The sequence below is a fragment of the Psittacula echo genome (assembly GCF_963264785.1).
Source record: "Psittacula echo genome assembly, chromosome: 3".
Taxonomy (NCBI): Eukaryota; Metazoa; Chordata; class Aves; order Psittaciformes; family Psittacidae; genus Psittacula; species Psittacula echo.
The window spans coordinates 17955602-18027352 of NC_137736.1; the positions used below are offsets into that span (position 1 = coordinate 17955602).

The 71751-nt window shown below is 46.7% G+C and overlaps 3 protein-coding genes across 4 annotated transcripts; 2 read left to right on the forward strand and 1 right to left on the reverse strand.

The window, feature by feature from the left end:
• Nucleotides 1-9496: 9496 nt before the first annotated feature.
• On the forward strand, nucleotides 9497-10606 carry GJA5 (gap junction protein alpha 5; the record flags this gene model as incomplete). The annotated part of the gene is made up of 1 exon (XM_080612759.1): nucleotides 9497-10606. The coding sequence occupies one exon, from the start codon at nucleotides 9497-9499 to the stop codon at nucleotides 10604-10606; it is 1110 nt and encodes a 369-aa protein (XP_080468885.1).
• Nucleotides 10607-26170: 15564 nt separating this feature from the next.
• On the forward strand, nucleotides 26171-34332 carry ACP6 (acid phosphatase 6, lysophosphatidic). 2 transcript variants are annotated; one of them, XM_080614052.1, is made up of 11 exons: nucleotides 26171-26397; nucleotides 27701-27829; nucleotides 27923-28053; nucleotides 28602-28681; nucleotides 29484-29571; nucleotides 31141-31273; nucleotides 31963-32063; nucleotides 32180-32200; nucleotides 33391-33486; nucleotides 33684-33849; nucleotides 34162-34332. In XM_080614052.1, the coding sequence occupies exons 1-11, from the start codon at nucleotides 26218-26220 to the stop codon at nucleotides 34300-34302; spliced, it is 1266 nt and encodes a 421-aa protein (XP_080470178.1). In that variant the 5' UTR covers nucleotides 26171-26217; the 3' UTR covers nucleotides 34303-34332. The 2 variants fall into 2 exon arrangements, with proteins under 2 accessions (XP_080470178.1, XP_080470179.1); XM_080614053.1 differs by lacking the exon at nucleotides 32180-32200.
• Nucleotides 34333-41263: 6931 nt separating this feature from the next.
• Nucleotides 41264-52378, reverse strand: BCL9 (BCL9 transcription coactivator; the record flags this gene model as incomplete). Its single annotated transcript, XM_080613176.1, has 7 exons — nucleotides 52156-52378; nucleotides 50181-50497; nucleotides 49106-49295; nucleotides 48522-48621; nucleotides 45840-48069; nucleotides 43704-43964; nucleotides 41264-42381 (listed from the first exon to the last, which is right to left on the reverse strand). The coding sequence occupies exons 1-7, from the start codon at nucleotides 52206-52208 to the stop codon at nucleotides 41264-41266; spliced, it is 4269 nt and encodes a 1422-aa protein (XP_080469302.1). The 5' UTR covers nucleotides 52209-52378.
• Nucleotides 52379-71751: the final 19373 nt, after the last annotated feature.

The following is a 71751-nucleotide window of genomic DNA, read 5'->3' on the forward strand; positions in this document are numbered from 1 at the left end:
CAAACCTCATCTACAAAAGTCATGAGCTGAATGAGCCTTAATCTTTGAACAATTCCTCCATGCTAATAAACTCATCAAAATGAATGGTGAAGCAGTATGTGTGAGAGTTTTTCCCTTCCTCTGCCTATGTGATCCTCTCTTTAAGGCTGAAGAACTAACACATGTAATATATGTGTGCTGACATTATGTCTGCATATATACGTGTATATATATGCTATAGCAGCATATGCAGCTAGGAGCAGGTTAAACTGTTATACAGAAGCCTCACAGCATTCAGTATTTGCACCAGAAGCCATAAGAATCTGCATTTGCTGGTCCCTTCAAGATCTACTCTGAGAAGAGTGCAGATTTCTAACTTTCTTCCTGCTTTCCTTGGGAGCAGAACAGTAGTTTGGGGAAATTCCCGAGGCTTCAGGATTTAAAATACTCATCAGGTTCCAGTTGCTTGGAAACTATGTTAAGTATTCCTGCTACTATAACTATTTGGGGTTGTTGGTTTTTTTCCACTCAACAATATATATTATCATAATATTTTAGTATTACGGGCTTTCACATGAAAAATTTAAGGCTTGCCCCAAAAATAGAGAACTTCATACCCCAGCCTCTCTTCTCTTTCTGACCTTCAGACAGATTTCACACATCCTGCACGTTTGCACTTGTTTTCTGACTTATCTCACAGCATTGAAAATAGATGAGAAGGAATGAAGTAATTCAGCACTATGCCGTGTCATTAGGGAGAACATTTCAGAGGCTGCTCCACACCTCGGGTGCTGTTGTATGAGGCACAAGGACAGAAGCTTAAAATTAGACATAGTTCCTGGGAGGCACCAGAGAAACTTCAGTCTTTGGGCTAACAATTCATAAAGAGCGAGGGGGCAAAATATTGATTCTATGTCTATTGATAAGCAGCAGAAAGACCTCTATGAACAATACTCGAGCATGCCAGCTCTTTCCTGAAACAGAAATACTCAAACCACACAGTAAGTATTGAGCATAGAGATGCATGCTTCTAAGTCTCTCTAGCATATCTTTAAAGAGGGTCCAGTTGTTTTTAATGTAAGAACTAAGGGGTTTACACTTACATTTCCATCTTTCTTCACTAGCTTTGTCATTACGGACATGCCTTGAGAATTCCCATATGAAACTCCTCTCCCTTAGAAGCAGAGAAGCTCACAGATGCCTTGGTCAGGGCACAGGGTCGCTCGGGAAGTGAAGTAGTCCAGCAGGGTGACTGCTGCAGAGCTCCAAGGCATTGGGCTGCATTCAGATGTCTGGTGAAGAAAGGAGGGAACAGTGGAATGGGAGAAAAACTGCCTCCAGTTTACAATGACATAAAGCTATCCAAGGGGACTGGGGTTAATTCTTGCTTCTTGCTTCAGTTTTCTGGATTCATGATGGGCAAAATTACTTAAGCCGTGTTTATTCACAAATGCTCCCTCAGCGGTATCTCTTGTTCTGGATATCTGACTTCTAGATGTGGTCCAACTGGTGGAAGTGATAAACTCTCCCATTCCAGCATTAACCAGGCAGAGCTCTGCTTTGAACATACATCATAACAGCGTTAAGTAAACTGGAAAGAAAAACCAACCCAGATTAGCAACATCACAAAACAGCTTCCAAAATTAATGAACTTTTTTTTATCTGAATCTCTCATTGCCCTAGTTCCTCAGCTGTAAAGTTGATCTAATACAATCTCCTCACCTCTGTGTGGTAATGATAATAAGTCAATTAATAATTGTGAAGCAATCAGATACTGTTGTGATGAAAGCCATAGGAAGACCCATGAGGAAACTAATAATTCTCTCTTTAGAACTGGACTTGAATAATGTACAGTAAATGAGGCACAGGCCACCCACTGAACAATGAGGAGAAAACAAAACATTGAATAGCTGCTGTTCAAGAAAGCCCCAGCCAGGCTGGCACAGAACAAGGCAAGCATCCTGTGCAAAGAATGAGGTGACAATGTGAGGATGTGGTTAAAGACTCATAGCTATGAGGTACAGGCACAAAGAGATTGAATTAAGATTACTGAAAACAGTAACTCGAGCATTTCCTAACTCTCTGCTTCTGGGTTTTGCAAACTAAATATTAGTTGTTTTTGAAAGAGGGGGAACGGGTGTGCCTATATATATACATACACTGAATATATAAAGTAATCCACTCACAGGCTATAGCCAGACTTCACCCTGGGTGAGAAATTAAATACTTGAGGCAAGGCTGCAGCAATGGAGCTGGAGTGTGAAGAGAATCCGACAGATTTATTGAAAGGAGGAAGAAATTAGATTTGACAAGGTGGTACTAAGTGGGAAGCAGACAGTCACTGAAAATGTCTCCTTTCTAAAGCTGAAAGCATTAGCAATCTTGGTGCTGTAGAGAGTTAAGTGGTCAAAACTGCCAAAAACCTTAGGCAAAGCTCTGCGGGGGGAGCTTGACTGTAGGAGAGCAATGGGGAAGCGATAGGCAGGGAGACACCAGGCAGGGAGGAGGAAAGAAAGGATGTGAAAAGTGAATGAGAGCCCTCTCCCTCTCCAGTCTGTTTTGTTTCAACGCTATAACAAGTTGTATCTCATGCAGTCTACTACGCAGCCTAAATTCACGTAGGCAGGTTTTATCCTGCTATATGGGGCCCAACATGATGCCTGCCGTCACTGCCTCATCTCCTTATATTAGCCTCCCCATCTGAAGAAGCAGTGCTTAAGATCAGCTTCGCTCAGCATTGCTGAGGAACAGCTTTACTTCAGCAGCCCCCAAATTTCTCAGGATGTTTCTGTTTTCCAGAGCTCCCTCTGCCCTGTTTGGCTGTCTCCTCTCCTGTGTACAGCTCTGCCCAATTTATCATCATCTGCACATTCATATATGATAGCCTCTCCCTGTAAAGATAAAGAAAATGGAAAGAGCACCAAGCTCTGTAATCCTGAACTGGATGCTCTTCATCTGGTTAGTTAAGGACTAATACCCATTAGCTTCTTTGCAACATTTACATCAGAGAGAGAACTGACGTTTTTTTCCTAGCAAAAGCACATCTGAGCCTTCATTTAGCTTATCCCAAGTTCAGTTTTGTCACATTTGTTGAGCTCTCTAAGGACTTAATTTTCTCTAAGACAAAGAGAGAGAATCCCAAGAGAATTAAAGAGCGTTCCCTGCATGCTAAGTGTAAGCCTGGATACCACCATCATGTAACTATTTGATGCAGGCTTTCCAAACACAACGGGACAAATTCATTCCTCAGCTTGACTTATCTGAGTTCAAGGTCTTTTCTGTACTTGGTCTCCTGCATCTACATCAGGCAGAGCTTGGCCCTAATATTTGGGTATATGAAAGCACAATTTGACCCTGGCCAAGGGCAGAGGCAGAAAAAGCATTAGAAATCCTGGATAGACAAATAATAAAAATTCAGCTAACCAGAGTCTGCAGCTTCACCACCACTTCAGGTGAAAATTATTCTACATAATATTGCCATCTGTGTGTGGAACACATCCCTGATGTACACGCTTGGAGGTGCTGAGTGATTTCCCTCTGTCTGTCTCCGTGCGTCAGGGTTGTGTGTGTGTGACAGGTCATTCAACTCCCTTATCTTCTCACCCACTCACTTTTTTGTGAACACTGAGATTTTCCACGTTTGGAGAGGAGGGGGGGAAGCACAGCTCATCAGGGAATAACAAGCTGTCTGCAACTGCAAGCAGGGCCAGTGGTCTGGATACCAGTGTGACCTGCTCAGAAATTACAGTGAACTCAGGAGGAGCAGAGAGATGAGAAGCATTGGATGTCTGCCTCCTAGGACAGGAGCTGTTAACGCAGAGCTCTGCCTCTCCGGCAAGGTTTGAGTGCTGGAGACAGTCACTCTCCCTGATACTGGTTTAGCACAAGACTTTGAATCCAGGGAACTGGAAAGGAACATGTCAGGTTTGTTTGGTCCTTTTTTGTTAAAGCCTTTTTAGTCCAGATCCATGTGCAGATCAGAGTTACTAATTTGGCTAAAGAACTGGCCTATTTCAGGTAGAAACTTAACCACAAGCACATGCATGCGTATATGAAGCCAGAGGGATGGTGCTTGGACAAAATTCCTAACAGGTCATTGCTTGCCTGTCGTATACACATATGAAGGAGCCAATTCAGGCTGAGGTGGGCTTCAGCATTGATCTATGTCACAAAGCTATGAAAAGCCTCTGCAATTCAAAACATTTCACCCATGCTGGACAGTGCATTTCTAACTTCGTTTGTCTTTTAAAGTTGTAAGCCATGCGCCCCCAGAATGTGCTTCCTGACCAGGTCCTGGCAACAAAGGAGCACTGTATACGTATGTTGAAAAGTCTGCTTCTTCCTTTTGGGCACTGACTATGGAGAACCTCTGGTTTTTCCAGGTGCACCTGCTGTAGGAGTCTAGCAAAACAAGAGGGATTTTGTTCAGGTTACCAAGACAGTGTTATCCTGAGGCACAGGAGAGAAGGGCTGCAGTCTGTAGAAACAAATGTTCTTGAGCTGTAGAACCAGTGCTGTGTCACCATCACCAAGAGGCAGTACTGCATGCAAAAACGACACCAGTTTGCAAGTTGCAACCCCTGAGCTCTGTTCCCAGACTGCCACTAACACAGTGACCTTGAACAAGGAGTTTGCCCTTCCTGTACCCCAGAGATCACAATATGCAAGATAAAGATGACAGCATCTACTGCTAACAGGAGGCTGGAGATACTTAAGTGAAGGTAGAGCTGTGTAGCAAAGCAGCATTAACTAACCTCCAGCACAGAGCTGAAAGCATCCTTCCTAAGCACGTACAGATGTGAGCAGCCAGTTTTGCAGCGTAGGGACCACTTGGGTCCGGCTGCAGCCAGACAGCTGTCAGCACAGGGGGAAAGACCTTGGCCCACATACCCTCCATGGCAGCTATCTATTGTGCCACACACTGGCCTGGACATGGTATGAGGTGACACAGCTGGAGGAAGGCAGGCCACAAGCGATTCTGGATGTTCAACTACACAGGGCTGCCACTTCTCATGTGCACTGTACCTAAAGGAGATGGCTACTTCCCCACTCGGTAGCTCAGAGATGACGGACTTGTTGCATGTTTTCCACACACAGCCCTGTGTCTGGTGTGTAAGCCTCTTCAAAACATCTTGGGCCTCAGACTTCCAGTTCATTGGGATACCTGATTAACTATCAGATACACACTTCTGTATCCAATTGAGAAAATCACATATCTCAATTGGGCAAAAATAAAATGGCTTCAACTGGTTTTCTGCCCCCTCGCTGGAAAGCGCACTTCTACCACACAAAGGAGCCTTCCTCAGGGACCCTCGCCACGTGCCCCTGGGACCTGCCAAGAGGTCAGCACAGCGAGGGAGAGCAGAACCAGTGTCATAATCAAGCTCTCCACTTTATTTTAGAAACATCCTGCAGAGATGGCGACCTCCTGTCACCTTCCTTGTGAGAAAAGTTAGCATGAAGTGTCGAGCTCAGCTATTTATATCACTGCTGATAGTCTTGCCTGTCTTCTGAAAAGGGGAAAAATTTCTTCCTAAGAAGCCCCGGGGAAATAAACTCATATAAAGATGATCGCACAGGAATAGCCCTCCTGGCTCTCTGTAGTGAATTTCCTCGATGTTTGTCAACACGCCAGTGAGTCCCACCACAGTGAGTGCACCTGCCGGAGCAAGCAGCAGCGGTGCAAAATGCTCACATGTCCCTCAGAGCATGTGGCATCACCAAGAGGATAGGAAAAGCAGCTCCAAGAGCAGCAGATGCTTCCCCTCCCACAGAAAAAGGTAGTGCAAAAAGGGACAGGTGGAGAGCAGCCCGTGGCTGGCACAGCAGCGGGTGCCGACCCCACTGGGGTATTTTTATCATGGAATTTGGCAGTCACAAGGCAGCCTGGAGCTAAGCGGCCCGCACGCCTGGCCTGTGGTGTGATGCTCTGGTTTCCACAGCTTTAGTAGCATTCCAGGTGATGATTAAGGCAGGACGGCCACGTCAATGGATTAGTGCCAGGCTGCACTGGGCTTTGTCACATACGCATTTCCCTGTGCCAAGATCCCATGACTGTGCACATCCAGCAGAAAGCTGTCAAGCCACAAGCACGGCCAGGCAGTGGCACAGCCCACAGCTCTGCATGAATATGCATGACTCTGATGTCAAGACAGTGCTGAGACCCCACAAATATACCCAGAGGTGTTTTTCACCAAGCCACGCCAGAGTGAGGCAAGATTTGTCCAACTGAGTCCAAAGAAGGAACATAAAAGGCCAGATATGTGCACACACTGAGAGGTCAAAGCATGTGAGGACAACAGTAGTCTGGGAATGAGGAAAGGGAACTATATGGAAAATTCCCAAGACTAGTAAAGCCATGAGGAGAAAGGCTAGGTCAAAGGCAGGAAAAGCTGTCAGGAGATGACAATAATCTTTCTTTGCTTGCTGGCGGCAGAGAGATTCTCTCTTCTGTTGCTCTAGAAGGCCCTTGATCTGGCATTGCAAGAAGAGATCGCTAATAACTAAATACGTGCCAGACAAAAAACACTGCTCTAGGAGGGAAGGTCCTTCTGGTTTCCAAAACCTGCTCTCCTATGGCCACCTACCCCCTTGTGGCAGCCACCTCTGTTCTCCATTGAGCTGTTGCAGGATGATCAGGAGGCATCTTTGGGCAGCCCCTCCTTTAAACAGCTTGTGCAGGGCAACAGCCAGCAGCAAAGGGCAGAGGAAATGGCCCTATTATCTGGCTGTATGCGGCTGCCAGCCTTGGATCCTTCTGATTTACATCCTCTTGGAAAACATTGTGTATGTTTGAGGTGGGTTATTTACCATTCTAAGCGAAGCCAAGCCATCAATAAATTTACCATTATCCTCAGATCCATTAACATTTTTTATTTCCAGACTCCTCTTGCACTTACATTTTCTTTACTTTGTGTTCCATACATACTGATTTTTACAATTTCCAAGTGTCTTGGTTTAGTAGCCTTCCCTAGGGAAAACAAGCCATAGCAAAGCCCAAAACTACCTGACCATGGTAGAACTGATGGAAGGAGGTGCTCAGTTTGTGACTGCGCATGCCCATGGCAGGAAGGAAAACTCAGCCTGGGCACAGCCAGGGAGAAGTGTGTTCATTTTTACCCTAACAAGCAAGGTGAATCAAGAAAAGGCAGCCATCAGCTGACAACAGCAGGAGCAACAGGGGCACCTGCAAACAACATAAAACTCACCTGGGAAAATGAGGACACTCACCATTGGTCATGCTGTACCGGAAGGAATATTCCACTCACAGAGTTGTGCTACAGCATATCAGTGTCGGACACACCTGTACATTGAACTGCAGGTGGATTGGTGCCTTCTCTGTACTCTGGGTCTGGGGAAAAAAAAAAACCAAAAAAACCTTATTTCAGTGCAACAGCCTGTAAATATTCCCCATCACTGATTTATCTGCTTGCATTGAATCTCCTGGTGCTCACAGGATGAAGCCATATGCTAATTTCTCCAGAACACAGTAACTGCACTAAAGCCATTTCAGAGGGTAAGGCAGCCCCACACACTTGCCAGTGCAGACAAGAGGAGTCAGAAAAGACTACCTGATTTTCTGTGTTACTGCTCCTCCAGTTCTGGGCTCGCAGCACAACGAAAGCTTCTGCATATGCCAGCAGCCACCAGGATGTACATCAGCACAACTGCAGTATATCTGCTGAAGCAGGAGAGAGCCAAAGCACATCCTTTGCTCCCTCATACGCCCCTTCTCACTCCTCACACGGCTTCTGACAGGCAATAGGGCAGCAGGTGTCACCCCCCTGTCTCCTCAGCTGAGCAGTTCTCACCTTTCCTCACCTCAGCAGCACCAGGAGTTTAAGGATTCAACTTTTGATCTTCTGCCATCCACCCTTGCGGATGGACACCACACAGAAACAATAGATGGCATAAATCATTGTGTGTGCTGCTACATTAAATTGTATCACTTACATGAGCAGAGGAGGGGATATTGTTCCCCCAACAAGGGTGTCTCTCTGTTCTCTAGCTTTTGCTCACAGCAAATCTACACAATATTGCTGCAGTAAATTTTTACCTTTTAACAGTGTCTGCTCTCCACAGACATTCTTTGCACAGTAAAAATAATTGGCTCTTAAAGACAACACAAGGGACAATAAAGAAGGAGAGTTAGCAACTTGGTCCCTACAGCTTTGGGATTTACATAGTCCAGTGCTTTTATCATTTCATTATGGCGATTATTAAGTTTCTCATTTACTTATTAAAATTATATTTTCAAAATGAGTGACTGTGGGAGAATATTATCTGCAAGGTAATACTGCATACTTTATAGCACCTTGCCCTTAACTCATGCACAAGGGAGGGCTTTGCAGTGCCCTGGGAAGGGAAGTATGGCGAGTATAACTGGATCAGATGATTGCTCAAGCACTCCCACAGAGCTCCACAAAAAAAGGATTAAACTCATCATTCTCTTTTTATCCATGAGGTTAAGCAACCTGGCCAGAAACAGTCCATCAGAGAGAGAAACAAGATTGAAACGGGCTCTCCTACATCTTCATTTTGCAATCTTACTACCAGCCCACCGAACCTTTCCTCTTATCAGACCACCTACCACAGCACTTCCCAGAGCTGCTGGTCCTTGGGAGGCACTTCAAAGGGGGCTTTTTTCTTTGCCTTTGTAATTTGAACTGTGAATTTCATCTCAGAGCTTAAGGGGAGGGAGCGAGATCCGCCACTTAGATTGTGCAGCTGTTCCTTCCCAGAGAGGTGTGACAGGGAAGCAGCAGGTTAGGTTTATGGGACTGGCACAGCTCACCAAAGTCTTTACACTCCCTGAAACATTGGCAATTTGTAAATGAAACACTTGCAACTGGTGACACTGCAAAACCAAAGCAAAAGCTGTGGCAAAGGTGGGCAACAGAAAGGTTTTCTCTGCATTTCTTTCGGTGGTGGCATTGAGCCCAGAGCTGCAGGCACTGTATGTCCCAGGTGTCAGTGCAGGTGTCACACCAAGGAAACATATGAAAGTGCCAAGGCACCGCTCAGACCAAGCTTCAGACTCCAGTCTTCTCTCACAGGGGATCAGCCCATTAAGGAATCCCAAGGGCAGTTTGCAGACAGATGATTTAACTACACAGTCCACAGGGGATGCAACAGGCAGACCACAGTGAAAGAGCTTTCTGAACCAAGAACAAATCTGGCTCATCCTCAAAGTTTTGGCAGCCCATTTAACAGATTGTAGTTGGGTTATGTAAAAAAGATCACTCTTCGTTTAAGTAGCTAAATTCAAATAACAAAAAAAAAAAACACCCCAATGCATTGTTTTCAGTGGATGTGAAACAAAGGTTTCAGCAAACCACATCTTACTCATTTCATGTCAAGTGCAAACATTTCCTTTGACAGAAAATGAATAATTTCACTCCACATATTCCCAGCTGAGCATTTCTTAACCCTCCTTAGACCCAGTCTTCTGTTTTCTCCCACAGAGGCTGTGTCCGATTCTCCCTTCAAGATCTCTCACCCCTCCTGGTGAGCAGAAATGGGGGACTGGAGTTTCCTGGGAGAGTTCCTCGAGGAGGTTCACAAACACTCCACAGTCGTAGGGAAGGTCTGGTTGACTGTGCTCTTCATCTTCCGGATGCTGGTGCTGGGCACAGCAGCAGAGTCCTCCTGGGGGGATGAGCAGTCTGACTTCATGTGCGACACTCAGCAGCCTGGCTGCGAGAACGTCTGCTACGACAAGGCTTTCCCCATCTCCCACGTCCGGTTTTGGGTCCTCCAGATCATCTTTGTCTCCACCCCATCTCTGGTGTACATGGGCCACGCGATGCACACAGTGCGCATGGAGGAGAAGAGGAAGATGAAGGAGGCAGAAATAGAGGCCCGTGAGATGAAGAACAACGGTGACACATACTACCAGCAGAAGTCCGCTGTGGTGGAGAAAGCCGAACTGTCTTGCTGGGATGAATCAGGAGGCAAAATCATACTCAGGGGCAGTTTGCTGAACACCTACGTCTACAGCATTTTGATTCGCACAGCCATGGAAGTGGCCTTCATTGTGGGACAGTACATCTTGTACGGCATCTTCCTGGAGACCCTGTATATCTGCCAGCGGGCACCTTGCCCCCACCCCGTCAACTGCTACGTTTCCCGCCCCACAGAGAAGAATGTGTTCATTGTCTTTATGCTGGCGGTGGCAGTGCTCTCCCTATTCCTCAGTCTGGCTGAGCTGTACCACTTGGGCTGGAAGAAAGCCAAAGAAAGGTGCTCCCGATCCTACAGGCCCAGCCCCAGCACAGCCCCTGGCAGACTGGAGTCTGCCCCGCAAGCAGAGAGGGCCCAGATGTACACTCCTCCACCGGATTTTAACCAATGCTTGTCGAGTCCCAACGGGAAGTTCATCAGCCCCTTCAACAACAAGATGGCCTCCCAGCAGAACACCGCCAACTTTGCCACCGAGAGGGTCCATGGCCAAGATGATGCTGCTGGTGAAGGACCCTTCATTAAGTCCAGCTACTCAGAGAGCCCAGAAGTGGCCAATGAGAGCACAGCACCCGCCTTCCCTGAGAACTACTTCAATGAGAAACGCCGGTTCAGCAAGACCAGCCGTGCCAGCAGCAAGGCAAGGTCGGATGACTTGTCTGTGTGACCTGGCTCCAGGAGGGATGAGAAGAAGGAGCAGTCTCAGCACTTAGTAGACCTTCTGCAAAGTGGACTCCAGACTTCTGCCACTAACCTCGCTCTGTTTTAACACCCTCTTGCTCCTTTCCAGTGAACATCATTGTTGTATCGCAGACAGCTCCTGTCACAGCTTAAGGCAGGGACAGCCACTGGGAGACACACACTGAAGAGAGGCACCAATCTCAAGATGTGAAGTTCTAAGCCTTATTTTCATCATGGGACGCACAGGGATCTGAGACTCACCATCCTCAGCCTAGTAGAGCACAGGCCAGCAGACTCCTGAGGCTGACCAGCAGGTATCTGCTGTGACACCGTATTCAACAGACTGAACCTCAACCTCCTTACATCTTTGTGTCTATTCAACATTTGCCACATCAGCTTGGCAGTTATACAGAGCTGAAGCTTCCCTCACCTGCAGGAAGCAGAAACACACTGGTAGGTCTTCTGAAAGACTTTCTCATCTGCTTTGTTCTCAGCCTTTCTAACCCTCCCTTTCTCCTCCTGAGCCCAGATATTTTATACCAGTTTACCTATATAATAAAGCCTACTTGAATTTTTTGACATTGTGTATATAACAGTTCCCCATAAATACGGACGTCCGTGGCCCCCACGCACAGCTGCCTCGTGTCTAACATTGGAATCCCTTCCTCATTCCTAAGTCAGCACAGCAGACTGGCCCCGGGGATATCGCTTAGATGACTGGTTTATGAAGACCAGGGAATTTTCCCAAGACACTTATGCCATCAATTCTAAGCAAGACATCCATTAACAGAAATGGAAAGTCTCCTGTGAGAACAGATATCTCACTAGTAAAAAAGAGCAATTATCATGTGGAAACAAAGAGGGGTTTTCCCTTTTAAAACTCATCTTTCAAGCAACTTGAACGCTGCTGAAACGGTGCTGCCAGCTGCCAACTTGAGAGGAAAACATCCTCTGATTATCTGCAGAACAGGTACGGCCTGTGTCTTCTCCTCACTAACTCACCAACACACTTCAGCATCTTTTGCCAGAAGCAAGTCTCCAGGTCCTTCACGTCACATCTTGGCTGCTCTCTCAAGCCTGCCAGCCAGTGCAAGCCAAGACATTTGTCCTCGCAGCAAGCCCCTGTTCTGCCATCAAGTCACCTTCATCTCCACTCCATCCCATAGTGTATATTGTGTAAGAAACCACCCATGGACCAGCTTTTCCCATCTCTGTAACTACTCAGAGCAGCCACTGGGGCCCAACACTGCACAGTGGGTCTGGTGGGTGAGATCTGTAGGCAGCTCCCACTCCAGATACCCCAGTGCAGAGCTGACATCCCTCTTTTAAAGAGATTTGCTAAACAGAGCTAAGCTGCTCCCTGTTGTTTACCCTGCACTGCCGTTTCAGACATTAGACACCGCTTCCCAACACTGGACTGTATGAGTGAATGGCCAGGACCAGGTTATGAGGGGACTGAGCCATTCCCTCTCTTAAGGCCACCAAAAGGGATTGTGAATCCTTGCTCCTGATACATAATTACCTTTGGTATAGTTCCCTGTACGTATACGTACACATTCACACACACAGAGGGGAAACCATTTCTTTTGTTTGTAAGGTGGTTTATATATGTGTATTTTTTAATTCTGGAAAGACCTGCGTGCTTTCCTTAACATGAGACTTTAGTCAATCATGCCTAAGTTTCTCCTAATAAAGTTCTAACTCCATCTCTCCTTGCTGAAGTTCCTCCTCTCACGTGGCTGAGAACGAGCTGCTAGCATTGACCAGGCTGCCCGCCAGCCTCTGCTGCTCAGAGATCACAGAAATCCCCGTCGCTGGAGTGGCAGGGATGAGAGGGCTCAGCCAGGGGGATAAATAACAAACATGGGGAAATGATTGATTGACTGGCTAACAGAAACCCCCTCCAGCTCCCCTGCCTGCCTCTGCATTACCAAGGAAGAGTGGGAAGAGCTGGAAGGATTGCAGAGCTTCCATCCTCTTGCAATGGAAACCCTCCCTTCTTGCATTCCCTAGCACACCTCTGCATGCAGATTGGCCACCTGCAGCGTGAGGCCAACTCAGCAGGGAAAGGGTGGCAAAACCCTGAGCATCTGACTGTTTGTCCATGCAGCAACAGAGCCCCAAAAGACTTTTTAAGAGGTTTTAAAGAGACATTGAGAATCCACTGCTATACATCTCTGCAGAGAGCTCCTGTGGGTACTCAGCTCTCTTAAGATGTAGTTGCCCAGACCAAAGAAAATCCTTTCTTCCCCCAGCTGATGCCCCCTTCTCTGAACTTAATCCCCTGCTCCCACTTTCCAGCTTTCACAGGCTCCCTCCTTCTGACCCTGGTTCCCCTGTCCATTCAAAGGAAGTGCCTTTCCTTCCTTTCTCCACGCAGTCTCCCATCCCATGGGACTCTGCAGGCTGGGAAGCTGGAGACCAGTACAGTACTGGGTCCCAACAAGGACCCTGAGAGGGGGCATAAGGAATGAAACTGGAATTCAATGAGAGCCCCTTCAACTGTGTTAGAAACTGCAGAAACCCTTTAAGATTAAAGAAGCCTCGGTTTGTGGATTTTAAGACCTGAAAGGAGGATGCCACCTGAGCACCCACAGCCACACAATGCAGCAAGGAGGCAGGATTAGTCCCGCAGGCCTGGGGTTTTTAATAGCCATGTGCACAGCCCTGAGCATGCCTGCACCTTAGGGTGCCATTTGCTGGGAGAAATAAGCAATGAGTAAGTCAGGATCACTCTCCTTGGAAAGCTTGTCTATTGAATATTACTGTTTCAAAGGGCCACTCAAGCACTAACCCAGGTCTTGCTTAACAAACTGCTCTTGGTTTATAAAAAGCAATAGCCCAAACTTTAAAAACTCCAAGCTACAGTCTCTGCTGGAGAGCAAAGTATAACCAAAAAATGAGGATAAGGAACTCCTCTGTGCCATTCTGGACCTTTAAGATCCAAGTGGGTTCACAGGTGGTGTTCTGGTGATCTTTTGAGACCACAGGAATACAACCACCCCACCTCGCTGTCTCCAGCCTAGAGAATACATGTATCAAGGCAGATAATCTCCCTTTGCCACTCATTTCTTAATGCCTCCTTGGTTCTGTCTTATAGGTACAGCAAGAGGGGAATAGTTGATGGATGGATGTTCACACTGGCTGATAGAGCATAAACTTGTGATTCTTGTAATCCACTGTTAAGTCTGGCCAGGTTATCACACCACAGTAGGAGCACATTTACTTCAGCCAGTGAGCAGAGAGGCCAGCCTGTCATTTCAGACAGATTTTGTATCTATTGCTTTTATCAGATGGATGGATGGCCCTAAAACAACATTATATATTAAATTCAGTCCTTGGATAGGCATTCAATCTTTAAATGGCAGCATTATAAAGAAAAAGGTCGGGGAGTAGGATAATCCAAAAGCTTTTAATTCTGCTCTTGTCCCTCTCTTCTCCAGAGTCTGGACCCACTCAGCTTCTCAAACCTGAATTCTCCAGCAACAGCTGGAACCGATATTTAACAGCAACACCATCCCCAGTCATCTCCTTGGTCAGCACCTCAAACCATTCCAGCATTGCCCCTAACTGGTGTCTGAAGGAGCCAGAAATCCGTTTTGATCTACAGCCTTGTGCTGACCAGCTGCCAAGCCTAAGATAGGAGAACAGGGAAACGTATGTTTCAACAAGCTCTTAAAACAGAAATACTTAATCCTATAAAAGGAAAAGCTATATTTAAAAATACATAGAATGCCAAAACTAACAAAGTAATGAATCGAGACAAGGTCATGCCTTTAAGTCCCTCTCCCCAAACAGCACAGTGGGACAGCTGAGTGGGCTAAGAGACAAATGAGGGAGAAACTGAAGGATACTAAAAGCACTGACTAATGTAGAGCACAGTCAAGTATGTTGTTTCCTCCTTCAGAATATGTGAACAAGGCAATACTCAAGCAAACTCAGAGCTGATAATGTTTCAGACTGTTAAAGGAAACAGGTAAGAAGATGCCAGACTGCACAATCCCCCCTCAAACACTTTTCCACCCAAAGGACAAAAGCAGCGTGTCCACAGCAATAAGAACATGCTTAACTAGGCTGCAAATAGCCCAAATATGAAGAATGCAGAAATTCACAATTCAGAAAGCCAGTGTAGCATAGCAGAGGGCTCAACCCGCAGCAATGGCAAGTGCTGCGAACCTCCAGCACTAACTAGCAGGAACCATGGAAGAGCAGCTCTCCTTCCAGCACTGCTGCTTCCCAGGAAGCCTGGCACTAACAAAGGCAGGAGGGGAACTGCTGTCCCCAGGGGATCCCCCTCTGCTGCTCCTGCTCCCTTGGGAGGTTCTCAGCAACACTGTGGTCTGGCTGGGGTTCTTCATGGGCCTGGCTCAGCAGGCTCTAACTGCCCCAAAGGATTTTGGCACCTCAGCAGGGCTTACAGGAAGGGATCCTGTACAGGGCGGATGCCCATTTTTGTACACATTTGTGAATAAGGAGCAACATTTCGGTACTTAGGTTACCAGCTGCAGTGGAGGTGCAGATGGACCAAGAATGAGGATGGAGAGCAGCAGCTTATCTCAAAATACACTTTTCAGGGAGAAAAAACTATGATTCTGAAGCATACAATTAATAGCTTTGCTTTTGCCTTAAGTGTTTGCTGCTTATAAGGTCTAGATAATTAAAGATCTTCCTAGGGACCACAGGAATTGTAATACAATATAGAGATATAGATACAGAAAAAATATCATGAAAATATGACAGAAAGAGGATCAGATGAGCTTATAAACTCACTCTAGAAAAAAACAAATATGCAGAAATGCTTCATTTTTCCTCCACTGAACATCGGTTTCAAAGTTAACTTGCCAAGACCACATTCACATACCACCACCGTTTCCCACAGACATTTGAGCCATCGAGTCTGACGGGCAACAGAGTTCTCAGAAAGCAAATGTCAGTCATGGAAAGTAAACTTTAAATTCATACTGGCCAATATCCACCCCAGAGGCAGCTGCATGTCCCTCCAGCCATCAGGAAGCATAAACAGTATTGTGTAACCAATCCTGCCAGTCACAAACCAAACAGCGCGCCTCCATCAGACAGTACGTGCAATAAATACACACCAAAAGGTGTTTTAAAGACAGTTACGCATTAGATCAATAATAGCAAACATCTGAGAGCCACGATGCACTGGCTGGTAGAAACAATGGTTACTCAAATTCATTTTTAGCTCCCTTCCACTAGTCCCTAGGTGTTGCCCAAGACATCACTGGGAATCCTCGATGCCCATGCAGGAATACCACAGCAGGATGGATGTGGGTAAGGGGCAGAGAAGACCTTTTCTTGGCTGCTCACAAAGTTGCCATGGGAAGGTCCGAGTTCTTGAGCAGCTTCTCCACATGAACACCACTTTTCCTCATTCTGTGCTCCCGCACAGGGGGTTTCATCACCTCCTTGCTTCCCAAGCACACATGTAGCAAAAGCAACGTGAAGGCACTACAGCACTGGCATAAAACACACTGCCCCATCCTGTAAAGCAGTTTGCCGTGCTGAGCTTCATAACCTACCTGTTAATGCAAAATCACCAGTCTCTGGATGAATAAAAGATCTAATACCACATTTGCTGCCAAAAAAGTATTCCCCCAGAGCAAGCAAGGAAGCAAAACTCTGAAAAGGTACAATATTTGTGTATTCCTTTAAAATTACTTCTGGACCAAGGCCTGGAGGATTGCTACATTAAGCCACTTTCCTCCCTCGAGGTCACTGCATCATATTAAGGGATTAGGCACTTTTTCTCTTGCTTGATTTCTGTATTGCAGACTCCATTTGGCTGGCCCGTGACAAACTCTTGCAAGGCAGCAGCCCTGCTGCAGTGTTTGCAGGAGCAAAACCAAGCGCCCTGTAGACCACTGGTACTTTTTGAGAGGACATCTCCGTCTGTCAGGGCTGCATCATAGCAGGAAGGTGCTTGGGGAATACTCAGAGCTGGGTTTTCTGACTCACTATTCATACTCAGAAGCTCCTCTCTATCACAAGGTTAATTTAGATGGGAAGGGGTAAGACAGATGGGGTCAAAATGAACTGTTAGGGACCCACGAGAGAGTTAAACTCCCTTGTTCATATTGGACATGAACCTAACCTTAAAAAGGCATGTCAGCGATGCTCAGCTCTATGGCAATATAAAGAAAGCAAAAGACACATCAAGAGATTTTTCTAGAAGTGGATATGGGCTGGTAGGACACGACCAGCAAAACCCAACACCCTCATATTGAGCTCCACACAGGGTTTCACTAGGAATCACATTAAACTCCAGCTCCTACCCTTAAAAGGAATCAGATTAGCAGGGAGAGGCAAGCCTGAGGTCAGAAACTTGCTGCTGTTTGTTTGGGTTTGCTTTTTAAGTAACTGCCATGCCAGCTCTTCAGCCTGGGAACACAGTTTGAGGCTGGAAAGTGCTCCTGACAGAACAAGACTGACGGGTGCCAAGCTGCGGGCAGGATGTTTCAGAAACAAGTGTCTAAAATTAGCCGTTGCTCAATCACGTAGTCCAATAGAGCCATGCTGGGTTCTCACCTTGCTTCTCTTCTACTTCAGCCCAGATTTGGGAAAGCAGGTACACTGTATAGCAGAACTTACCATCACCTTCACTGCACAGCATGAACTGTCAACCCAAGAGCCTGTGTAGGAGCTGACATTCCAATGAAAATTGTCCTTCCCCCCCAACCCCCCATTTCATTTCCCCCTCACAGATCATGAGAACTCTCACCCTTTCATCCTCTGAAATTAGGCTTTGGATTATTTTTCCCCTCTGTGGTCCTGTATTTTCTTGGATACAGTTACACTTTCCATATTTCCAGTTTCTCCAGATTCCTTCAGTCTCTGGCATTGCCAGAGAAATGCCAAATTTGAAGACTTTCTGAGGAGTTTATTGAAGTACCCAGTCCTAAATCAGCAGTCAAGACATTAATTAAATGAACAAGTAAAACCAATAATTCTCACAGACTCCTGATGGATATTTCTAACCGCATAAGCACATCACAGCTCCCAACAGAGACACTGGCAAAGGAAAAAACCCACTGAGATATATTAACCCTTTTCCTCTCCTAGTGCATGCCTGGGGTAAGGTGATCAGCCTGTCTTCTATGGTTCAAAGCACTCCTCCCCACAAGTCAAATCAGAGCTGTCACTACTCCATGTGTATTTCTAAGCAAGCAGCAAGGCTGTAGTGCGCACACATACACAGACCACCTCACAGCACCTCACATCTGTACCATTTCAGACCCAGAAACACAAATACAACCCAGCCTGGGTGCACCATACTTGCACACTGTGCCAGCTCCAATGTTACTCCCAGCACCTCTGCACCATAGGCTGGCCTGCAATGGGAGTCTACAGCTTGCTCTATTTCACTTAACGCAACAAAGTTAAGGGGCATTTTAATCCTGATACACAAGTACTTGCAATGGGGACAATGTTTCTGATAACAGATTGCTTTTCTAACAGAAGCATGCTTAGAAAAACTATTAGACTCACAGAATCAGCAGGGTTGGGAAAGACCTGTAAGATCATCAAGTCCAACTGTCCCCCAGCACTGCCAAGGCCACCACTAACCCATGTCACTGAGGGCCTCATCTACACGGTGTGTGAACACTTCCAGGGATGGTGACTCCAGCACTGCCCTGGGCAGCCTGTTCCAATGCCTGAGCACCCTTTGGGGAAGGAATTGTTCCTCATCTCCATCTGAACCTCCCCTGGTGCAGCTTGAGGCCGTTTCCTCTTGTCCCATCCCTTGCTCCTTGGGAGCAGAGACCAGTCCCGTCCCCCCCCCCCCCGCTCCATCCTCCTGTCAGGCAGTTGTAGGGAGCGATAAGGTCCCCCCTGAGCCTTCTCTTCTCCAGACTAAATGTTTGAATTAACAGTTGGAAAGCACAGCCTAGGGATGAGGTAATTTCTAACGATTGCAATGGGGTTTGAAAAGCCATGCGCTGCTACTAATACAAGTTACTGACCCCATCGGAAATTGCTGGTTAAAGTCCTCTCCCCCTGCACTAAGCACACAGTCAGAGCAGACACCCCAGGATTAAAACCTACAAATGTGTGAAAAATCCACTGTGGCTGAAACACTGCAATTGATAATGATTACTCCTTGTCCACAGTGCTGCTGTTTGTTTCAATCCATTTAGCAATATTCATTAGTTCCCTGCTTCAAATTAGGCTAATTGAGAGTAAGAGAACATGTAGTAAAGTTTTTTATCAAGGCGGACGTGCCCCAGTCCCTTCTCTGATTCATTTGTCGACTCTGTTGGCTTGTGGTCATGTTTTACCAGGAATCCTTCATCAGAAATGCCAAATGCCTCATGAAAAACGCTGTACTGTCCCTTCCTTACGATCTCACTGTCACTGAAGAGTTTAAATCATGTTTCTCTTCCCATTTATTCTCTTACAAAGGAAGGATATTAAACTCTACTGCCAAGACTGTTTTGCCTCTGACACTTTTTTGTGGCTGAAATCACAGATAGTAAAGCCCTAGAAAAACTTTTGTGTCAACAGTCCTTAAAATAAATATTAAAAAAGCCGTACAACCAGGCCAATATTAACCACACCATTGTCTGGGATACTTTGAATTCTTCCTCTCAAGGAATCTCAGTCACCCGCATTAAATGACTCCCAATTGAGACATGAGAACTGGCAGCAGTGTAAATACCCACGGAGCAGTGGCTGGTGCAGCTGACAGCCAGATGGGATCGGAACGGCAGCAAGAGATAACACTGAGTCTGGACAAGCAGCTTAGGCACTGCCTGAGCCTTTGGAGAGTGCCCTCATGTTCCTGGAGCTGCAGGTTTTGTGTCTGAGAACAGGCACATCACCAGAGCCTGGCATTGCCCAAAACTGTCACCTGCCCTTGCCTCCTGCCAAGGAGGTGCTGAGGTCTTACAGGAATGGAGTGTCCTGAGATAGACAAGAGATGGATGGACAGGGGAACCAGAACAAAACAACACCCCTATGTAAAATATAAAAATAAAATATTAAAAATTAAAATAAAAATAATAATAAAAAACAAAAATTAAAAATAAAAAATTAAATTAAATAGAATTAAAATAAAATAAAAATAAAAGAAATAAAAATATCCCTACCCAATAAACCATGTGTCTAAAGGAAAACCAGTTGCAGAGGAACACAAATCAGGATAAAAAAGTGTCTGTTATGTGCCTGGAGCTACAATAAAACACAGCTATGGCACTGTGTATGTACCCATGCAACATGCACAAAAGCAACACAGGACTATTTCCATTTTGTAATAGCAGTGTCTTTGTGACCATAAGGGTCCAGAACTGTCACGCAAGACCTGAAGAAAAGGTCATAGCTGTCATTCAAACGGCTAATATAGATTGAAAAACAGCTCAGCTCTTGCATATACAAAGCCTTTTGCCTGAGCTGTACCTCACTGTCTTCCTGGTGAGCCAGGGAGTAAGTGTTATTCTCATCTGCCAAAAGATAATCTGAGTTTGAATGGCCTGCTGAACGCTGCATGTGAAATTACACTGACTTTGATTCAGCTCAAGCTCCCAGTGCTCTCTGCACTGCATATCAGGACCCAGCTTCAAGCCCTTTACCTTCATTTTCTGAATTAGCACTTACCACCTGCATACAAATGTACTATTGCAGCTAACATTTCAGCAGCTTTCCATAAACGTGAAAGCTCTCAGAACAGATGCAGCTCAGTCCTTGCAGCACTGCTGCACCATCCGGGTTCTGTGCGCTGTTCTCTGTTCTGCCATGCATCCACAGCATCACCAGGGCACATCATTCAATCTCCTCACAACACCACCTCTTCTGGGTGCGCACCAGAAATCACAATGATGTGTGTACAACTTCAATGAGGAATGGTACACATTAACACCTGTGAGCTGCTTTGCACCACATGGATGGAAGACACTATGGACATATGAATCACAAAGTTAATAAGGGATAAGAATGCATGTGTTCACTAAAATCATCAGCTGCTGATTTGTACTGGATTTCTCTTGCTGCAATAGCAATATGCATGCCCTTTGCTTATTAATGTAAAAACCCCATGGTACGTCTCATCTCTCTGTTAGTTCTTGATATGAGAAGCGTTCACCCTGTGCGAATGCTCCATCCCTGGCAGTGTGCAAGGCCAGGTTTGACAGAGCCTTGGGCGACACGGGCTGGTGTGAGGCACCCCTGCCTATGGCAGGCGGTTGGAACTGGATAATCTTAAGGTTGTTTCCAACCCAAACCATTCTGTGATTCCATGAAGTGGAGTTACACCAGACCTGGAGACTGCACAGCCTCTGCCATAATTGAAGTGGTTTCGTGCTTCATCGTAGCTGGTGGTGGGGAGCTGCTACCTGCTGTCGGCTCCCTACTGATTTACACCATTCAGTGTCTGTGTCAGTCTGATACGCAAAGTAGTTTTTCCATTTGACCATATGAAACATATTAAAGAGATCTGCCACATTTTTGCAATTAGGCTCTGAAAAATAAAGTGACAAGACTCAACGTCTGCTTTGAAAAGCCCTGGTTTAGGCCAACAAAAATGATTTTCACAAACCTGTGGGGAAAATGCAGTTTTTAAAGGCATTTTTTTCCCAGTATCCAGGAGCTGCAGAACCCAGAATAGAAGGATGCCTTTCAAAGCAGAGATTTATCATGGAAATTCTGACAACCATCAATGTGAGCAATGCCGCCAGGCACCGCTCACAATCCACAGCATCTTTCAAACCTGTTGGGGGTTTTTAGAAAGGGCTAAAAATAAATGCAGAAATGCAGCAATATTCACACACACACACACACATATATGTTACTGTTCAGAAACATCCTGCCAGCAGTGTAAACACAGAGGACTCCTGAAAACAGTGAACACCCAGCTGAGCAGCCTTTCCTAACCACACAAGCAGCACATTCAGAGTTCTCCTTGAGTTCTCCCAATCTGCAAGCCATAATTATCTGGGATCCTGACTCCCTGTCATGACAAGGCCTGAGGACTTCCAAGTGTCTTGATCTCCTTCACCCGATGTATTCACACAATTCCACCCTCCTGACCTCCCACGGATTATTGCCCTTCTGAAAATAACACTCATGGAACAGCTGGTGGGGCCAGAATGTCTTGAATGTAAATAGCACGGGTCCCTGAGATGAGATTGATGTCCTCTCCTCCAGCTCCCCACCACTTGATCTGACCCCTATCCTCATTTAAAAAAGAGTATGTAGTGAAGGGGAAAAGGATCAGGGCACCATGGACAGTCAGGAGGACTCAGACAGCGAACCTGGATTGAAAGCATGCTGAAGCCATCAGGTCCACCACCTGCATGGAAGGCAAAGAAGAAAACTAGAAGCAGTCTTGGCGTCTCAAAATTTATCCTAAGCCTGCAGCAAAATAAAAGGATAACATTCTACCCCAAATTCCAGTTATGTCTCCCCAGAAGATGACTGAGTTCACAGGTTGTATCGCATACAGAAATTCTACTGCTTGGTCACTTCTGTGTGAGTATGAAAGCATAATGGAACAACTTTGCTAGGAACCCACTGTAAGATTCAACCCACTGTAAGATTTTTCTCCCCTGGGTACATACGTAAAAATGTAACCATAATTTACACTTGCACCATCTCTTTAATATGATACTCCAAACCAATTGGTGTAATGTATATTCACAAAAAGCAAAGTTGCTGGTAAAGATTGAAGCTGCTGAATGGTTAAATGCTGCCAGAAGGGAGCACATCTGCTGCCACATCTGAAAGCCAAGCCCCAGGATGCAGCATCTCAGGAACGGTGAAAGACTGGCAGCTCTGCTGGCAGCATTCGGACATGGAGAGTCTACCTGACATGGCTTGGAAACAGCTTATCCAGCTTGTTTCTTTGGGCTCCTACTTATGTCAGCCTTCATTTGTGCAGGAAAAGCACTTTTTCAAAGTTGAAGAGAAAACTGGCCTGCCGTTATTCCAGAGAGGCGCATAATTGAGTCAGCAGGATGCCACAGACAACCAAACGCAGCAGATGGCTGTAGGCATCATCCAGTTTAGGATGACAAAGTTTGCACAAAAGAGAAACAGAAGGCAGGGAGCGCATCTTCTGTGCTGGGTTACAGGGCAGGGGATGAACCTGCACACAATCGCCCAGCACACAGCCAGCTCCCAGGGCTCCTGCTGCCACTTTGACAGTGACCAAATGCCCAAGTCTGTAATTGAAAAGGAAAAGAGGGACAATCGTGCACTACCAGGCAAAAGGGACACGAAACAACTGTTTGATGTACTGCTTCTAAAATCCATAGAAGAAAACCTCACTACACCAACCCTACATGCCATGATTCTGACATCCAGGGCTGTCCCATATAACCTGCAGGAATAAAAGTATGACCTGCGAATCTCGACACACACCATTTTCACTGCTGGAAGGTAAACAGCTGATGTGAAAACATGTAAAAAGGGAGATGAAATGCATAGATCTATACACTGTCCCATGAATGGTGCCTCGCAGGGAGGGCTCTGCATGGCATTTGGGAGTTTATTTTTGCCAATTCCACCCCAAAGGATCACAGAAATTAGGAGTGGAAACATTCCTTCCATTTCCCCAGGCGCCTTGCTCACAAAGCAGCTGGCTCCTAGGTTCATGACGACAGATAGACTGGAAAGACAAGAGTGCTACAGTTCCACAGGAAGCAACATAGCACACTGGAACAATTTATAAATACATTTCTGCTCTTTGTGAATGCAATACAGCTTATGTGCCCAGACTGACTAGTTTATAATAGCCAGTGTGGTCACTGATCCTTGCAGGACACAAAGACATCATCGTTAGCTCTACAGCTGGGAATGATGAAAGCAGTCTGTGATTCTGAACACGAGTACTGCTGTATTCTTGCCCATGATCCAAGATCGGGGACCTGTTACAACACCTGAGATTTCAGCAGCCATAGTCACATCATGGGACCAGAGGGAAGGCACCTTAATTGTACTCGGAGAGTCATGGGAACACTTTAGGATGGAAGGGGTATTTGGAAGGCTAGGAAAACACTGTGGCTCTGGCAAGCAAAGTACCTGGCCATTAAGACATGTTCTGAAGAAGCCAAGGTAATGGAAGTCTATTTTCAGACCCCCACCATTCAAGGGAAAAAAACACCACCTCCCTAAGGGGTTTCCAAATGTTATTTGTGTCTCTATTACATGAACATTTCACAGCGCATCTCTGATTCACACCACAAGTTCCAGTATTCAGGGAGAAAGTGTTTGCCTAATCCAAGAAACAATAAAACACTGAAACTCATGAGGCTAAATTGTTTCATTGGTAGGTACTTTTTAAACACTACTTAATTTCAATCCATGTCGTGGAACAAAAATCTAATCATGCTAGCTGGTTGTTTAGCTATTCAATGTATCAGCCCCTCAGTGACTGCACGGCTTGGTCAAACTCCAAACTCACTATAACTCAACTTCCTCTCCGAGAAAATGAGGATGTTAATGCAAACTTATCATACAGGAGCATCCTGAGGCGTGATACATGAAGCACTATAAAAGGGCAACTGATAGCAACAGCAATATTTTGCAGATAGTAAGCATTGTAATAGGTTAAATTCCAGCCAGGAGGAAATGTGCACCCTGCTTTCAGAGTGGAAGGTTTCCTAAAACTTGCTTGTTCAATAGAGTTCATCAGCTTCCCTCAGTGGAGCAAAACTCACTCATAGTGACCATTAGATTGGTCTTCTGCTCCTCATCTGGTCACAGAAAGTAACAGAAGGGTAAAAGCAACAGGTCCTTTGAAAAGCTTTCTGCAAAGATGATACATCTTGGAATAAATGTCTACACAGTTGGACAAAGGGAAAAAGGGGCAGCACCATTTGCTAAAACACTGACAGCCGCTGCTATTCTGGAGGATGCTGTTCTCCTCTAGAGGCACCCACCTGCTGCAGCACGAGGGATTCCAAAAACATCTCAACAGTGAAGCTGTTGGCAGCAGCTACATCCCCCAGGAGGGATCCTGCAGTCCCAGTCACAGGAACTGGGGTTCTCTTCCAGGGTAACATTTGAATGGCAATTCAAATAAACTCACTGTGAGCCCCTCTTTCCTTGTCCCGCCTCTGCTTGTTTCTTTCACATCACTTCTCACTCTTTCCCTCCTTCCCTTAACTACATTCTCCTACTCTCTCTCCCCCTTAGTACCCTTGCCCTCCCACAAGACAAGATTCAGGCTTAATTCCTCCATTTGTTATTTTCTTGGCTTCTGAAACATTTTCTTGTCCTTCTCTCTCTGCTCTTGTCATGCCTTTGTGCTTCACGTGCCCTAAGCTCAGAAAACTGAGGTAACCCTTTCAGAACAGCACTGCCCTGAGAGACAAGAGGAGATCACCAGGTCCACTCATCTGCACACCCTGGTGGCCGTGCCAACCTCTCACAAACAGCAATTCCCCCCCTGGTTTTTGTGCAGGTCACCATCCTGTCCTTCCTATTGCTTTTCACCCTTGTCCTGCTCCCTGTATGAACCAGCTGCCTGTGACACCCTGGTGCCTCCAGCCACCACCGCTCCAACCAGAAGTCCTGTGAGCTGCGCTTGAAGGAAGGCTGGGTCATGTTCCTAAGAGGCAGATAAAGCCATTCTCAGAAGTGACACTGACTGAACTTGGTTGCTACTCCCAGGTCTTCCTGCCAACACAAGGCAAATTACTCAGTTGTCTTTGCCACAGATTTCTGTCTACAACACAGCATTTGTACTGCAGAATGGTTTGGGGACACTTGCCTGTAAAGCCTGGCAAGCACTGAGCCGCGCTGGTGACACAAGGTATAGATGAGTTTCCAGCGGGTCCCCCTAGAAGCAGGAGATCGCCGGTCTGCCAAGTGGACACTTGCAGACATGTGCAGCCATCCTGCACCGAGCTTCCTTCCCAACCAAGCTATCAGCTTGGCTGACAGCAGAGCTGATGCCACGTGTATCCACACAAGGCTGCTCTCTTCTTCAGGGGGCAACCTCACAGAACAATCTTTGTCTTTCTTTTCAGGATTTAATTGGGAAGCGGTGCAGCTGGGAACCAGGGAGAAGTAAATGGGATAGGAGAGTATGCCCTGCCATTGGTAACAGCCCAAAATCACAGCGGCAGGAAGTCTACAGGCACAACAAAGCTCGGAGCCCTCTCCCTTCTCGCAGGCTCTTTCCTCGCATCAAAATCGAGCCACTTTAAGCACAACCGCTAATGTTCCCACCTCCCGCGGCCTCCAGAAGGTGAGAGGGAAGGAGAAAAAGCCAAACCAGAGGGGTTTCTCCCTCCGGGACAGCCGCACCCCTGCGTTCAGCGAGTAAGCCCCCAGGGGCCTTATCCCTACGGGAAAAGAACTAATAAAGACCGAGAGAACAGGCTGCAGATACCACCCGCGAGGCGCCATCGCTATTCCCTTAGATCCCCCTGCTCCGACCCGGCGCCTGCTGACGGCGGCGTCCCGCTGAGCCCGCCCCCTGCGGCGCAGTGCCCGCTGGGAGCTGTAGTCCGCCGACGCGCCCTCGCCACCATCCGTAGCCAGCGGGAGACTCCGCTTCCCGTCGGCCCCCGCGCTGCCGGCCGGCGCCGCGCCGCGCCGGTGCTGCCGGGTGCCGGCAGTGGCAGCGCCGCCGCCATGGGTTGCGGGACGCGGTTGTGCCTCCTGGGCGGCCTGGCCCTATGGGCGCAGCGGCGGCGGGCAGCGGCGGCCGCAGCCCCGGAGCAGCGGGACCGGGAGCTGGAGCTGAAGCTGGTGCAGGTGGTGTTCCGGCACGGGGCGCGCACTCCGCTGCGGCCCCTCCCGGGGACAGCGCCGGTGAGGAGCGGAGCGGGGGGGGTGCCGAGGCCGGGCCGGGGTGGGCCCGCTGGTGAGCGGCTGACTTGTCTCCATCAGCCTTGTAAATGGTTTTTTTTCCCCATCCCAAGGTACTACCGAGAGTAAATCTGGGAGAAACGCGGGGATTTGCGAGTTCGAATGGGAAGGGGTAGCGCGGTCCCGCTGCTGTCAGCAGGACGGGTGGTGGCAGAGGGAATAGCCTGCGCCGCGGCTGCAGGGAGCCCTCGGAGGAAGGACGTGGGGATGAGCGTCCCGGGCCGCAGGCACGGCTCCTCCACTGCTCCCCCTTAGAGCTAAGCCATCCCCACGCGTTGGTGCTCAGCCAGCGTGCGCCGACGTGCCCCGGTGTCACTGCGGCTGACCCTCCCCGCAGCCGCGGACGGGGCAGCCTGGTGAGCCGGCAGACGGTAGTTCAAGTGCTGTGCTAAAGCAGCTTTTCAGTGTGTAACTAACAGCAGCAATAGCGATTTCCTACAGCTCCTTCTCCTGTAAGGAGAGGGAAACAGGTATGGCATCCCTTGCACTTCATCTGTGGACCATACACAGCACAGCACATCCAGGATGCAGCACTGCTGCCTCTTCTGTGTGCGCTGTACAAAGATAGCTCCTTGCCTCGTGCTGTGGTATTGGCAAGGCAGCACAGAACAGTGCAGCCTCGGTTTAATGCTCTTGAAAGTCTGTCCTGGGTTCAGCAGTAGCAGTCATTTTTCTCCTTCTTCGTAGCTGGTGCAGTGCTGTGTTTTTGACTTTCGGCCTGGGAACAGCACTGATAACACCGATGTTTTTAGTTACTGCTCAAATGTTTAGTCTGACCAAGGACTTTCTGAGTCTCATGCTCTGCCAGGGAGGAGGGGAAGCTGGGGGGAAGCAGAGACAGGACACCTGACCCAAAGAGGTATTCCATACCACAGCATTTCATGCCCAAGATGTAACTGGGAGTTACCCAGAAGGGGCTGATTCACTGCTGGGTGGGGGCAAGGTATCAGTGGACGGGTCGTGAGGTGTTGTATTCTCTCTTCCCTTGTTATTTCCTTTATCATTATTATTATTGGTGGTAGCAGTAGTGATTTGTGTTATACCTTAGGTTACTAAACTGTTCTTATCTCAACCCGTGGGAGTTACATTCTTTTCGATTCTCCTCCTCGTCCCTCCAGGAGTAGGGGGAGGGAAAGAAGGGGGAGAGTGAGAGAGAGACTGCGTGGCTGATTCATAGCCGACTGGGTTTAAACTGAGACAAAGTCCAACAAACTGAAGCACTGTTTGGTGGGTTGGTTTGAAACAGGTGGAATGGCATCCCACACTTTTACACGTGCCTGCTCAGACTAAGTTTGATTACATGGTGACTGACCTAGATGGAGGGCCTCAACCTCCCTCACCCTATGATGAAGATTACAGAAAGATCACATTTAAGGTAAGGCTGTATTTCATGGTGGTTTCATGTTCTCTCTGTAGACTGGTTTATTTCCATATTCCACTGGAGACCTGTCCTTTTCTTTGCACTTAGGGTGGTGCAATTGCAGGGCAGCTGACAACAGTAGGGATGCAGCAGATGTTTGCCTTGGGGGAACGGCTGAGGAGAAGCTATGTGGAAGAAGCCAGATTTCTCTCACCAACGTTTAACCCTGCTGAAGTCTTGTGAGTCTCTCAGTTCCGTCCTGGACCTTCCCTTGCTTCCTCCTTCCTAACATGTAGTCCTGTGCTAGGAAATCTTTATGAGCAGCAAACCCTTCTCCACCTTACAGCAGACTGGCTGGCCCCTTCATCTTGTGCAGCCTGCTGAGCCAGGGACTAGAACTCACTCTCAACACAAAACATCTGATGCCCCAGCAGTCCTGAGAGCGATGCCAGGGACAAATTCATCTCACCTAGGTTTAGCCATTCACTGTGGTATTACGACCTTTATGGGGAGTGATGAGAAGCAGGCATTTCTGGAGCACAGTTTAACTTGCTGCAGATGAAATAGCTAAAGTTCAGTGAGATGAATCACATCCCTGCTGCTCACATCAGTAATGCTGGGAGCGAATGGTTGAGGATGAGATAAAAATTACACCAGAGAAGTGCCAATTTATCTCCACTGTCTCTGAAGGGAAGTTAAAGGGCAGAACCCTCAGTTCCAGCAAGCCCTCCCCAGCTGCAGCATGAAGGAGAAAGTGCTGCCTCACAAACTGCTTTCTCTCTTTCAGCATCCGTTCCACTAATATTTTCCGGAATCTGGAGTCCACACGGTGCCTGCTAGCTGGGTTGTACCAACAGCAGAAAGAAGGTTGGGGAGACTTCTGACCAGTGCCTTCCCTTTCTCAAGTCTTCCCTAGATGTAGATGCTTCGCATATTCCACCTCTTTCTGCCTCCTGGTTGTTACTTCTTCCCTGGTTCTTTGCGCCTGGCCCTCTTCCCCATAGTCTCCTGGTCCTGTGTGTTCTTTATCAACTTGTCACTTGCTCCCTCTCTTTGTGTAGCTTTCTGCTGGTGCTCAGCTTAGATCTGTTGCCATGAATGCTGCAGTTTCAGACCTACTGAGGAGGTTAGCATTAACCCACTTCAGAATCAAGAGGGCAAAAAGGTCTAGGTCCAGTGTTCAGATGCACATCTGAAAAGGTTTCTCAGAGAAACTCAAGTATCTCAGCCACGATCCTTTACAAGTTTGGTATCTGGAGTAACTCTCAACTGTATCCTACAGTTGACAATTAAGCGTACATCCTACAAATACACTCTGGGTTTTCAAGATCGCACCTCTGCTCCCTCCCTATTCAGTTCTAGGAGCAAATAGAAGTGACTTACCAGAGCTCCTTACACCTCATGGTACAGAAACTGATTTTGGCACATGCAAACACTAGAAAAAATGAACACACAAGTAGAAAACTTTATAAGGTGCACAGCAGACATCCCTATGGAATTAAATGCTGTGTGCACAAAACAAGTAGAGTGGCTTGTGCTGCAAGTGATAGCTCAGGGGGAATTGCTAGTTGACAACAATGGACTTGAGCACAAAGACTGTGAGAGCGATTAAAACAGTCTAAATATACAAGATGCAGTGGTGATGAGAGACTTCCTTCTTGTTCCACAGGATCCGTTGTCATTGTCACTGACAAAGCAAGCTCTGAAATCCTCTATCCCAATTACCGCAACTGCCAGCGCCTGAAATGCTTGAGCAGGTAATTGCCAGCCATACTCCCCGTATGAGTTTACTGCTGCTCCATTTCAGCAGCAGTAATTTAAAACAGCACATTTTCTTCCCATTTCCCAATTTCTTCCCCTGCCACTTACTGCTATTTGGGAATGGTTAGCTAGTTGTATAAAACACTTGGTGAGCAGAGTCATATACTAAGCAGTGACACCAGAAGGAAAAAAATACAGACGTTTTGACCAATTTAATTTAGTCTCTGTCTAGCAAACACTCATTACTAGCTAATGTACAGCTATTCTGTGGCATTGCTGCAGGGCAGAATTAATGTCATCTACTTCCCTTAACAAGCCTTTCAAGCGTGAACATATTGGGCCTCCTTTTTATATGCACAGTTTCAGGTTTGGGGGTTCTTACAACATTCCTGTCACATTTATACCTCAAAGAAACTGAAATATACTCAGCGTTGACACATTTAACAAAGACTAATGAAGTAAAATAAGGAACATCCTACATAGAAGGAAAAACTTGCAGAGCTGAGTACTCCAAGTGTCTGTGCCAGGTTGGGCACAGGGTGGAAACTGAACACCAGAGGCAGCTTGGTTGGATTACACATTAGCATATTTTTGTTCAAAACCTCAAGAGTTGTCAGAATTCACTTGCAAAAGCTCATTATATAATCCTCTGCCTGCAGAGTCAAGTGTTGCTCTTGACAGTGCAGAGGTGACAGCCCATAGAAACAGTTCATTCAGCCTCCTCTGGTAACATCAACTGACCAGCAAGGGAGTAAACTGCAAGCTCTTCTGCTCCCCCCTCTTCAGCCCACCAAGAACATTTTGTGATCGTGCCAGGGTGGGTTTAAGCTGCAGTAAGAAGCACTGCCCCAGCTTACAGGCTGCCTATGCCAGAACCTGCCGCATATTTGACTTCAAACAGAAACTAGAGATGTTCCTTAAAAAAAAAAAAAAAACAAAACAAACAAAAAGCAAATGAACTTTTTACACCTCCTCCCACACACATCAGAGTCAGAAAAAACAAAACCTCTGCAACATATTTGAAACCTCGGCAACAGATTTGAAGGACATGGCCAGCATTCATATTCTGAGCTAAACTATTAAAAATAGAATTTAAAGCAATGTAAAGAAGCAAATGGCTTCTAACAGAGAGAGAGGTAAATTTAAGCTACAAGCATCTAGGTGTTTCCCTTTTCCCACACCATATAGTAATCAGTTCAAAGCTCCTACCCTTTCTTGTTTCATGAGGCAGTTCAAGGCTACTCCCTGAAGACACAGACTTACACTGTTCCAGTATGACCAGATCTGTTAACTGATACACAGCCCTTGCTTATGGGAACCGCTTCTGAGGTGTTCACAGCTCATTTTTTAACCCCACCTGTGAGAGCAGACAGATTCCATCCTTGACATCTAGACCATGTGTCTGCTCTGCAACTTCAAACTCCCAACATCAGGAATCCCTCAGTATCCTGTGGTGTTTTTCTTCTGTCCTTCACTGATGCAAGACTGGGCTGGGATCACAAAAAAGAACACAAAAGATAAAGTCTGATGTGTGAAAAGTTTTTGTTTTCTTACTTCACTGGCAGGCATAAGTTGAAGGATGCTCTGCAACAGCCAGGTATCTCTGACGACTTGAAAACAATTAAGGAGAAGATGGGTATTGACAGTGATACATTTGTGGATTTTTTTCTCCTCCTTGATAACATTCTTGCTGAGCAGGTGAGTTGAGCAGTTCTGTCACAGAAAGAAACATCCCTTTATCAGGCACAAGAAACCACAGAGTGCCAACATCCACTGATACCATAATCCAGAAAGTTAACAGAAATAACATGGCCCTTTTAAAAACAAGATGCAGAGTTAGCCTTGCTCTAGGATGGATGAAAACTCATCTCCAGTATTTATGTTCTTACACTGAAATCCACTATCTCTTTCAAGTGTAATGAAGTAAAACTAAAAGAGCAGTTGGGCCTTGGTTAACAAAATGCTTTCCTTTTGGGTTTTTTTTTTTTTCGGCAGTCAGCACCTAATGGTCATCTTAATAGTGGCTCCAGCATACTATCTGTGAGCCAGATTGCTTCTGCTACTGGAAAGGGGCTGGGCATGTTTGTATCCCCCTTAGTACCTCTTTTTTTTTTTTGTTGGAGCTAGTGGCAATTGGTCTGGCTGTTGGTTGAATAGCTCAAGGCATTAATGTATTCTTAAGAACGAGCATCCATCCTCTCTTGGTACACAGAGCAAGTCTGTGTGTTTAAAACCATCCTAGAACTCCTCACATGAATATCATAACACAATACTGTAGTACAGATGCTGTGACATGAACAGCTGTTTTCTGTAGGCAGTCATCCACGTATCTTCAGGCTAGGCTTAGAAAGGGTCAAGCCCTATTATGCTGCAACTTCTCCTTCCAGGTGCATAATTTGCCAAGCTGCCCTGTGCTGAAGAACTTCCAGCAGACAGTTGAGCGTCGATCTGTTGAGTCACTGCTTTTCCTTCTGGAAGATGGTTCAAGGTGATTGCCTGTATCCAGCCTTAGGGGTTGTCTTAGGCTTACCCAGGGTGGATGAGCCACACCAGCTTATTTTGGCAGATGGAAATCCTTTCTGATCTGCTGCATTCCCCCACCAGAGGCTACTGCCCCCTCATGAGGTTTGTACCTCAGCCATTGCAGTGTAAAGTCCAGTGCTTCGAGTCAAGAGCATGAGCTAGGAAAGAGTGTGTCCATGCTGAGGAGGCTGAGACGTGGGCTTACGTCCTGTCTTGCTGACAGTTGTTGAGAGTAGTCTCCAAGGAACAGCAGTAAGCCATGGGATAGGCAGTGAATGTTCAGTTGCCATGTTGGTATGTGAACCTGTGTGAAAAGCAGAAGAGAGTAGGAGATGCTTCCAGCCTGAGCACTGAGGCTGCGCAGAGAAGGCTGTTCTTGCAGATCCACAAGTACACTATAAATTCCAGCCTGGGAAGTTCATCCCAGGGGTGGCACCTGCACAGCTAGGCTGAGAAGTGTTGGTGCTAGTGGAAAAGATGATGCCAGGCCCTGCACACATGTAACTGCTTGTAAAAGAATCTGCTGCTACCTGCAGTTAATTACCTCCTCCACAGTTGTTTGCAAAGGTGGCTGAGTTACCAGCCTAGCAGCTGTTTGCACATTCATTTGCAGCTGCCCTGTTAACCAGCTCTTCTCAGGTGGTGGCAAAGGACTTGCCTTTTCTCTTAGGGCAGTTGCCCTTAGACTCTTCTTTAACTTGTATTGGAGATCTTGAGTACTGAGAGAAGATTTCCCCCACTCTTACAACACCTGGGGAAGCCATGGTCACATGCCCCCCCATTTCCACACATGTGTTCACTAGGTAGAGGGAGTTTATTCACACCAGAAGTTATTTAAAGATCTTTTTGTTCAATATGGGGATAAAAACTTACTTTTAAATATAGCTGCCACCTTCTTGAATCCCACCCCTCCCCACCAGAGACCCAAACCACTTCAGTCGCTGTTTTGCAGTTAACTACAGTCAGCATAGCTGAAAACCATGCATCCAAAAATCATACCTAAGGAAACACAGCATAGAGCACATCAAGGAGTTTCTGTATTTCCCTTTGTGTGGGCCACACCTCAGGAGATGGTTTGTTAACAGCTCTCCCCTCCCAGTCTGCAAACACATTAGAATCCCTGTGGTGACTATGCAACTGCTGAAACAAAAAGTAAACACAGGAATTGCATTTAATAGTTCTTAACTATACTCAATCCACATTATCAGTTTGTAAGAGAAAAGCAGGTTCCCAAGTGTTGGTTTAATTTGAAAGTTTAAAAACTAGTAGATTTATTTCTGCTTCTTTCATAGAGAAGTTCTTCAGATGAGTGTTGGTCTCCTTTTCTATACCTTAAGGAAGAACATTACAGAAGCAGTAGATCCCTCCTCTCCAGCTGAAAAGGCCAGGTACAAAGCAAATCTCTTCTTGTAATTGTTAGAAATTCTCACTTGCTGTCAGTGTGAAAAGCTGGTTCAGAAAGATGTTGAATGGGTGGGGTAAAGAGAATGAATGCTTATCTGCTAGCAAAAGCCTGAGTGCTACTGGCTATCCATGGAGGAACAGAGCCAACATTTCAGGTTTGTTTTGTTTTCCTTTTCACCAGAAAGCTCATTCTCTATGCTTCTCATGACACCACGCTTATTCCTCTCACGGTGGCATTGGGCACCTTTGATCGCAAGTGGCCACCTTATGCTGCAGATGTGACCCTGGAACTGTATCAGCACCAGCAGTCCAAAGAGTGGTTTGTTCGCATGTCTTACCATGGAGAGGTAAGATCCCAGGGGGAGTCCCTCACACAAATCTTGGGCTTCTGGTTTTGCCATGTATGCATTTAAAGCTGTGAAAGAAGACTTGTTCTGGGCATGCCATCCAGCCAGATATCAGAGTAGGACACCTACAGCACATCCATGATAGCCAAGATCTCTTTTCTGTTGAGCTGGCTGTTAACCAAGGGAGTTTAGGCAAAGACTTTGAACCTCTCCATGTCTTTGCCATTCCCCTGCCACAGAATGTATCAGTATCAGCAAAAAAGGGCTTTGGCAGTGCACAAGATGGGTGATTTTGTCTCTTTGCCTTTGCAGGAGCGAGTGGTGAAAGGATGCAGAGCAGGTCTCTGCCCACTCCAAGAATTCCTCCAAGTTCTTTCACAGTACTCAGTCAGTCCAGAGGAGTACAATAGCCTGTGCTCCCAAACGGAGGGGAATCAGCAAACCGACTCATGATTAAGTGTGTTTAAATTAAAAATAGTTGATTGCCACAATCTTTGCCTATTTTTTTCCTTGCACATTCCTGCCAGCCTTCCCTAGTATAAAGGTGTTTTAGATGAGGCGACTTTTCCCTACCAGACACAGAGTGGCACAGTGTCACTTTTCACTGTTAGCAACAAGATTAAAGAAGCCGCATAATAGAATGGCTTGAGTTCACTTCTGAGGTAGCTACACAAAAGCACAGAGAGGCTGAAAACAGCAAGGGAGAGAACAGACCTTTTCAAATTGCCCTGCTGCTTCAGGAATACAAGAGAAAAATCTGTTCCTTGTATGCTGGGGCTGTGGGATGAAGCCCAGCTTGCTCTGTGCTACCAGACTGGAGAGCTTTGACGTAACAATTGCTTCTATGCACGGCGAACTGCAGAAGCCGCTGTGCCTTTCTCCCTGTCTTTTGTCATGTTGGAGGTTTTTCTGTGCAGACAGATGAACCTCCAAAATTGCATAGCATTTATCTGCCCATCTTCTTGATGGCATTTTTGTGCACACAAAACCTCTCCAAAGGGACAGAAAGCCTCCAAGCATCTTCCCTGCACTCCTTTAATTATGGAAATTTTGCTGTGAACAAGCAAAACAACCACAGTGGGCCAAGTACAAGAACATGCACTCTTGGTGAACTCTGCTTAATGTGCTTTAAACGAGGAAATCCGGGGAGCTGCTACTGACTTTGGCTTTGAGCAGCATTGCATCTATTCTGCACTTGTTGAAACAGGAACACAACCAACAGAAGTGCTTCTAACTGAAATGATAATGCTTTTCCCCTGTAAGACAGTACTAAGGATCACTATGTTGTCAAAACCCCCATTTTTCAGTCAGTAAATAAAACCTGGATCCTGACCTACTTTCTTTGGCATATGTAAAGGCTAAAATAGGGGAATCACTGCCTAAAATGGCCCTGCAGTTTTGGTTCTGTGTTATCCCTTTTCACTTAGCAAAACCAGACTGCAGTGATGTTAATGTAAGTCATTGACAGATACATAACTGGAGGCACTACAGTGCCTTCTCCATGAGAAGTGTGGGCTGGATTTACCTCTACTCTTTCATTAGCCTGCCCCCACCACAATTACATGTTGACACCACACACAGTGAGCAGAATAATTTGACTACTAAATACATTGCTAGAGGTCTCACTGAACTGCTATTAGAAGCAGTCAAAAAAGCAAACAAAACATTGTTATTTTCCACCAAGTTTTTATACAGCCTAGCAACAATGCCATTATATAAAAATCAATGTCCTACCCTTGCATAAGAACAGTGTGTTCTGCTCTCATCAGCTCTCTCTTATGCATGGTATAAATCATGTGGAGAACACTGATGGAAATATTACATATACAACTGTAAGTTACTTGAGAGGCATGGACTGCCTCCATGAGAAGCTTTGGCCATACCAGTAGACAAGGGGAATTCACATACCTTCTCCTGAAGAAGAGCTAGGAGCATCTCTCAGCAAAACTGACCAGCGACCAACCAGGTTAAAAACTGCAACACAGAACTCAGCAGCACAAGCTGCCCTAGTGCGTGCAAGATAGTTACAGGGTACTGCATTCACACTGTTAAGACAATCATATCATTCTGGGCAGGGTAACAAGACATTTCAGTAACAACAGAAGACCAAACATAGGCCAGCTTCTTGATAGTAGCTAGGAAGAAGCCTCCACTGGGAACAGCTTACTTCTTTGTTGTCTCCTGCAGGGTTTGTGCTCCAGCATTACCTTTCTCCTTGGTATGGAAGTAGTTGGACCATGCATTGGTCTCATCCCACTGAGCAACTCCATGGTAGCCATGGCCCACAGTATGAAAGAGGAGTTACTTCTGACCACAACTAACATAAATAATGTTTTCAGAGGAGGATTGGTGGGACAGTAGGAGAGTTTTAAGACACAGGTAAGTGGGAAGTGCTGAACTGCAAACACAGCATGGAAGAGCTGAAGCATTTCTGAGAGCATGGAATAAACATTTACAGAAATAAACAATTCCATAAGGAATCAGTGCATTCACATGAATAGGCAGACTCTCTGCAAGAACTGGGAAAGACAAATCCCAGAGGACAGAAAAAAAAATCCAAACCTTTCTTACCCTGTTGATATAAGAACTGCCGCTGACATGAGCAGCTAACATGTTCAACCTCAGGTTCCTTCAAGCCTCCAGGCTCAAGCTGGAGCTGCTATCCCAAGTTAGTCTGCTTCCCTTGCCATTTTAGTATAATTTTCAGTTAATGTAGGTTGGTCAACTGAAACCTAGAAGACTTTTTGTCCATTTTGCATTGCAAACCTATCCTCATATAGTATGTTTCATTTAAGGCAGTGGCAGTATAGTATGCGATTGTCAGGAAAGACGACAACTTAAATGTAGGGGTTTGTTTTCTCATGTAAAACATCCTCTTTTAAAGCTTCCAGTACACCAGACAATATAGCATCATTTACCTTTCCTGACTCATGCTCTGACTCGGATAAGAACAATGGTAAACTTAAAACCTGAGTGTGTAATCAATCATGAGGACCTATGTCTCTCTGCACAAGAAGTTTGCTGGGTGAAAGTCCAAGGAGATCAAGAGGAGAGTGAGCCTGGTGTATTTGTCAATAAGCCCCACATAATCAAGGTAGAAGTTTGAGTTTGGGTCTTTTTAAGGCCTGAAGAACACTCCTGATAACGTGCTTCAACCTTAAGTGGAAAGAGCATGATAAAGCTAGGTGTAACACAGAAACAGAAGTGACTGGAAACTATGTGCGCTGACTCAAAACTGAAAAATCTTTCAGTTAGAAATCACCTCACCAGAAAGATGACACAGCACAAACACAAGACAACTTACCTTTTTTTAGATTAAGAGTTGCTACCAGTCAATACAGTGAAGTATACTCTACTAAACACAGGCCTATATCAATCATGGATCATTTCTCCTCAAGCAGTATCAAAATAGGGAACCGATTTGATCCAACAGCCTGCCAAGGCTGTGAAAGGAAAGCATTCACCATTGGGAGTGCAGAAGAGCACCACCACTGAAATGCAGCCTCTTTTGCCACCAGAATGAAAAGCAGCATAGCAGACAGTCAGCATACCAAGCACCACAAAAATCAAGCCCTGTGTATACTGTATTTGTAGTAGCCCCAACACTCTGGCACAACAAATGTTGTGTTCCAAGAGTCTAAGAAGCATGCTTAAGGTTACACTCTTACCCCTACGAAGAGCTGAGTACCCACATCCGTTCCGAGTCAGGATACGTATATTGTACCAGAAGCACTACCAGCATTCAAATCCCAGCCAAAGCTGATGCAGATTAGATCTCCACATCCTCGTCTGTCTTCTGAAATGCTCCCTATTAGATACCACCAGGAGGTCAGGACTAAACTCTTAAGGCTGGTACTTGCTTGTCATGTTCTTTGGTAGATTAGGTAGCCCATGATACAGGTACAAAGCTCGAGTTTATTTGGAGGGTGCTTAAACCTGTCAGTGTACTTCACAGATGACCTGTTAGCAACAGTCTACTACCTTAAACAAACAGATTTCAAATATTTTAAACTTTTGATTTAGCAGGCACATTACTTTGCGTTTCAGAAGTTCACCATCTGCTGGGTTTACCTTTTAAGTCTCTCCGTGCTCCGGCTGCGCAGCCATCTGGGATGAGATAATTTGAACAGCAGACTGTTTCCTCCCATGTTACTAGAGAGGAAGAGCAGCCAAGCATGTATGAATAAAGCCTATTTCATTCTTTCAAACAAAGGTGGAGGAGGAGGATTTTAAAGTTTAAAGAAAAAAAAAAAAAATAGAGAAGAGGAGGAGGGGAAGGAAACTAAAAATGGTAACCCCACTTTCCGTCTCAACTGCACCATGACTATCAGAGCTGAGTCACAGTTACTATTGATTACAAATAAGAAGGAGAGAACGGAGCCGGACTTACAGATCCCAAGGTGAATTTGCAAGGCTGGCAGCTAGAAAGCTTTTGCATTTGCAAAGCAAAAAGGGGAGAAGTAAAATCAGAGCAAAACAAAGACTTTCAGTCTACATCTACCAAGTCGTTTTTCTGACTGAAGCCAGCTAAGGCATTAGCATCTCTTGTCCATCAGATACTGCAAACCAGGTAACACCCCTAAGATTAAGTGCACTGACATGGACTCAGGAGAATCCATGACTTTTGTTAAGATACCAAATGCATCTTAAGTTAGACAAACACAGGAGTTTTAATCATCCAGCATCTCTAAAATGTATTGTTTCACTGTCAAATGACTTTGAAACAGTGAATCCCCCACGCTGATTTTTCTAGAATAAATCGCCGTCACCTCAAATCCTTTGCTAGTCAGAACACCACATAAGCAGAAGAGGCACTGAGAAAGACTGTTAAAAACCAACCAAACAAAATAGAACAACAAAACCCCCACCACACACACAAAAAACAAACCCTCCAGGTTATTTCTATGTCAATCAAGAACTTTGCTTTGTTCAACATGGTAAAACCAGTCAGGAGTCATGGCAGAACACTTAAAAAGGTTGTACTGTGACAATTCCCATGCAAGGTCCTCAAAAGGAAGCTGTGCATTCACCATTTAAAGAAGAGGCAACTCCACTCTGCAGACACAACACTTACTGTGTCATTGTCAGCTCTCTCTAAAATCTTGACAAGTCCCTGCTTCAGGCACACTGCTTGTCTTGTTAGAGGGAAGCACCACAACATACAACCTACACTTTGTCAAAAGAGTAATTCTCACCCAAAATCACTGTAAATTTGCATGACAGCACAAAGGTAAACTGGGAAGCAGGCAACAGAAGGCTCTGAGGCTTGTGCGCCTCTAACAGTGCATGGATCCATTCACTTTGTAACACTACCAATGAAATTTGGATAAGCTACTGACAGCAATTCCTTTTCCACCTGTTAAGGATCAGTTAATTCTGCAAAACTCTCACATTCCAGCCTATTAAAGGCATTCATTCTCCACATGAAGTTTCACGCTAATAGCCAGCCCTCTGAGGAAACTATTCATTGAAATCATTTCAAGTAACAGTAAGTGGAAGGAAGCACAGAGATTACACACTCCATATACAGTGCTCGGGGACCAGAGAACAGCCAGCCACAGAGCCCACACCCTGCCCTGCAGATCCACAGTTGGCTCATCCTGGTCTTCTCCAGGAGAGGGTTTCAACTTCCAATCCATGTTTCCTCATTCAGCCTTTCACTCCTCACAGACAAAACCGTAAAAGCTTCTTGCTGAAATCCTCTCAAGAGGCAGGTTTGAAAAGACAAGGGATTAGGAAGTGATCAGTGAGAGCTGTAGCAAGCAACATTTTACCCAGCAGGGGTGTCCTCATAAAAAACTGCTCACTGGCGATTTCTCTCTCACCTTTGTTATTTAAGTTCATCCCCACTCTCTCAGCCTCTGAGAGGCCCTACCCAATCCAAAGCCCCTGTGAGGACACACAGCCCCAGCACAGCGCCGGAGTCTGGGAAAGATCAAACCCATGTACGTTGTAGTGCTGCAAACACTCACCAGGAGGAAGTAATGGAGACAAGTTTCATCCATTCCTAGAGCCTCAATAAGCTAAGGAAGATAGACAGTAACTATCATCCCTGAGGCATTCTGAAACAGGACCTCGCTCCAAATAAAACAAGCTCAGTTCAGGATTAAGCACACATAAGTGCCTCACAAGGAGCATCTGCTGCCCACAAGACCACACTTTCAGGAGCTGCCAAAACTTGCCCCACCTGGCCTCTAGGCTGGCTGTGATCAGAAAGAAGAGCAGTCACCTGGCCAGCTGTGTGATGTACATAGAAACAAGTGGAATGGATAAAGAAGACAGTTCATTTTTGTAAGAAACAATATATTTTATTTTTCTGACACCACAGCCCTGGCAAGTGGTTTTGTACCAAATTTAATGGAGGTTACACAGAACGTTTTACGCTGGGGAGAAAAAAAAAAAAATAACCACAAAAAAAAAATCCTGGATAACTTTTAGTGTCTGTTCCACTCCCACATTAATAAAATCACTTGGGGTTTCTAAGAAAAGGAGAATAGGAAACAGTGAGAGAGACTACTGTAGGATGTAACAGTGTCCAAGTCCACACCCTTCCTAAAAGTGGGAAGGGTCCCCACATGAGGAAAGGCTCTCCTAGATTTACTCCCCAAAATAACACAACGTATTGCAGCTGCCATAGGAGGAGACAGAAGGGGGACGGAAAGAGAGAGAAGCCTATTTAATAAAGAGTGGGAGGGAGAGACAGAAGGTGCTGGACAGCACGCCATAATTTGAAAAATATGTCCTTAACTTATTATTTATTTCTTTTAAAAGATTCCCCTCACTGAACTTAAGTTCCTTTTTTGTGCTTTTCATTAATACTCTGCTCTGAGGTCGTAGTTTGGTTTTTCTATACACTGGAGTTGAAGGAAAATAGTCCAAAGTTCTGAAGATGGATTCTCCACCTAAACAGCCTAGAATCCCATTCTCCTCTCACCCCAAAGACTAAAGTCTCTGCTAAAATCCCTTTTACAATATAGTACAGTACACAAAAAAAAAAACCCAAAAATAACCGAGAGTCCTGGGAGAAGCCAGTCCGGAGGACGTAAACATACAGAGAATGGTGCAACTTGTGACAAATGGCAATTTTCAAAATACAGCTACAGTTTCTCAAAGCAGGTGCCTCACGGGATACCCAAGTCCACAAAAATAATTTTTAAAAAATAAATCTTAAAAAAAACAAACAAACAAAAAAAACCAACCTGTTAAAATGAATTTTTTTTCTTTTTTTTTCTTTTTTTTTTTTTTTTTTTTTTTTTTTAGGTAATTCCATACATTCGAGATTTCCCAAAGCATCCTCTGGTCTCTTTTCACCTATTGCATGGCCAAACTGTACTCCTGAAGCTCCCAAAAAAGCCCTCAGGACTTGGAATCTCATCTTGACAAGGATCAGAACATCCAGTCTTATGGTAGCAGCTTAAAACATCATGTTCCCTGGGTTTCCAGGGCCTTGGCTAAATCCTCCCATGCCAACGTCAGCAGCCATACCTCGGGGCCTCATCTGGGGGGGAATCATGATGTTTTGTTGGGGTCCCATCATGCCCTGCATTGACATCATCATGCCAGGTGACCCGACAGGCCCCGGGTGGCTGTACAGCCCCGCAGGGGCTCGGTCCTTGCCTGGAATCATGCCCACAGCGGCCACAGGGTTGCTCATGAGTGTGGGCTGCCCAGGCATCGCCGTCTGTGCTGGTGACATCATGCGGTGGTGTGGCCCCATCATGCCCTGCTGCAGGAAGGCGGGCGGCCTCATCGGGTTATGACCTGGCATGGATGGAGCTGTCCCAAGAGGGATATCCGGAGTTCCCACTGGCCCAGGGCCTCCCATGCCGGGCAGCGTTAGTCCCATCCTCGGGGTCTGCTCTCCTATCATCCCCTGCATGTGGGAGAAGCCAGGCCCAGGACCCTGTGGCTGCTTGCGGCCCGGCACCTCCCCACGAGGGAAATACTGTAGAGTCTGGCTAGGCTTCTCTGATGGGATAATCCTGGACAGGTCAAACTCAGGTATTCCCGTGGCTCCAGGACGGATCACCTCCTGCAGCTCTGGATCGGTGAAAACCGAAGGCATATTGTTTCCAAGAACAGTGAAGGAGTCTGGACCACCAGGGCCTCCAGTCTTGCAAAGTGCTGGATCTGTCGAACTTTGGGGCAGGTTGGTAGGACGCCCCAGAGGTCCTTCTCCATGGAAGCCCATTCCCGCTGGGAAGTTGCCTTGTCCACCGCTGGGGCCATTGTGTGGAAATGGCACCTGCTGTGGAGGGGACTGTACGGGAGGGAACCCCTGTGGGAAGCCCAGGCGTCCTTGAGGTACCATTGGAGACTCCTGGGAACTGTGCCCCATCATCGGGTTGTGTGACATCAGGCCGGGTCCCACAGGGACCCCATGAGGAGGTATATTGGGTCCCATAGCATTTGGAGAGGGCATCTGGTTGTTATGGGAAAGAGGCTGGGTCATTCCCATTGGGCTAAGGGTTGGCATTGGACCCACTGGGTTTGGACCTGAAATTCGAGGATTCTGAGAATTAATGCCCATTCCTAGGGAAGAAATAAGGAATCACATTTAGAGAACAGCCAATAATAATCAATAAAGCTACTAGCGAGCTTTCTGCAAGGTTACCAAGCCTGCACACACACACAAGCAAAAAAATTAGTGCTAGCAAAAAACCATCAGTAGCAGCTCTGCAAAATGTTATTTTAACTAGAGAATTGATGCCACCTGCACAGCTGCCTCCCTAAGCAAGAAGTGCCTAAAGCCTGCTCTCTAAATAGGATCTCAATCCAATCCATACTTTTACTACTTCCCTGGCCATCTAGATGAGGCAGGCAGATAACAAACATGTCTGTGCCAGATTATCAGCATATGGACGCTTGCCCACTGGGAAGTGACTGAATGTCCTTTCAAAACTCCAGAAGTGATAAATGAGGTAACCCGTGTAAGACAAGGAGGAACGATCAATGAGGTTAATGAGCTGTCATCAGGAACTTATTCAATTAGGCAGCTTCCCCAGGTATATCCAGTCATGCTGATCACTACTGCATGAAGCACACAGCAAACCTACAGGTAAACTCATCAAGAATTCATTACCAAGTGCCACTCTCATGATACAGCCACTCATCCCCTCTTTAATCTACATCAATTCATTGGGTAGAGGGGCTACAGCTTACTTTGTATTTAATATGTACCCTACAAACATGAAGCTATCAGCAAGGATTGGATTTCTCCTCTGAACATGCTTACCCACAAGGCGGTCCCAATGGACAATTTTACTTTTCCTTTAACTCTCTCAGGCAGGGACTAGGACAGTTTCCCCTCAGTCCTGGCTGAGGTCACCTGCCATTACATATTGCCTATATGAAAAGATGCATGTTTTGAGAAAGCACTCTAACACCCTCTTCTGTAACAAAGGCAATCCACAAAACTCAAGAATAGACCAGATGATGCAGTGTCATTAAGCACAAGCTCTTGTGGCTTCACCACAAACTGTGAAGCTTCTATGACATTGCCTCTTAAGACAGGGGAAGAATGGTTTCCTCTGTAATGCACTCTAGGCTGATCCTTACTCCCACGAGCAGCCTTCACTCACACAAGTAATTCCAGTCTGCCTGAGTGAAGTCTCTCCGATACAAAATGGCTTTCCACATTAGACATTTTCTGAAGGACAGAGAAAACTGGTTGGAAGGAGAACTTCTGTCGCCCCAATTCAGGGAACTGCAACTACCTTTCTCAAAACTAACCCATGGCTATATATTCTTCAAAGATTTTCCCCTCTCACCATCTTCATTTGAGGAAGCCCCCATACAGACATCCTCACTGTATTGCCTGATAGCTTGGGCTTATGTATCTTTGAGTTTCTTACCTGGTACGCTGTTCATAGGTGGCAAATTTGGGGAGCGTGCTGGAGGGGAGTCATCATCCGAGCTGGCCACAGTTTTGATGGCATCGTGATAAAGTGGAGTAGAGCTCGGCATGGCAAATTTGGACATCCTGGACATCATAATGGAGAGGGGATTCTGGGAGAGGGTCGGCTCTGGAGGCATTGTGTAAGGACTGCTAGAGGGAAGGTTTCCAGGGAGAGTCACAGGAGCAGACTGGCTGACTGTGGAAGGAGGTGGGCCACCTTAGGGAGGAAAGAAAAGAAAATAAAGAGAAAAACTAATTTTTTTCCCCTTCTTACCATTTTTTCCCCCTTAACCCCACCCTTTTCTCTTACACATCTCAAAAGCTAGAAATCCTTTTTACTGCAAGAGACCACGTGACTAACACAGTCAATGCTTGTGAAAGGTAACCAGAAAAATAAGCCTGTTTGTCAAGATGGTTAATATCTGTTATCCCAGATTCTGTACTTCTACTGGAACTATCCTGAGGGTCTATAAAATTGCATGAAGAATTCTCAGGTAAATCTGAAAATCATACTGTTCAACTTCCATACACTGAAGACAGACTTAGGTACCAGGTCCAGCCATAAAAATCAAAATCTACAGTCAATTAATTGTTCCTACATGCACCAAATGCCAACTGTAACTCCCTTTTTTCTTTAGGAGGCATAAAACCAGAACAAAAGACACAGCATAACAAAAGCTGTAGCAGATACTATGCTGAAACATGTGAGCAGATTTCTGAAAAGCTGTACCTGCAGCTACAAGTAAAACTCCCTGTTTATGTTTTATTTCAGGTTTTATATACACATATTTACTGCTTATTCCAAAGCATTCTCTGCACCTTTTAGCTTAACATCTTCCTTTTCTCTCCCAATAATAGAAACAACTGCAGTTCCAGTCGCCTTTGTCCTTCACCGATGAGCTTCATGCCATCCAGACCACACGTGAAGGGAAGATGTTAAACTGAAGCTGTACTGTCACTGACAATGAACTGCCCATTCCTCAGCACCCAGCCCCCCCCAAAAAAAAAAAAAAAAAAAAAGGAGAATAGAGAATACAGAAACCATTCAATGCCAAAGCATTTATGCCTTGGAAGAACTACACCTGAAAGGACTCATTAAGCACATCATCAGACATGGCCTAAAAGTACTCAGTTCTGGCTCATAGGTGCTGGGGTTCACACCGGGCACGGCTTCAGCAGCCGTGATGGACACCAACATCCAGGCTCCGTTCCCGAGCACAGATACCCGGTCACCGCCGGCCCCGCGGTCCCGACCGCCGCCACGCTGTTACCGGGAGCGGCACTAGAGGGCAACGTGGGCAAACGGCTCCGCCAACGGGAGCCCGCTCGGTCTGCAGTGCTGGGAGCCTGGACTGTATCCAGCCGTGGCCGGAGGGGCGACAGGGCTCCCAGGTGAGGCTGCCCGGGAGGGTCTGGGAGAGGGAACAGAGAGCAGCAGCCCAGAGATGTTCAGGAGCAGGCAAGGCAGTGCCAGCATCTGCACACCGGCATCCCAGGCACAGCACGGCTCTAACATACCACCGGGTGCTCCATGTGGTGGTGGTGGTTAATGCTTTCCAAAATGGTTGAAGCCTGAACAAATGTTAGGACGCCTCCCTGTCTGTGGTGGGTGGTACATGTAGAAAGCACTTACCATACCTGAACCATACCTCAATACATACTGGCTAACTACGCCCAGCACAGTCTTTGTAGGAGCCTGTTATCTCAAAGTGCTTTCCTAACATCAGCAGGACCTTCTCCACAAAGCTGTGATCACCACGAGCTATGGCAGAATGGCCATAAACCCCCCCAAGGAGGGATTTCTCCCACCAACACCCAACATGTTTTCACACTCCTTGACCCCACCCTTTCATGTCCTCCAAGTGGGGACACACTTGAGCAAACCCACAAATACAAGGAGGGAAGAGGAGAAGCACTTGCACTCCACTCGCATAGCCACCCACCGGACCCGCAGCACAGCCTCCCTTCAGATGGGCAAAATGCTGTATAGCTTCTGCCACCCCGCAAACAACTTCCTCCCCTACCTTGCTGCACACCTCAGGGTGACCCAACACGAACCTAAGAGCCAAATCCGCTCTCAGAGGGCACTCACCCGACTCCACGTTCCCCAGCATGGCTGGAGAGGACATGGTGAGAGACGCCTTGTGGTTCGGGGGAATCCCAGGGCTCTGCAAAGGAGGCTTTGGAGATGAAGTCCATCCGGGAGAAGGTGCAGGGAGAGACGGAGACTTGAGGTGGACAGGAGAAGCAGCAGCAGACCCCAAGACAGGGGGGGACTTAATGGAGGCAGCGGCAGCTGCAGCAGTGGGACCCGCGAGCATTCCTGCCAGCTGGGAGGGCGTCTGAGGGGACTTGAGGTTCCCCGAGGGAGACCCCATCATGGGAGACTGGACCTGGCGCATCGTGGGGGACTTGAGAGGGTTGATTCCTGGTGAATGCACCTGACCGGCTGCAGAGATATCCAAGGGCTTGCGGCCTAGGCTGCGCTGCACAGGGGGAGCAGTGTTGAGGCTATTAGGGTTACTGGTGGGATTGAGAGGTAGTGGCGGCATGTGGCTGAGCCGGTTGTTAGTCCTTTGGTCAGGCCCAATCTGTTCTCTGAGATTTCGGAGACCGACTCCTGGGCCCTGAGACATGGGGAGGAAAGGCCGGGGACCCATGCCATACTCTTGCTGCGGGTGCTCTCCAAATGGCAGCGGCACCATTTTCTGCTGAGAGGAGAGCATCTCCGGCACACCGGGGCGCAGTTTCATCATCTCTTCCGGCACGACTCCTGCCTCCCTCAGCTTCTGAGGGACCAGAGGCGGATTGGAGCCCATGCTGACACTCATGCCCATGTCCCCCTTCAAGCTGCCAGGGCCCATCCCAAACTCCAGCTCCCTGCCAGAGGCCATTTGTGGGGGTATTCCTTTTGGGAAGTCCCCCCTGGAGGGGCTCATCGGCCCTTCCACCGGCATGCGAGGGAAGATGGGGTTGTTCCCAGGCTCCATGTGTCTCTGGGAGGGCATCATTCTGTTTATCTCCATGCCAGGCCTGATGCTTTCCATGTTCAGGCCAGGAGGGAGGCCCATCTGCTTCTCAGCCAGCTGCTGCTGATACAGCTCTTCAGGCAGACCTTGTGGGTTGGGGAACCGCTCCCCTCGGCCAGGGCCGCTGAAGACACCCTGGCCAGGAGGGAAGTTTCGGCCATCTGGGATTTTTGGCACATCATCTGGCCAACTAACTCCCGAAAGCCCAGGTCGCGAGGCAGGATTCGGGACACTGGGGCCCTCCATGTCAGGGTTCATCATTCCTGCAAAACCAGGCAGGCGCATCTGGCTCCCAGGCACGTTGGGATGTGGGGCCATGCCCCGGGGGGGCAGAGAATGCGACATGTTCATGCCTTCAGGGAAGGGCTCTGGACCCCCAGGTCCCCAGCCCTCGCCAGGGGTCATCTGGTAGGGAGGAGGAGGGCCTCGGACCACTCCACGTGGCCCGTGCTGATGGACCATCATGTCCTGCAGGGAACACTGCTGCACTACCACCTGCTCCTGCTTCCTTCTCTTCTCCTCATAGAACTCCTGCTGCAGCTTGAGCCAGGCCACTTGCTCCGGAGTCATGTGGTCCAGGTGGTCTGGGCCTATAGGCCCAGACTGGGAGTTCATTGGTGGTGGCCCCATTTCATCTGGGGAAAAAGGCATGTCCCTGTGTCCTTGAGGGCCAAATGGGACCCCTCCATCTGTCCGAGACCCTGAACCTTTGCCTAAACTTTGGGATTGAGCCATCATAGCCTGTATCGGCCCTTCAGGTTTCTTTTGGGGACCATCCAGCACCCCAGCATTTGGAGGTGGCCCGCCACTTTGCCCTCCTGCAAACTCTTTCTCATCGGGGAAGAGCATGCGCTGTATGTCTCTCAGGGTCTGCAATGAGCGTTCTCGATGCTCCAGCTGCTCCTGTGACAGTCCATCTGGATTCTCACCCAAACTGGATGGGTCTCCACCAGACACCTGCTGGGGAGGACCTTTGGGGTCTGCAGTGGAGCTATTGCTACCTTGGGAAACCGGGCTGACTGCTCGATTATTTGGAGTCGAACTCTGCCCAAATCCTTCTGTCTGCAATGGGGTAGAGTTGGCAGGGCTGCCCACAGACATCACTTTGCTTTCAACACTCGGACTGTCCTGATCTATGGGACACGGGGGGCCAGTGGATTTGGATACAGGTGCTGACAGGGGTGGAGTCGGCTGCATTTTGGCATTCTGGGGAGGGTTCTGGTCCTGGGCAGCAGGAGGCTGAGCCTGTGGCAGGGGCTTGGGTTCTGTCCGAAGTGCAGTGATCTGCGGGTTCTGCAAGAGAAAGCCACACGCTGTCACCTGCTCTTCTTACAACCATGTCACATAAGCAGCAGTGCAAACAGAACATCCTGTCTCAACCCCACCAGCCCACACCTTGCAAGGAAGGGGAGCCTGCATACAGCGATTTACAGAGAAGCATCTTGGCCACGCAGAAACCTATTTTGTGCAAGCATTATGGTAGGTGCCCCTTGCTTCTGTGCTAGCTCTGCATGAGCAATAGGTTGGATATATATATATATATGCAATATATATATATTGCAAATACTGCAAGACTCAAGCTCTTCTTTGATGATCCAAGACATTTATTTGAAGACGGCTAGAATAACAACTGTCTCTCTTCTTTCCCACCCTAAATCTCGTTCCAGAGTGTAAGAAATCATCCGTCTCTCAGAATCAGGCACATTTACCATTTCCTTTCCCACCCACATGCAGGTATTCCCTACCAAGGGTACAGTGTTTCGTTCCGCCTTGCTGTTTGAGATGTTCTGGATATGAAAGGACACGATGGTTTCCACCTGTCCCTTCAGCACAGCTTCTGCAGCCCTGCAAAGACAGACACACACACGCACCCAGTTGAAGCTGAGAAGCAATTTTTCTTAACCATCCTCCTTTCTATCCTTCAGCTGACAGAGAGGAGAAAGACTTAACCACACATATTTCACTCTAGATGAGTAGCAAAAGAAAAATGCTTACATCTACAAACTCATCAGCATTCAGGGTTCATGTCTGAGTTTAAGCCATCCTGGCTGCTACTCACTGCATGGATTGCAAAACAGTATCCACCAGCACTTGCCAAAAACACAAAACCCAAAAAAGCAAACCACACCTCAGAGGAATAAATAATCATTTCTCAGAGAGCAAGATGCAGTGAGTCTCCACTCCAGCCCCTTCAGGATCCCCAAAACAAGTAATGACTTTTTGCTACAGGAATGCACTTGAAGGAGAAAGGGCGCTTGAGAATCTCTTCAAAAGAGAGCACAAAAGTAAGCCCCGCTCCCTGAAGACATTCAAGCATCTACCTACTTACTTGTTGGCCATCTCAGTAGAAAAGACATAAACCACTTTGGATGGAGTCTTCTGCCCACTTGCTGGCTCCAAAGTGGCAGCCAGGCCATGGGAAGGTGTGGAAGACCTTGGGGCTGAAGCATTTGAAGGTGTCATGGAGTGTGGTGTGTGCTGAGACTCCTGGGATTTCACATGATCAGCAGAATTGCAGTCTGGAAGAGGAGAAAAAGAAGAGAATCACTACCTTGGGAGCTTTACGGAAACCATTTCTGGAAAGTGATGAGAACTCTTCCTCCTCTGAAACTTCCTGTTTCTCCCTCAAGCATCATTAAAGGCAATTCTATTACACTAGGCATATTCCCTCTAATGCCATGCTGCCCTTCAGACACCACTGGGAGAAAGTTCATCTTGTCCCTTTCCAAGGAAAGCGGCAGTTCCCAGAGCTGATCTCCTTTAACTCTCCAATGGCCACACAGAACAGAAGAAAAATCACACACCAAACTGAATAAATGTCTGGAGACCACTCTGTGAAACTCCACCACCACCACCCCAGGTCACTTTAGCCAGGGGATCTAGCAAATGGACAAAGGAAACATGGACAACTTCACATCTAGTCTGGTTTTCCACTGCCTTACAGAGGCAATGGTGGAGCCAGGAACAGAATACAGAAATCCCAACCCTCTGGCTTGTGTTACCAGTAAGGGTGCTACAGGTTATCTATGTGTGTTGACAAAACAGGCTTGCATATTGTTCAAAATCCCAGTTACAACAGAGCAGTTCCTGAAAGGCTAAAGGCCAGAAGGAAACCAACAGGTTTCATTTGTACTTTCAAACTCTCTGGAGGAGTTTCAAAGTTACAAAGGAATTTTCCCACCAGACTCAGGTCTGCGCTTTAACTGAGTGTGAACAGGACATTTGCCAATACCAGCTATGGCAACCTCTTCCCCTTGCCTGCTCTTGAGACCTTTAGACTTCGTTGGCTGGAACTTAGAGAACCCCACACAAATAAATGTTTATCTAACACTTCATAGCGATTCTGCATCTCAGAGGACACTCAATAATTGTCCGCACTTGCACATGGATCCTAACAAACATACCTTTGATTTCAGGGTCGTCATTGGGAGTCCCAGCTTCTCTCTGTTCAAAGGAGTCTGCCGAAATGCTCCTCTCTCTCTTTCCCTTCCCCTTGGCACCGTTTCCAGCCCCATTCTTCAGCCCCATGCTTCCACCTGGGCCAGGGAGCACTTTGGGGGGGTGACCTCCACTCTTGGGGTCACAGGGAGAGGGCTGGGATTGGCTGGTTGAGCCCCCTTGTTTGCCCTGGTTGGAAAATTTGGAATCCAGCTGGGGGTTGCCAGACGGGGACATCACTGTAGGGGGACGGACCATCACCTCCTGCTTTGATTTGGGGCTACTGGGGACAGAGCAACGGAAGGAAAAGGAAACAAATAGTGACAAATCACACCATTGATTCATTGCACCCTACAGGAACAGATTAGAGAGGCAGAGAGAACCACTGCCACCTTTGCAAGCTAAGGCAATTGCTGACAAATAAATGCCTGCAAGCTTCGAGTCACGCAGGTGCTTTTTTGAACATGCCCTGAAAGAGTTATTATCCAAGATGGGACCTCACTGCTCAAGAAGGCACCAGGACAAGCTACAAACCTGCCAGATCCCAGGAACTGCTGTCACATGAGGACCTACCTACAGGGCTTCTGTCAATAAAGACAACGGTTTCTATGTGCACAGAGAAGCGCCTCACACCAAGACCAGCTCAGAGTAAACAAACAAGGCACAATAAAGTTCACCTTGCCACTCTCCTGGACCCCAACTGCACACTGCAGCTCTGATGAGAGCAGACCCTAACATCTCCCTCCTCCCTGCCTTCCACCTCCTTATCCAGTTCTACAGAGAGCATAAAGAAAACCCAGCATTACTGCAACATTTGTCATACATTGGGAGGAGCTGCCAGGAAAACAGAAACCTCTGACCGTGAAAACAATTAAACCAGCTACAACCTGCCTCTGAATAAGGAAAGAGAAGGATACCATCTCCCTGCACACTCCTGCAGAATGGGGCAGATGAAGCTTCTTTAATTTGCCAAAGGAGATTTGGAGTCTTTCCTCCCCTCTTCCATCCAACAAACTGCATCCTAAAAATACTTTGCTTCTCTGGGTTTTACACACGTAACAGCCACTCCCTCCTCCTTAGCCTCCACTTACTCAATTACTATTGGATCTTCTGCATTGTGTTTTCCCATCATCACTATCACTTCCAACAGGCAGGGTTTACTAGCATCTTCACCATGGGACTCCCACAAGCCATTTCCTCCTCCTGACTCAGAGACACTCCCTCTGAATTACTCTCTCAGGCTCCAGATGACCCCTAGGAGTAAATAATCAAACTCCAGAATGCTGTCAATCACACCATTCTAAGTTCCTGGGCACTGCTTCACTTCCATATTCTTCCCATTCCAAATTAGAAGAGGAGAGATGTTGACCTGATGCACTAGCAGGTGAATGATGCAGAGGATCTCAATCTCACTGCACAGCTGATCAGCTTTCCAGGCTGTTCAGGTCAATAATATGGAGGAAGCATTTTGTGTGAAAAGTGCAGACAGAAAGGCTTGCTGCTGCCCAGATACCCCTTGGGGAAACAGGTAATTAGAAGAGGGGGAAGGAAAAACAAAACAAAACAAAACACAAAACAAAACAAAAAAAAAAAAAAAATAAAAATAAAAACCGAAAAAAAAAAAAAACCAAAAAAAAAAACCAACAACAACCAGACAGAAACAGCATATTTACTCTCAGATACCTGAATAGGGTTAGGGAGAGAGGAGGGGGCACAGAATGGAGAACCTGCACCTCATGCGTTTACAGCTTTCAGCTCACCCTGAGCCTAGCAAACATGGAATCCCATCAGCACTGTGCAGCCAGTGCTCAGGTAAGCCCAATGGGAGCACAAAGGAGGACCAGTAAGTCAGACACAGCAGCACTTGGCTAATCCTGCAGCAGAGTAGGGACAGCATCACATACAAATCCAGAGCAGCTCACTGCAGGCTCCTCTCCTTACCTCTGTGTGTTGCCTGACGGGGAGTTCCTCACTTTGGGGTTACTGGAATGCATTGACAGGAATCCTGAGCTCACAGTCTCACACGCACGCAGATGGGCTCTCGCCAAGTTCTTCTGGGAGCGTGCTGCCAGAGGCAGCGTTGCAGCACTTTCTGCCACCCGCTTCTCTCAATGCTGGCTCTCTGCTTGCCTTTTTTCTCTTTGCTCCTCTCTGGTTTTGCACTGGGCGCTTCCCTCCTGCAGCTCCAGCATTCTCTAGACGTGTGCCTCCTGCTGCCCAGGGGAAGTCTCGCATCTCCAGGGCACACTGTTAAACCACCCCACCAGAAGAGAACAGAAAACTAGTGAGGAAATTCCCCCTGCAGATGTGTCTGGTGTGAAGTAGTAAATGGCAATTCTTCCCTCATTACTGAAAAGACAGGAGAAGAACTTTCAGATAGCTCAGTACAGCTGTGTATATCAAACCAGGGGCAGCCTTGGCTGGCCATTCAGTTCACAGCCAGCGAGGCCATCTTCCCTTCGTCCAAACCAAATCATTCTGGAGTAAACAAAACAGGGAAGGACCTTATATCTGGACATATTGATTCCACATCTGTGCTCAGCTTGAAGACACCTCTTAGCAAGTCAGTAGGAAGCCCACATTACAAATCCCCAACATGATTTAGCTATCCAGAATTCCCTTGTGAATGGCTGTAATCTGATATTTCTTAAGAACATAAACTCTGCTCAAATCTTTTGTCTCCCTGGTCCAATATAACTAGACATACATTCAAAGATGTGTGCTAAGGCTTGCACAAAGGGAGGAAAATAAACCAAAATGCCTTCCTGACCACCTGTAAGCAATCAGCTATGTTGTGATTACTCCAAAAGCACCAGAGGTTAGTCACTCATCCTCTATATCAGAAAGGCCAAAGGAGCACTGGACAACTACCTCTCTAAATTTGCTCAGTAGCACTATATAGATATTGAGGATTTAAGAAAAGAACAAAAACAACCAACACCACCTAAAAATAAGCACTTTTTCAGTTTCTTTCTAGCAACCAATATGCATAACCCATGCAATAAGGCAACTGTTTCTGAAGGAGGAAACTATTGAACATCACTGTATGTCCTTTGGGCTAAATTATTTTGGAACAAATTTCTGTCTTGTTTATGTTTCAACAAAATCTCTCCTGTTCATCTCACCTACTCAGATGCAAATCACTTAATTTAGAATCTAACCAAGATTTATTGTTAATGCATTAAACATTATTGGTTAAATATTATTCAACTGTAAATATTCCCAATATGCCTTTTCAGCACCAAAGCAACAGTTTCTACCTGTATCAAATGAAACAAATCTCACCAGTCTGGGGGTGTCTTGAATTTTATGAAGAAACTGCTGTGCAAACTGCATTTAGAAAACAAAAATGGGCTTGCTTATGTGCTGACACAAAGGATTAAGAAACATGGGCACTAGATGACTACCTCTGGTCAAGGAGATTTATCCCTAACTTGCAGCATTGAGCACCATGATTTTCCAGTTCCACAAATTTATATTGTTGTGAGGTGTGCCATTAGACCTTTTAGTGACTTTGCACTGCTGCACTTTAACATGATAGTGCTCCATACTGCAGCTTGTTCCCTGAAGCTCTACATCATCTCCAAGAAGTCTCCTCTCAACCACATGCCTCCTTCATGAGCCAGAGAAATAATCCTGCTCCCTCTTCTCACTTCCACTGTGCTGCACAAACCCATTCATGTGGGGAATGTTTCTGCAATAAAGGTCTCATTTTTAATACCTCCTATTAGGCACAATCAGATTAACTCCACCAGATCCACATACCTCTGTGGGGCTATCAGATGGTTATCCCTCTGATTTTGAGAACAATGTTGGACTTACTGTATTACTACCTGTTGCTATTATCATGCTGCAATTAGAGCTGGTGCTATGAATATGAAAGACAAGAGAGCACATCTTCACAAGTATCTGAATTGTACTATCTTTGCATGCAAATTTTACTCCTATGTATGTTTTGACAACAAAACCGTAACATCAACAGCATCTAACTCCACTTTTCAAAAGAGATCCATTTATCTGTAAAAGTCAGTGGAACTCAGTGATACTTTGGGGTCCTCACTTATGGTGAAGTGTATGACTGAAAATATGGTGAATTTCATGTTAAAAATAAAAAGGGAACAATAGCATTAAAGTGAGCAGTGGTCAATGCTAAAAGCGGGACGCAGATGCCTGTGATGAACTTACATATTCTAGCCTTTCATCCTCTTCTTTTCCACTTTTGGTATCTATGTGTTATCATGTTACTTTTTATTACAAGATGAGAAGTTTTTGAAATTCCCAGCCTTGCACAGTGCAATAAGAAAACATGAGGAACAAAATCAGGGTCACACACTGGCTGCACAGTATTTCTGACATCACTGAACTTTCAAGTACTTCAAGAGGGAAGGAAACAGTTCCAGGTTTTTTAACCCTACTTTTTTATTAGCCTAATACATGTATCTTCCATCTATTAGAACTGATGTGCTTTGCAAGGAAACTGTATTTTCCAATCTCAGTTTAAAGTTCTTCTTACCAGACAGAGCTATAAAGGATACATCAATATACTCATTGGTGGGAAAACGGCACCTCAACTTCCTCAGCTTCTCATTTCTGCACACTGGGAACGTACCATCTTTTATTATGTGAAATGGAATTCCTCATGATTTTTCTAAATGCACTTCTAACATATGTATGTCTGGGAATCTAGGGTTCAATAATGGAAAAGCTCTAGAGAAATGTATTTTTGCAGCTGTGGTCTGCCTGCCATAGCAAAGCCTTTACCATTGCTCTAAAATTATAGAAGTAGGGTCACTGTGAATGGTAAAGCAGCTTTTCAAGATATTTTGGCAAGCTACATCCAAGGTTGTATTTTCAGGATTGCTTTAAGGTATGCCAGGCAACGGCAGCAGGGAAAGGGGATGGTTCCACTGGCTACTCATTCTCACTGCCTCTCTCCTGACCACATCAGGGAAAGATCTAAATGGGAATTAATCCAAGGGCAACAGCAGAAATCTCTATTCAGCTGAATTAGTTCCCTGATCTGGTTGCTCATGTAACCACATCAGTACCACTGCAAGCTGAAAGGAGGAGGTGAGAACAGGTGAAAAGCAGCCTCACCCCACTTGGTTGCAGTTTACAATTTGGATGGCTTAAAATTACTTCAAAGCTCAACAGCAGAGACAAAAAGAGATGGACCTGCATTTGTGGAGATATGCTAGGTGCTCCCCTTTCCAACAAGTAGCTTACCAAGACCCCTGGTGTCACGACACAGCAGTACTCATTCTGGAGGCCATGAGATGCAAACCACTTGTCTCCCAAGAAATGATCACCTGGGGAAAGGAGAGAGAGGAAGAGTTTCACCAACAAGAATGCACACCCAAACTGTGCATCCCTCCCATGCATCCAGTAACAGGAGCATAGGAATCAAAACCTGCTCTGAGCCACTGGCAACAAGAAGCCTCTGCTCAGACTGTCAAGATTTGTCAGTACCGAAAGAGCCACCATCAGACTGGAAGAGTGTGAAGATGGATGCTGCACATGGAGGGGAAATAGGTCAGATCTGCTTCAGCACTCCCACAGCTGAGCTAGCTGGATTCCCATGAGCTCATCTGTTCTTAGAGAAGCTGGCACAAAGTTTGGACATGTAACCTCCCCTTCTCTGTACCCATCTCTCTTCAAAGGCTCACCTTCCCCTCACTGTGCCCAGCAACGTCTGTCAAAGTCTTGTGCTTCATATATACAACCTCCTCCACATCCAGACAATGCATAAATAAAAACATCAAGTATCAGGTAAATCCACATCTAGGGGAAAACCAGGCAGCTTTTGGAAGGAAGAAGCACTACTGTTCTGGCAGCTCCTACTTCACATTATTGTGCTACACTAAAGGGAGAAGGTAATCCAACTGCAGACCTTCCCGAGTAAGACATACTGACAGTTTGCTTATGAGAGAGGGGTTAACCCCACCTTGCACTATGGTTATTTCCTATAAGGCCAAAAGAGTCCATAGCCCAGGAACTGATGAACCACACTTTCAGAGGTGGAGATAGCCCTGCATCAATGCTTACTCACACGTTAAAGCAAGTTTAAGTGCAAGTTCAGTAATACAAGGAAACATGTACTCTGAGGAATGGCTCAATGGTAAATTTGAGGTCAGTACAGACAGAGAGCAGCTACCTGCCAGCTTCAACCTCACCCACTGTGAACACTGGAGAGGCCACAAGAATAGTATGAATGCAGACAAGGTTCACACTGCTGGAGCCAGCATGGTCTTTTGGAGCACTCGCAGGTATTTACACAGCACAGCCAGCCTTGCAGTTAAAGAACAACTGCAAACTGAAATCACTACCAGAGGTTTACTGTGTAATCCCAACGCATTCTGCTGACCAGATCTTCCAGCAGGAACACTGGAGCTGTTGCGAGGCTCAATTAGTTACACATTGTGAAACCCTGGGCATATTCTCCTCTTCAGCATCCTCCAACTATTATCTACTGCAGCTTCACCTAATAATGTAGCAATGCACTGCCATGTAATCCACTTCAACAAAATCAAACTACAAAGCCAGTCCCAAACAATGCAACTACATTCTCCACCCAGTCCAGCCAAATCAAACAATGAAATCATCGCGATAGAGCATCCTTATCTAGCCAAGTCACACCTGCAGACAGAAGCTGAAACAAACACCTATCATAACAAGCTGCTTCATCCAGTAAAACCTACCACAGCAGCACAATCATCCCTGAATCCAATTACCCACTTGTATCTCCTCTCCTCTTTCTCCCACCCCACCCAACCAAACAATACAGGCTAAGCCATGCCAGTACTGACGCACCTCTATCAAAGCAGCAACAGAAAACACCTTTTCCCTTGAAAGGGAAAACATGTGAACACCAGGACACATCAGGATGGACAGAATCTATCACAGCCAACGGTCAGAGCTTGGAACATTCAAATCCAACCTGGCAAAACACTGGAGCAGGGCAGCCTCACAGACCATAGCTCAGGACTGCAGGAGGGACACAAATGATCAGACATGATCCATTTTTAAGGCTACCCAGACAGTTATTGCAGCCTAATTCCATCCCCTAGTTTACCATATTTGCTGCTCACCTGCACAATTTTATCTCACAGCTGGCACAAGACAGCTTCAGAGGGAATTTGAAAAGCAAGAGTGGAAACATGCACACACAAGCAGCTACTACCACAGAGTAACAAGACACAAACACACATCTTAGTTTACCTGTTGGTAAAGTATTCACAAACCATCCCTATACTTCTATGAAGTAGCCACCCATTATCGTGCTGCTAATGGGAGGGGAAAAAAACATCCAGACTAGCTTATTCCCACTTTATGTCCTTAAACTGCAAAAGCTTGATAGTGACAAGTGCTCAGGTACTTGGAGGGGTACAGCATTATGGCTGCTTCAACAGGAACAGTTGCAGTTACCACTGAAATCACTTCAGTCTTTTCTTCCTCTTTGAGAGGTAGAATGTGAAGAGATGAAATAAAGGCATATCAAGTAGATAAAAGTATTGAACTTGTGGCCTTACTGTGACAGGAAGCATTAAAGGCGAGAAACCTTTTTCTCTGTGTACAAGAAAGAGGATGCTTCTTTTTAACCCCCCTGTGGCCTGAGACTGTCCGTATGTGCTGGACTGAGGTGGGTGAGAGCCCAGAACCAGCATGGAAAAAGAAAACAGACTAGAGACCTGTTGGTCCAGAAAATAAACAACTGAACACAAGCTGAGCCAGCACCCTGACCTGTAGCTGTGACAGTGGAATGGGTAAGGAAGGAGACAGTGGAGTAAGAGACTGCTCTGGGAAGAGCAGCAGCTTCCAGAGGGACTAGTCACAGCAGAACCAGCACCAGGAGCTGTTTGAACAAGGGCTCATCCTGAAGCCAACCCCTGCATGTGCATCCAGGAGAGGATTCCCCGTGTGACCCGAGGGGTGGGGTAAGGCAATGAATCAGCCCACAAGCTCCTTCAGTGCAATTCTGCTGGGAAGGGCACATCCTATTTCTCCGACCCTTATTCAACTATGTAAAAGGGAGAACAGCTGCACTGGGAAAAGGTGACTCCACTACATCCAGCACACCTCAAGAGCTACACTGGCTTTCACCATGTGCTGCATTTACCAGTTTTGTTAAGCACTGAACTGCACGTGTCACTTTTTAATAAGCTGCTGTTTACTAAAGTACTTGATTACACTCCTTATTGATAAAGAATGCAACTGGGATACAAGGAGGACGCAGGAAGTGTTACTCAGTGCTTTTATTGAATTGTCAGACTCTCTTAAGATCATGTAAAAGCAAAAAGATAAATGGACATGAGTATTCTACACCCCACACATCTCCCCGTGACACTTCAGGATACAAGGGCACAGGACACTCTTCAATCCCTCGAATCAGTCCCAATTTCTAGATATGGCCCTTACTAAGGGCTTTTAATGACACCTTTACATCAGCCTCTACCTCTTAGCAAAAGCTGTCCTCCTCATCCTTTCCCATGAACGTGTACAGCATGTGTTTGTAATACAACCAGTATGGGATAGATTAGCATTCAAACAAATTTGTTAAAAATGCCAGCTTACCTTATGCACACCAAGCGCACGCTGGACAGACCCAGGAAAGCAACTGCAGCCAGCCTAAGTCTATTCAACTCTATCCCTTCCAGCCATTGCTAGCAGCTGTGACCCAGCTGAAAACTAACTCCAGATAAGATATGATCCATTTTCAGGGGACAAGCTTCCTGTTTCCGCCTACCAGGTGACCACACACTCACTGGCGCTGGCACAAAGGAGACAGCCGTGACTGATGGCATAGGCATAAGCAAGTTGTTCCACTACACTTGCATCCTGCTCTTGCAAGTCCCACTGCCCTCCTTCTTACACAAGGTTAGGAAACACATGGGTACCTGAAGAACTGCTGCGGCTAAAGACACAGTATCAATATGCATGTCATCTGGACACAATATAACTCTGTTTTTACAAGCACGTCTGACTATCTGCCCTAGTTCTTTCCATTGCAGGGTTTCCAGACCTCATTCTTTAATCAAACCACACCATCATCGCATAGTAGACCTTCAGATGATATACTTGTATTCCTTTCACCAGAAAGGCGGTGGCCACTTGTAGCAGAGGCACCTCATGTGGCACATGGGCTATACTCTACCCAAAACAGCTGATGATTTGAGGAAAATACCGTGTTCCGTCACTCCCCGGTAAGCCACAAATCCCTTATCAACTATTATCCCAACATCAAGAGCTAACTTATTAACATTAAACTGACAAGACAGCAACTCACCACCAGTGATCAGTTTCTAGGTGGTTCTAACTTAGCCTGAAACAGTATGGACTTGCCTACTTTACATCTTGGCAATAAAAAGCAATGGCATATATGAAGCCCTCGCTGTCTCCCAAAGCCAAGAATTCCTCCTTATGCACCTCAGAGAAATCACTGCTAATCCCAAGTCTGCAGAGCATTACCTCTTTGATCATAGTCTTATATCAGAAACTACACTCAATCAAAAGAAGAAACAAGAACTTGTCACTTAAACCATTTCGCTACATGAATATGGGAACTATTGGGTTTAAGTATTTATAAAAAAAAATCATTCTAAAAGTCTTTTGCAACAGATGTTGTCTGCTACTCTCATAACCATCATTTGCAAGAGTTATAACACTAACACTTTTTGTCAAAGGACAATAACACGTCCGATAAATTTCATTTTCAGTGCATCTATCAACACTTCAGTGTGTTACCAATACTGTGGGCATTAATGGCTGTCTTAAACAGCTCCTGATTTTGTACAACCTTTTCCATAACTCCTTCCCCAAAGTAACAGAGGAGACAGACACTTGGGGACACTGGTAAGCAGACTGCAGCTGAATGCCATCAGTCCCTTTGAATCTCCCAGCTGCTATTATGTAAAAAGCCTTGAACTACTTTGTCCACCTGGGACTAGAATTGCATCTTGGCAGATAGACACAGTTCCAGAAAGCTGTGTGGGGAAAAATGCCAGAAGAAAAACCCTACAAAACCCCCAAAGCCTAAGCTACAACAATCAATTTCTGTAGAGGAATGCTATGGACACTTCCCCTTGTTGTTCACACCATTTCAGCTCTGCCAGCACTTGGGGCACTTGCAGATGGAGGTGGACCAGAGTGCTGCCAGGGCTTTGAGAATGCTGCCATGCTACGCCATCACACTGACCTCACCTCAGTGTCCTCCAGCTCAGCCACCTGCAGTGGCTCAGCTCCACCTATGTTAGCAATGCTGGGAGCAGTCTATGTACATTACAGCTGGAGTTCTAAACACTTTACATAGAGCATCACATACCTTAGCAGCAGTCTGTCCACTCTACAGAGTTCCTGCTATTGTTAACACAGATACAGGTCAAAACCTTTAGCAACAAGGGATTCTTCAGTAAATGTTTTAACAGTACCTCCCTCATATATAGAATGATAGAATCATAGAATAGTTAAGGCTGGAAAGGACCTTAAGATCATCTAGTTCTAAACGACAAGCTTCTGCAGCTTCCTACCTCATGTCAGCAGCTAACAGCCCCAGCATCAGTCAGCACTAAATGCAGGTGTCCAGTGGGTAACGCTAGAGCTTTCCACATGCTGCTTTCATAGCTTCACCTTCTGTTAAAACCTCATCTACTTATCAGAAAGTAGGCAATGTGTTTGGCCAGAGGCAACCTCTTTGCCCTTATTTCTCTGGGTTTATTTTTTCTAAAATTTAAATAGAGACATCAGCACAAACAGCCATAGGTAAAAGACACCTGTATCAAGCTCGTCAGCAGCCTGTGCTTCAGTAACTAATCTGTGGGGAGGGGAGAAAAAATGATGTGGAAATAATAGATGAGAAAACACGACCAAGGAGACACCAGTTTGTTCTTCAACATGCAGTAACACCACGCTGTTTAAGCAGAAGGCTTGGGAGAAACAACCACTGATAGTTCAACATGGAAAAAAACAAGCTCTTTTTCTTTTCATTTTGGCATCCTTTCGCTAGGCTTCCAGAATGAAAGACAAGAAACAATCCACAGGCATAACTCCTCGGGCTGCAATCTCGTCAGTTTTCATAACCCGAGTGTGGCTGGGCTGGGTCAGTACAGGACAGACCTCCTCTGAGGAGAACCCAGTGCTACAGCAAGCAGTAATCCCCAGCATGCTGCAAGGGAACATCACACACAATGCCTGTCAGAATTGCTGGGGGCGACCCACACACCTTCCCTCATGTTAACCTTCATCTTCACAGATATCTGGTGTCTCTCTCATCCCAAATGAGCAGTTTCCCAAGGCTTCCCCAAGCATCACTACCTTTCAACACTGCCAGCAAGCCCAGTTTTCATTCAGGACTGCTGCCACCAGCCATCCCTCTGCTCCTCTCCCTCACACAAGCCCTCTCGCTGCTTTACAGCACCAGGCGCTCACACGTAGGGAGCTCGGAGCTGCAAAGCAGCATTCCCACAGGGACAAAGCTGCAGAGTTACTATATCCCTGGCAGTTTACTGCTGGGCAAGATGTGTGTCAAGGGGTTCCTGGTGCAGGAACTGAACCTCTCATTTCTTTGCTTTTAGACTCACTATTAGGCATGTTAGGCACAATTAGGCACAACCTTTAGTGGCACAGTGCTGTATTCTGCTGTATACTGGTTTCCTGGTCGTTAAATGTAGGATCTTTGACAGAACAATGACTCTTCTAAGGAGTAAAGCACTTCAAAGAACTCCAGCAAGCAAAGACTACATGAACACAGTACTCCACGATGCTACATGATTATATCAAAGCTGCTGGGATGAAAAACTGACATTTGATAAATAACATGAGGTCACCAAAATGATCCCACAACACTGCATGTAAAAATGTTATTTTGACAAGAAATTAAGCAATTGTATAATCAGGTCTATTACCAGATCTACTGCTTTGACATGATCTTATGGAAGTATGAAAAGCACGCACTTGCAATTGCTGTAGGATCCTCCCTCCCTCAACACAAGACGTACATATTTAATACTTGCCGATTTAGCCACCTATGGACAGCACAGCCTAACATGCTCCAAAGTATTTACTGTATTGGATAAACAGAGCACTATTTTCAAAGGCTCACAACTGTCAAATCAAAGCTGGCTTTCAGAAGAATATTCTGCTGGATGGTGGCTATTTGCCTGACAGTTTCAACTTTCCATCCCGAACTACAAGAAGGTTAAGTATTTTTTTATTTTAAGAGACAGAAGAAAACATTTTCTTGCTAACAAGCTGTCAGCCCCTTCTGGCCTGAAGTTCTTTACTCCTGGCTCATACACACATATAAAACATAGTGGAAAACTTCAGTCCCGCTAGCAAAAGCTCCGAGAAGTTTCTCCATACCTAAGACTGCCTAAACTCTCCATCGGAACAGCTGTCGCTGTAGAAGCTGTGGCTGCTCACCTCAACAGGCTGCAGCTTTGTTTTATATTACACTGCAAATACATTTCTAATCAATCTTCAAACAAAACCAGATTGGTACATAGATATAATGCTACCATTTCGCAGGCAGTGGAACAGCAATAGCAAGACACCTGAAGAAGTCAGTTTAGCAAAGTGCAGAAAGCATAGCTCTGAGCAACCTGAAAAAGGGTCTAGTACTTGTTCTTACCCAGTGTTTTTAATGTGAATCACTAAACCAGAATTTTGCTTCAGGTTTTGCATTATTCCATACACACTGCAAAGGTGGCAAAGATAGCCTCACGCAACAGACACAAGCAGACTCAAAGGTTTAAAGCATTTTGTAGAGAGTAAGTAACATGGTCGAGTAAATAAATCGTAGGAACATTAAGAGATAGGTTCTGTTCTCAAGTTCACCACTAAATCCAACCTAACCTGGTTTTAAAAGAGCCGATGGGCCCCAGCCACGCTACTGATAAGGTAAACCAGATATCTGCACTCTTTGTTCAGAAGGCATAGAGGACAACAGGGGGCACATGGAGATCATCCGGTGACAAGAGGGGTCAACAATTTGAAGCTCCCTTGCTCTGTTACTATGCAGACAGCCCCACCACAAAGCTAAGCAGCAAAAATACAGTGGCACACTTTGTTAAGAGGCCAAGCAGCCATGAAAACAGGACAACCAGCTCAGGGTAACTGCAAATGCTAGGAATCAATCAGGCAGTGGTATGGCTCTCTGTACCCAAATTACAGCTCTTCTGAAGTCACTACAGAAAGTCATAAGCTCTCCCGCATTCCCATATGCAGCTAAATCAGTATATACCATACACTCTTTTTGCAATATATCACCAAAGAGCACTTAGAACCAGTATTGTTTTCAAGACTACAGCACCCAATTTTCAGTTGAGTGTCTCAAAGAACATTGCTTCACCACCTTTCAGCCAGTGTTGCTCTACTACTTCTCAACCCTACTGTTGAAAGAAATTGGTCACTGGTAAAGCATACTTTCCATTTTCCTGCCTTCAGAAGGATTTAATGGATTCTACTTAGGCTTTAAAAACAAACAAACAAGCCAACCACCTTACAGTTCCACTTTTCATCTCCTTTCCCTATTCCATAAGCTCCTTCTCAGATACCAAACAGGGAAAAGCTCACCTTTGCTTTCAAGTCTGTCTGAAAAACAGGGATCCTGGAGCATGCCTATCTACTCTAAAGAGATAATATTCATTCCTTAGATACAGTAAACTGTAATTCCATAACAGTCTTTAAAATTAATTCAATGAGCGTTGCCAAGTAGATAAAAAAACTGCGTTGAGAGCAGGTAAGAACAGCCCTCAGAATGAGGAGTAAACAAATGCACGAAGTCAGGTAGGAGCAGTTCACTTTGCAACAGCCACAGTTCGGTAGCTCAGACAGGTGACCTATTGCAGGATAGGTCACCAGGATGCAGCCAGGAGCCTGTGCAGTTTAATGGGACATCTGACACACTGGAAACAATCAAGTTTCCAGAGAATTGTGCGAGAACCCCGCAGCAAACTCAGGCACAACAAGCTGTTCCCTCCCTCTCTTTCCCAATATAGAAGCACATCTGTTAGAGCAGAATAAAAATCAAGGTTTAGACCACAGACTTAATACCTCTTCCAAGATTTCTACTATTGCTGATTATGATAATTGAATATTCTTCATATTCCTACAGACATCAGACCTTTTTTAACTCTTGTTGAATTCTTGCTCCTGATGTTTCTCACAGCGTGAGTTTCACTGCATAATTGCAACCATACTGAATAGTCTATCTTCAATTTACACTACATGTTCTGTATCACCAGACAAGCCTTGAAGCAGCAGAAACTCTACCAAAACTAAGCGACTATCCTCTTCTTTTTGCCCGGTTTAACACTTATTAAAGACTGGTTTTATGCATTGCATACATGTTCAGATGAGAAACATTTTCGGCAAAAAGAACAAGGTAAGCTGAAGGAACTGTTCTCAGGCAAGGAAAGCTGTAACAAATAGGTGTAAATAACACTTAGCAAGTTTAGAAGACTCTTACAGGTATAGTTAGATGAGCGTTCCTTTGGCAGAAACGCCAGCTTAAAGAACTGCTGCTACCAATATTTACTTCCAACCCTGCCCATACAGCCGGTTGCATGGCCAAACTGTGAAGCAGTTTGGCAAATTGATGCAGGCTGAGTATAATCATTTCCTTTTTGCCAAGCTCCTCATAATCCAGATGAGTTCCTTGATCGATTTCAGCATTCAGCTGCTCCAGCAGCAGTACCAGCACACACAGAAGGGTGGTGCAGAGCTGAAATGGGCAAAAGCCAAGATCTCCTCAAAAGCCAACTTCTAGCACCAAAAGAAATGCCACAGGCATGCTGTCAGGGGAACTTCTAGCACCAAAAGAAATGCCACAGGCATGCTATCAGGGGGGTAAAGGTGGGTAGGCCAATAGCTAAGGGTATACAATGAAAGTACAACTCCACTTCAAAAACATAAACCACAGCCAACATTGTAACAGTTCATCTGGCTTCAGCACACATTCAAATGTCACCTTAGGTTTTGCTATTGTTGTTAACCAGCATCTGTAAAGCCTGCATGGTCTTAAAAGCAACTCTTCAGGAATTTCCCCCAACAGATGGATTTTTTTGCTTGAGTTCTTCAGGATTATCTGGAATTCCTATTATGAAAAGGTCCCCTTTGTTCTGCACTTGCACAGAGTCCCTACCACAAAGGAGGTCCAGCTGCAAAATTATTAAACTTTAAAAACAGAAAAAAAACCCAAACCTATCAAACAAGTAAAGGTACAGGGAGAAAGCATTTTTAGCAGACAAAAATTCATCACTGAAATCACCTTCCATTCACAAGTTGCTCCGAAAACCTATGTTAACACCTTCATTTTGCCAGCAGGAAGACTAGAGGGACACCAGCAGAGCTTGTAAGCAGGAAATCCAAGCCCACAGCAAATCTTGCTGGGTTAAAGGACTTCATATCTATGTAAACAGACCACAGACCTTAGCGAGGCACTGAAATTTCTGTGAAGTCCAAGGCCATGCAGACTAGACAGAAGGATTTTATGAAGGCTGCGTGCATCGCTCTAAAGAAAGTCTGTTAAACTTCTAGAAAGCAGAAGAGATCAAACTCTGCTAGCTAACACTGCTCACGTTTAAAATGGGAATTAGTTTGAATAATCACTTTAGTATAAATTGCTCCATGGGATAAAGTTGTTATAGTTTTGGGAGCCTTTTTCATCTGAATTTGTAAGAGACCCAACAAAATTCCTAAGCCATTGGCACAGTTTGTAAGTCAACAGAATTCACACCATATCAGAAAATCAAGAGCTATAAAAAGTCTAGAAACAAACAAGTAGAAATAGTTATGAAAAGTCAGGATATTACAGAGCAGCAAGGAAATATGGATCAGAGGTACTCCATTCTTATCCACTTCAGACATACAGACTGCTCAGAAAAGCTATGTATATGAATATTTTAGCCTCATGGCTTATAGTTACCCTTAGTTTCTATATTTGGATATTTAGTGACAAATGCAGTTTCTCTGGCTGAGGACTAACCCTAACTGAAAACAATCCAAGTACACGAGCTGTAAAGATGAAATGCAAGATGGGAGGAGGGAGAGGGGGAAGCACAGGGAAGAACTAGTCCACACCCTTTGTATTCATAACATACAGAAGACATCTACAAAGTTTCTGGTAGTACCAACAGAAACCTACTTATTTTCTTTCACATTAAAATTGAGGTCCCACCTAGCTCAGAAGACTTTGTTGCTGATAAACAAGTTAACTGATCACAAAAGAGGAAAGCAAAATACCCCCACCCCCCTCCTAAAAAAACCTCAACACCAAAACTCAAAAGGCACCTCTGCACACACACACCCCAAGCGCACAGAAAGCTGGTTACAACAGTGCTGTCATAGCCTAGCTACTTTCCTCACACCAGAGCAGACTGCAGTTTCTCCCAGAACATCTTTATTGCATCTATGAGCTCAATAATCTGTACTGGGAAAACTATGCTGGTAAATCAGCAACAGAACTTTTACCAAACATCGCCAAACCCAAGTACATCCCCATGCACAAAATACATCCCTGAAAGAATCTCTGGTCTTCTCCTGACCAAAGATGAGCAGCTGAAGGGGAGGGCGACTGAGACAAAAACTTGTTTAGGGTGGGGTTTTTTTTGTTTGGTTTTGTTCACACTTATTTAACGTCAATGATTGATTAACATTTTGGATAAAGGAGCTCTTTGTTAGTGATTCAGCATCTCCACCCCTTCAATTAAGGTGTTAAGAGTTCACAACAGTGCAGAGACCCGAGGATCCACAGACCTCACTCCACAAAAAAAGAGACTCCAACAACCCCCCCAAAAAAGTGATTTAAAAATAAAAAAAGAGAAGTCCGAAATCCCCAAAGTGACACCGTTGCTAACTCCAAGTTAAAAAAAGAAAGATGCCTTTCTTTTGTTGTTTGATGAGCGACCAGCCAGGGAGAGAGGGAAAGAATATGAGCCCTTGAGCCATTTTTTTTTTTTTTTTTTTTTTTTTTTTTTTTTTTTTTTTTTTTTTTGCTTCGAGTAAGAAAAAAAAGGACACATTCATTAAAAATAATCGCTTTGGAGATCACTATCAAAAAAAACCCAACAAATCCACAACCCAAGCACCACACAACAGAGCCATCACGGCAACTTGTCCAGAATGGCTACAGAATTCCACTAAAGCAATCCCTGTGAAGCCTAAGAGAAAGCTGATCGCTCTGTGGGATGTGGGCATGTGCTCTGCTGCGAGCACAGGGTGTACAGCCGTGTGCTTTTAGCCTCTCTTTAGCCACCCCAGAGCAACACCTGTGACATCCCACTGCAGACAGCAATAGGGCATTACAGCCCCAACATACAGCAGGAAAAGGTAAGCAAAAAGACAGGAATAAAGCTGTATAGGTATGTCAATTCATTCCTTACCCTGTGATTTTTCTTAATTTGATTCCATGTAATGCCTTGCCCAGCTTTCCACACTTGTTTTTGTTATATTTTGAGCAACGACTGACCAAATATTATCTTCCAACAAAACAGGGGAAAAATATCTACATTTCTTTTTTTTCCCCCTCCTGCTTTTCAAGCTTGATACATTTAAGGATGCTTCAGAGCATCCTAAGATGTGTGTGGGCTTTTCACAGAGAAATTGAGGACAAAATACTTTCAAGGAAACTAAAAACATTTCTGGAACCCCTCAAAACTGGAAGAATTGTCTCCCCCGCTTCTTCCAACTGTGTTTTGAGAGTAGAGCAACTCATCATCAACAGGGAGGCTTAATGAGACAAACTTGGCTTGGCCCAACCTCTTCTCCTCTGCCCCAGTCAGCGAGGCTAATGCCCGAACTAAGGGGAAGATGTTACTTTACAAGGTAAGAGCTACCAGACTTGGTGGTCCTCTCCCAGAAAAGTAACCATGAGTATCAGGGTTATTTCCAGACCAGTTTCAGAGTCCCAAGTTAGGTCTGGCACCTAGAGCATACATGCACCTTCCCTTCCATGCTGACAGGCTTTGAACCACTCCACAATCCTGTGCCACTTCTCATACTTTCTTTGCTGCATGCCAGTCTCCTGATTTCTCATTTTGTTTAATAGTAAACCACTAACCATGTCATCATCCCACCTTAATATTTCATACCCAATTAACAACCCACAATTGACTGTCACATTGGATTCTTCCCATCTGTGTCCTCATGCTTTTTTCTACCCGCCCAGAGTAACATCCACCATCCACATCTCAAGCATTCAATTATCAGAGGCCTTTTTAGTCCCATCATCCCATCGCCTAACACAGTGGCTCAGGGACATCGAGCTGAACAACACAGAAACACAGGGTGCTCTCTCTCATCCTAGAAGTGGAGCCTTGCTGCTTACACGCATCCAGCTGTTCCATCATTTCCCAAAGCATCTGAAGCCTCCAGTGTTGGGGCTTTTTCCCCACTGCCATCCAGCCCTTAACCTGATGAGGTTCAGTACATCTGCAGAATTAGCTTCTCATCCCACTGACAGCCTCTCTTACACCTCTCCACAGCAGGCCGGGGATCATACTGCCTCTCATGCACAAGCACAATGCCTCTTCTCTACCTAGCAAGCACTTCCAAATACACGTATTTCCCCTGCTCTTCCCCACGATCCCTACATACAAGATCTTCTCCCACAAACTCCTCTTGCACAACTATCCCACATACCAGTTCAACACCACGTTTTGCTTCCCTGGATACCTCCTTTCCTGAACAATCTACACTGCTTCCCAACTCTGGACCCCTATAATTCCCTTTATAACCATGTGCACCACCTCCCTTGAGCTGAAAGTACTTCTTAGCCCACATTCTGGCACGCAATGCTTCACCATACCACAATCCCACTCCCCTGTGTCTTTCTCCCAAACACTCTAGCCTTAGCTCCTCACATCCTCCCATCACTACATCCATTCCCTCATGTACCAACTTACTTCTTCCCAGTATATCTCTTAAACCACATTTCTTCATCCACCTCTCCGCATTCCTTCCTGCAGACACCTATATTTCAGTTCTTCCCAAAACAAAGCCCCTCAATCCCTCCCTCATAGCACAGCCCAGATGATTCAATGTTCCAAGTACCATCTCCCATCCCTCACTCCATGCTTCACCTCATACCCCACTCCCTGCATCCCTACCGCAAACCTTTGTCCCCTAGACGCTCATTTCAGGCCCACTGCAGATTCCACACACCCAGCTCTCACCCGACTTGTACCTCATTCTTATTCCTAGGACAGCCTGCACCTCAGTCCAAACAGCCCTGGTGTTGCAGTCCCTCCTACCTTATGTCCCCATCCCTTGCTGAGACTAAAAACTCAGAACTACCTCTCTAACCCACTCAACGCCATCCTCCTCTCCACACAGCACAGCCTCATCAGAGCACTTCAGCACAGCGCACTCCACACACGTAGTTATGAAGCATGGCCTCCAGAGCACCCCACATCCCTCCATGCAGCACAGCCACATAGGCACCCAGTACCCCCAGCACAACATAGGACACCCTACATAGCACAGCCACATTGCCACCCCATGCACCCCAGCGTGACCCAGAGCACCCCACACATCCCTCCATGCAGCAGGGCATCCCCTGAACCACAGAGAATCCCAGAAACCCCTCCACACAGCACAGCTTATGGCACCCTATGCACCACAGAGCAACCTGGGACATGCCACACATCCCTTCACACAGCACAACCTCTACGGGCATTCCCTGAAAGCCAGAGCAACTCATACACCCCTTAGTACAGCACAGCCTCAGGGTATCCCCTTTACCACAATGCAATGAGCTCCATGCCACACAAGCTCCAGGGCTTCCTATGTACCCCAAAGCACCCCACACATCCCTCCACAGAGCACAGCCTTAAAGTATCTCCTGCACCCCACATATCCCTCCACACAGCACAACCTTAAAGCATCTCCTGCACCCCACACATCTCTCCATAAAGCACTGCCTTAAAGCATCCTCTGTACCCCACACATCCCTCCACAGAGAACAACCCCTAAAGCACTCATTGGTCCCCACACATCCCTCCATACAGTATGGCCCCAGGGCACCCCCTGCACCCCACACATCGCTCCACGGCACAGAGTCCCCAATGCGCCCTCAGCACCACGGCTCCCCCACCTTAGCTCTGGGCACTCCCGCGCTCGGCCCTCCACAGAGCGCAGCTCCGGGACACCCCACACACCCCGGAGCATCCCCCCATCGCCGGGGCACCCCACACCCTCGGTGCGGCGGAGCCCGGAGGCAAGCAGCGGAGCGGCGGAGACAGCGCTGCCTCCCGCCGCCGATGCCCCCGGCGCCCCCGGCCTCCCCCAACTCTCAAACTTTGAGCAGGCGGCGACGCCGGTGCCGGTGGTCGCGCGGTGCCCGCCGCGCCGCCTCCCCCCTCACTCACCGCCGGGCCGTGGGGGAGGGGCGCGGGCCGAGGCTCCTCTCAGCCCCAGGCGGGAGGGGGCGGCGCAGCGTCTCCCCCCGGCGACGGCGGGTCCTTCCCCCTCCCGCAAACACACACAGGCTCCATTGTCCGCCAGCGCCTCCCCCCTCTCCTTCCCGCACACATGGTACCGCCCATAAAGCCCCTCTCGCATGCTCCCCCCGCCCGCTCCCCCCCACCTCCTTTTTCCTCACACCGTTTCCCCCCACACCACCCTTACGCCTCCCCCCCTCCCGCCGCGTCCCGCAACCAGGAGAGAGGAATGGTACCGCCCGTCGCGCGCGCCCCGCCCCAGGAATGGTACTGTCCCCTACTCACTCCGCCGGCGGGACCGCCTCTTACTCCCCGTTCCGGGCAGTGGTCTCGCCCGCCCCCCCCGCCCCGCCCCTCCCCAGCGAGAGGGCGGAGCTTGTGTCCCTTCCCCCTCGCACCCCCCCCGCCCCGTACACTCTCCCCTCCCGCCTTCGCCTACACGGTGGTAGCACTCGGGCTCTTAAAGGGACAGGCCCGCCATGGCGAGCGCCCTCCACCCCACTCAGCCGCGGCACCGCCCAGGCCATTAACATAGCCTGTCCCCCGCCTCGGGGCGGCCCCGCCTCTTCCCCCCCTTTAAAGAGACCGCGCGCCCAGGGCGCTGCTTAAAGTGACCGCAGGGGAGGGGCCCTGTGAGCGCGGGGCGCGGGAGCCGGCGCCCCCCTCGCACCGCACCGACCAGGCCCGCCCCGCCGGCGGTGCGCGAGCACCTCGCGCTCCCCCGAGGCGGCGCGCGGGTCCCGCCCCCTAACGGAAACGGCGCGGGCCCCGTGGGGCCACAGGGAGGGGGGGGGGGCCGCTCTCTGCCGCCAAGCCCCGATGCCTCGCACGGCCCCCGGGGGAGGCGCACGCAGGGGCTGGGTGCGCTGCCAGCCCTGCTCAGCACCGTCCTGCCCGGCGCCGCTTCGGCTGCCCGGGCAGATCGCGCCATGGCACCTCCACCGGGCACCGCCTCGGCCTCCCGGCAGCGTCAGCCGCCCGCGGAGGGGCTGCGATGCGCCGGGGAGGCGAGGTGGGCGCTGGGCATTGCAGCCAGCCGCGGGCGCAGTCTCTGGGGGCCGGCTGGTGGGTAGGCAGCGCGGTGGTTCGGCCCCCTGACAGCAGC

Bases quoted from the DNA above. Each gene is read 5' to 3' on its own strand.
- ACP6 (XM_080614052.1), top strand. From the start codon at position 26,218: ATGGGTTGCGGGACGCGGTTGTGCCTCCTGGGCGGCCTGGCCCTATGG. The intron at 29,572-31,140 runs GTAATTGCCAGC...CTTCACTGGCAG, and splicing joins CGCCTGAAATGCTTGAGCAG to GCATAAGTTGAAGGATGCTC. The intron at 32,064-32,179 runs GTGATTGCCTGT...TTCCCCCACCAG, and splicing joins CTTCTGGAAGATGGTTCAAG to AGGCTACTGCCCCCTCATGA.